The sequence below is a fragment of the Gadus morhua genome, chromosome 7, assembly GCF_902167405.1.
Source record: "Gadus morhua chromosome 7, gadMor3.0, whole genome shotgun sequence".
NCBI classification, from domain to species: Eukaryota; Metazoa; Chordata; class Actinopteri; order Gadiformes; family Gadidae; genus Gadus; species Gadus morhua.
The window spans coordinates 25,240,801-25,298,300 of NC_044054.1; the positions used below are offsets into that span (position 1 = coordinate 25,240,801).

The 57,500-nt window shown below is 42.5% G+C and overlaps 6 protein-coding genes across 15 annotated transcripts; 5 read left to right on the forward strand and 1 right to left on the reverse strand.

The window, feature by feature from the left end:
- Positions 1-6,608: 6,608 nt before the first annotated feature.
- slc47a1 (solute carrier family 47 member 1) lies at positions 6,609-14,929 on the reverse strand. The gene is made up of 17 exons (XM_030361543.1): positions 14,414-14,929; positions 14,141-14,242; positions 13,697-13,765; positions 13,018-13,166; positions 12,645-12,687; positions 12,350-12,394; positions 11,455-11,552; positions 10,868-10,965; positions 10,451-10,564; positions 10,005-10,072; positions 9,285-9,393; positions 8,810-8,885; positions 8,651-8,720; positions 8,350-8,482; positions 7,912-8,006; positions 7,677-7,766; positions 6,609-7,208 (listed from the first exon to the last, which is right to left on the reverse strand). The coding sequence occupies exons 1-17, from the start codon at positions 14,675-14,677 to the stop codon at positions 6,858-6,860; spliced, it is 1,974 nt and encodes a 657-aa protein (XP_030217403.1). The 5' UTR covers positions 14,678-14,929; the 3' UTR covers positions 6,609-6,857.
- Positions 14,930-15,401: 472 nt separating this feature from the next.
- Positions 15,402-23,616, forward strand: tmigd1 (transmembrane and immunoglobulin domain containing 1). 5 transcript variants are annotated; one of them, XM_030361548.1, is made up of 8 exons: positions 15,402-15,682; positions 15,864-15,920; positions 16,511-16,613; positions 21,914-21,997; positions 22,136-22,417; positions 22,721-23,005; positions 23,192-23,295; positions 23,400-23,616. In XM_030361548.1, the coding sequence occupies exons 4-8, from the start codon at positions 21,934-21,936 to the stop codon at positions 23,409-23,411; spliced, it is 747 nt and encodes a 248-aa protein (XP_030217408.1). In that variant the 5' UTR covers positions 15,402-15,682; positions 15,864-15,920; positions 16,511-16,613; positions 21,914-21,933; the 3' UTR covers positions 23,412-23,616. The 5 variants fall into 5 exon arrangements, with proteins under 5 accessions (XP_030217408.1, XP_030217404.1, XP_030217405.1 ...); XM_030361544.1 differs by having other exon boundaries at positions 15,864-16,613; XM_030361545.1 differs by lacking the exon at positions 16,511-16,613.
- Positions 23,617-26,110: 2,494 nt separating this feature from the next.
- pimreg (PICALM interacting mitotic regulator) lies at positions 26,111-31,027 on the forward strand. 2 transcript variants are annotated; one of them, XM_030361454.1, is made up of 6 exons: positions 26,111-26,256; positions 27,075-27,394; positions 27,919-28,262; positions 28,476-28,571; positions 29,355-29,393; positions 30,071-31,027. In XM_030361454.1, exons 2-5 carry the CDS (start codon positions 27,086-27,088, stop codon positions 29,383-29,385), a joined length of 780 nt encoding a protein of 259 aa, XP_030217314.1. In that variant the 5' UTR covers positions 26,111-26,256; positions 27,075-27,085; the 3' UTR covers positions 29,386-29,393; positions 30,071-31,027. The 2 variants fall into 2 exon arrangements, with proteins under 2 accessions (XP_030217314.1, XP_030217313.1); XM_030361453.1 differs by lacking the exon at positions 29,355-29,393.
- A 110-nt stretch (positions 31,028-31,137) lies between these two features.
- On the forward strand, positions 31,138-39,294 carry cct8 (chaperonin containing TCP1, subunit 8 (theta)). 2 transcript variants are annotated; one of them, XM_030361455.1, is made up of 16 exons: positions 31,138-31,325; positions 31,976-32,066; positions 32,273-32,352; positions 32,451-32,600; positions 32,818-32,998; positions 33,267-33,328; positions 33,470-33,607; positions 33,939-34,117; positions 34,443-34,509; positions 34,620-34,707; positions 35,180-35,295; positions 35,447-35,518; positions 36,555-36,719; positions 36,842-36,961; positions 38,079-38,203; positions 38,994-39,294. In XM_030361455.1, the coding sequence occupies exons 1-15, from the start codon at positions 31,266-31,268 to the stop codon at positions 38,175-38,177; spliced, it is 1,668 nt and encodes a 555-aa protein (XP_030217315.1). In that variant the 5' UTR covers positions 31,138-31,265; the 3' UTR covers positions 38,178-38,203; positions 38,994-39,294. The 2 variants fall into 2 exon arrangements, with proteins under 2 accessions (XP_030217315.1, XP_030217316.1); XM_030361456.1 differs by lacking the exon at positions 38,079-38,203 and having other exon boundaries at positions 31,140-31,325.
- Positions 39,295-40,040: 746 nt separating this feature from the next.
- Positions 40,041-49,895, forward strand: rskrb (ribosomal protein S6 kinase related b). 2 transcript variants are annotated; one of them, XM_030361572.1, is made up of 13 exons: positions 40,041-40,381; positions 41,269-41,550; positions 42,597-42,680; positions 42,791-42,859; positions 43,232-43,301; positions 45,654-45,761; positions 46,171-46,211; positions 46,387-46,414; positions 46,851-46,940; positions 47,112-47,200; positions 47,309-47,419; positions 47,835-47,948; positions 48,570-49,895. In XM_030361572.1, exons 1-13 carry the CDS (start codon positions 40,352-40,354, stop codon positions 48,867-48,869), a joined length of 1,416 nt encoding a protein of 471 aa, XP_030217432.1. In that variant the 5' UTR covers positions 40,041-40,351; the 3' UTR covers positions 48,870-49,895. The 2 variants fall into 2 exon arrangements, with proteins under 2 accessions (XP_030217432.1, XP_030217430.1); XM_030361570.1 differs by lacking the exon at positions 40,041-40,381 and having other exon boundaries at positions 40,388-41,550.
- A 193-nt stretch (positions 49,896-50,088) lies between these two features.
- Positions 50,089-54,874, forward strand: LOC115547378 (uncharacterized). 3 transcript variants are annotated; one of them, XM_030361568.1, is made up of 3 exons: positions 50,089-50,339; positions 51,567-51,618; positions 51,759-54,874. In XM_030361568.1, exon 3 carries the CDS (start codon positions 52,088-52,090, stop codon positions 54,521-54,523), a length of 2,436 nt encoding a protein of 811 aa, XP_030217428.1. In that variant the 5' UTR covers positions 50,089-50,339; positions 51,567-51,618; positions 51,759-52,087; the 3' UTR covers positions 54,524-54,874. The 3 variants fall into 3 exon arrangements, with proteins under 3 accessions (XP_030217428.1, XP_030217427.1, XP_030217429.1); XM_030361567.1 differs by lacking the exon at positions 51,567-51,618; XM_030361569.1 differs by lacking the exon at positions 51,567-51,618 and having other exon boundaries at positions 50,089-50,330.
- Positions 54,875-57,500: the final 2,626 nt, after the last annotated feature.

The window sequence follows — 57,500 nt, forward strand, 5'->3', positions numbered from 1 at the left end:
CTATGGAATCCAATGGGAACCTTTGATTCTTATCAACTGTGGCTGTCAGGAATACATTAACTGTGGACCACACAGACTATATCAGAAGTGTCACCCCTCAGGAAGATTATTTTACAATAATCTATATAGCAATCTATATAGCAGAAAGAAAAAAACAGAAATAATCACATTTTACAACAAGACGAAAGGAGGTGTAGACACCACTGACCAGATGGTTGGCACCTACACCTGCAAGCGCCAAACACAGAGGTGGCCCATGGTGCTGTGGTACAACATAATTGACATTGCCACCCTGAATGCCTACACCTTTTTCTCGGCTCAGCACCCAGAATTCAAGAGCGGCATCACCAATGCACGACGGCTCTTCCTCAAAGAGCTGTCAAAGGAGCTTGTCACACCACACATGAGCAGTCGACTGGAAGGATGCCCCCAACTGCAAACCCCGATTATTGAAGCAATGGAAAGGTGTGGGGTGACAAAAGCCACAACCCAGCCACAGGAAAGAAGCAGACAGGGCCAACCAAAGAGAAAGAGGTGTCAGATCTGCCCAAGTAACAAAGATCGCAAAGTAAACAATAGGTGTGGGAAATGCAATGTACGTGTGTGCAATGATCACAGCCAGAAACAGGTAGTTTGTCTGAACTGCATACAGTGATGAGACAAGAAGGCAAAACAGGGAAAGAGAGAGGAACTGTCAATGACTGGACAGTTACAGACAGACATACGGACGGACGGACGGACGGACGGACAGACAGTGGATGTTCACATTTTTCTATTGCTGTTCTGGGTAATTTTATTTTTCAAAAATGTTAAAAAGTGAAAAATAGAGATATTTCAAACATGAAATAATTCTTGTGTGGTCCTAAATATAATACTAAATATTATACAAGTGATTATTCATGACAAAAATGGCATAAAAACACATTGATTCTAATATGGGTCATTTTTGACCCACTTATGGAAGAGTGTAGGGTCCAGTCACTCGTGCATCTAAGGGTTAAGAGATTTCAAGACTATATAAACAGCATGAAAATGTATTTTAAACCAAATAGTTATAGACCTTGATTACACTCCATACTGAAGCTGCGTATTTTGCCCAGATGTGACTCGGTCTCCACCCTTATAGCCTCGATGTCTAGTTAATGGGGAAACCTCAATCTGGCAACGGAACGGGGAGATTATGTTCGCTGAAAATGTTATTAGTAGGCCTGAACGAGATAGAATTAGTTTCATAGTTTGAATTTAATGAGTGAATATAAACCAACTCACTTTCCTCTCTACCCCTGCCTGCATATTAGGTAGAATTTCAGGTAGGACGAAATACAGACGATTGTAATACTCCGATAGCGGCGCCACCTAGTGGTTCATTGCGGTATAAAGTAAATATGGCTATCTTTATTACACTAACTGATATTGCTGAAAGTAGGCTCTTAACTGAAGTATACATATTTAAAATTAATTAATAGTTAATTAATTAATTAATAACAAGCGTGTAAAAAAGTTAACCAGTTTCTCACTATCCCCACAGCTATATTGTCGGAAATATAAAAAGTGGGCTATATACACGTAAATATTATTGTATTTACTCCAAATAATACTCCTTTTTTCTTTATATCATAAAGAGCAAATTGTGGGAAATAAGCAAGCGCCTGGCCTGTAGCTGAAACATAAGCAGGTAAGGGGTAGAGAGAGGTTGGTTTTCTCAGTACACCACACAAACACAAACTGGAAGGTGCTATTTGATCATGTTGATATCAAAGATTGGTTGGTTGGGTGTAACATATGAGGAATTTGCTTTCATATGTTGTTTTGGTTTAGTCATTTAGCCACTTTGTTGGCAGAAGGATCTGGAACTTTAAAGAAAGGCAGAAAGGGGGCAGCACGCCAACAGATATGATGGGCTTTGCTCCGAGGCAGCTCCAAAGAAGCCGTTCAATCATACATTGCAAAGCCAAAGACATTACTATGAACTACAGAACAGTGAGCAATGCCAAAAAAGGACCACTGAGAACACCGGAGGCCACGATAACACACCATCAGGGCCAGTTGGCTTTACGACTGACTTTCAGTCTCCATCAGGAAAAGCGTCTGGAGAACGACATGATGGTGTCCACTTTGGTGTTCCACCCACAGAGGTGTGCAGTCATGCCTTCCAAATGCAATGGCACAAAAAATAACAGATCCCACCACCATGGAGTGGGAGCAGTTTAGCCAGGGCTGATTGTTTCTGCAGCTTTCTGAAACACCAACCCTCTCTGTTCATCCCAATTCCTGAGCCCAACGTTTTTACAGGGAAAATGTCACAGTGTTCTTTGACAACCTGGAAAAAAGCCATGTTAAAACACATATTTGGTCCTAACAATATTTGGAACATGGTCGAGGCAGGCGTGACCACAGTTCACAAATCAGACAAAGTGGCTCGGAAGAGCTCATTTGGCAGGCTCAGTACAGCATCCCCCTCTACTTAGTTTTTCCCGGGGTAAATTACAGAGACTACTTCCTGCAAAATGGGCCTGTTGGAAACAGAGGAGGGGCGTATCTGGCTGGAGGAAGATGGAACGGTTTATGGACTAGTGGCAGCACTTAGTCACCCACACAAAATGTTCAACAGAGAAGCCCTCTCTGCTGCTCTTAGAAAATCATGGGTCGTGTCTCTCTGTCGATGGCCTTGACTGTGCCAAAGTAAATGGTGAGGTCGTACTTTCATTCTCTGTACATTGCTCTCATTACCTCCAGCCCCTTGATAGGTCAGTGGATGGACTTTCAATAAACGCATCAACTCCTGTGCCTGTCGAGCGCCTGTGACTCCTGTGAAGGAGCAAAGTCCTGTAAAAGGCCATGTGTATTTGAGACGTTTGACGAATTGTGACCATCGTCAGAGATATCAGAGGTATCTTTAAGGAATCTGAGTATGCCCCATCTTTTTTTATTGATCGGCCAGACTCCACTCTCCTCCCACCCAACAGATTACAGGACCCGCAGCCGGTCTCCCCTTCTCCGGCTCATCCCAAAACTGAGGAACAGAAGATCTCCAGCCGTTTGCAAAGACTGGTCAGAGGAAACCGGTCCATTGAAGGAAATAATATACATTTTCTGTACTCACTGATGCCGTTAAAGCAGCGATTGAAAATTAGAATAAAACTGCTGATGCCCAAAAATAATATTCAGCTGAATATATAATATTCAGCTGAATATTATTTTTTGATGTTCAGCTTTTGTGGGGCTATCGCTTTAGGTGGTGGTCCTCTGAGGAAGAGAGATATTTATGTTTATTCGTTAACCTAGGCTGTTGTTTACTACATTTTGAGTTCCGGTCAGGGCATTTTAATAAATCTATTAGAATCGCAGTTTCAATAAAGGTTATGTTTATAGTCTCCATGATGTGGTTGTTAGTCACAATTTGTCAAGTATGGTCAATGTTCTGTGGTTACATGGAAAAGAACGAGCTGCATGGCATTACATAGCAGTTAGAATTTGCTTCCAACCTTTGTTTATCAAACATTGGCTTGTCAACCCATTTGGTTAATCTAATTTTGTAGTCATTCAAATTCATGATTGTAATGATGTGTTGTCTATACAGGTGATAAACGTCCCTGGTCTATCTCCATTTGGGTTGGGCTGTCTTCAGCCTGTGATTCTCTCATGTCACAGGTAGAGGGCACTTGCAGACGCCTCTCTAGTAGGCTTTTTTACAATATTGTTGTTTTTTTTCAAGAGAAACTTCCAGGTTGGCAGGCCCACATCATTGATGTGTGGAGGAACTGTGTCATTTTACACTGAGAAAAGGTAAAATTCATTTGGACTGGTATTTTTTATTTTTTTAATGCAACATTTACACTCAGACCGAAATACTAAAAAGGAGGCTGTACAAATCCCTCCCTCATGTGCCAAATATGGACGTTTCCGCTGCGGCTGACGATGCTCTGTGACGGCAGAACTACACCAAAATAAAATACAATGGGTGACGTCGACGATACTGTCTACAGGCAAGACACACAGGAGGGCAAGAGTGAAAATAAGAAGTAACGTCGAATTCAGTTTATTTAAAGTCAAATACAAGATAACATTTACACTATTAATGGTATTATTTAAATCATACGATTAAAAAGTATGATTCAAATAAGGCTTTTCCAACATTAGCTAACTGATGGCTTGCAGGATTGGCTGCAGGGTCGAGTAATTCTAATGATTTGCTGAAGATTCTTTTACCCAGCATCACCAAAAGTATTATTATCATCACATGGATTTATTGTATTTTGTAAATGATCTTTAACGCAGACCTTTAGTAGTCGTAACCTGAAGCAAGGCTCTTCTGCAGAGAGGAATCTTCCTCCTGCTATCATATTTTTCATTTTGTCCTTGAAACTTGAATCTTTAATCTAATTTTTCAAGATTCCTGTAAGAGTCAATGTTCAAAGGGCTGGATAGGCATAGCAAACAGACATTGACATTGCCAAAGCACAACATTTAAAATAAGATACAATATAAGTTACAAAACAATCCAAATAATCTGCTTTGTGTCAGGCCTATCAATGCCTCCTAATATACCGGTAATTCGGAATTTTGGACATAGGGCCTGATTCCCAAGTTAGCCTTGGTGTTCTTTATCATTGGAGATAGTTTTCGGCACATTTCATTCAGTCCTTCTAGTTGCAGAGTTTGCTCGTGCTAGGCTAGAGCACGGCAACGGGCAATACTAGCCTGCTAATAAAAAAGTCTTACCCACTCCACAGCACACCCGAGGTAAATCAATTATAACGGCAGACTATAGATCTAAATGTTTGTGTTGGTAGAATAATGTTAGAAATAAAACTAACCTCGCATCGCATGAATCATCGCATTTTGAAAGACTACTTTCTCAGCAGCGGAATTTAACCTAGGTATCAGTCCGCCGCTGCCGTAGCCTACTACTCAAGGCAGGAATATAACACTGCTGCTAAGACACAGCAAGTCCCTCAAAATGCAATGCAATGGTTGGTTTTATTTCTAACATTATTCTATCAACACAGACATTTACATCGACCGTCTGGCGTTATAGTTGATTTGCCTCGGGTGTACTGTGGAATGGGTAAGACTGTTTTATTAGCTGGCTAGTATTGCCCGTTGCCGTGCGCTAGCGTAGCACACACAAACTCTGCAACAAGGACTGAATGAAATGTGTTGAAAACTGTCTGCAATGATAAAGAACACCAAGGCTAACTTGGGAATCAGGCCCTATGTCCAAAATTCCGAACTACCCCTTTAAAAATGCCTCCTACAACATCTCTTAACAATGCCTCCTACATACAACACCCCTTAACAAGGTCTCCTACAACACCCCTTAACAATGCCTACTGCAACAACCCTTAACAATGCCTCCTACAACACCCCTTAACAAGGTCTCCTACAACACCCCTTAACAAGGCCTCCTACAACACCCCTTAACAATGCCTCCTACAACACCCCTTAACAAGGCCTCCTACAACACCCCTTAACAATGCCTCCTACAACACCCCTTAACAAGGCCTCCTACAACACCCCTTAACAATGCCTCCTACAACACCCCTTAACAAGGCCTCCTACAACAGCCCTTAACAATGCCTCCTACAACACCCCTTAACAAGGCCTCCTACAACACCCCTTAACAATTTCTCCTACAAGAACCATTAACAATGCCCCTAGCTGTTCTCAGAACACTGTAAACCCCGGCCACTCCTATGGCTTACTGCTTAATGCGTGCTTCAAGTCCTTTGAGTTTGACTTCGGGTTTTGCTAAGTGTATGGAAATCTCCAGCCCTTTTAATGTTTCAGTAAGCTCATTCATCTCTTCAAATAATTTGCTCAGTGAGGACAGCTCAGTGTTCACACCAAACGGTTAATTCAAGACTCTATACTCTAAATCCAGTCCAATTTATCCGTGCTGGTTAGGAATGAGAATAGGAATGAGAATACTACTATCGGTACATCAGAATGTTCATATACTCCATGTCCTTACCCTGTTCAGGTCGTCCTGTGACCGGTAGGTTGGTCCCGTGACTATCTGCAGGAGTGGGGGCCGATCTGGTAGCGGCTGTGCCCAGCATGCTGGTGTGCTGTTTGTATCTGAGGGGCTATGCGGCAGGAGGCTTCCCCACGGGTCTCCTTGGCGAAGTGGAGCTCCAGGCACTCAGGTGGTTGTTTCCCAACAAGAATCTTTAGCTATGTGCAGTCATTTCGACAGGCACCATACCAGAGTATTTCATACAAATGCATGTATTCAAAATATTCAGGGGAATTTATCCCCTTGGTCCCCCTTGAAATATACGGCTATGTAATGATACACACAGATATATAGTCTTGAATCCATCTTTTCTCAATAGTTGTCCTGAGTTCTTTCTTGATATAATTTGCATGATATAACTTGCATGCAAATATCCAGTTATCACACAGAAACTCAAAGTTCAGGGTATAATCACCACACAGTAGTGGAGGAGCAAGAAAAACATTGTCTAAAGCCAGTTATGTTCATATAACAGTGAACCAGTGATCTGTATAGTTATAACTAACATGTCAAATATATACAGGCTTGGTGTGATTTCCATAAATCAGGGTGTAACTATAAGCATTAGGAAGGTAAAAATTTAGACATATTCAAAATATAACACAGGAAGGGGCATGATTTAATGGAATTCAAACAACCCTTCACATTCAAAGTTAAACTGTGTCAAGAAATATCCCGCATGAGCTAAGAAGAAAAAAAATCGATATTTACAGAATAGTTGAAAAAGTATGTCTGCACAATATGATCATTCAATTTTGACTGCTGCATAGAAACTACTGCACAAAATAACAAAAGGGGTTGTTCTTTCCTCTATGTATAAAAGTGCATTGAGCACGCCCTAGACCGCCGCCTCTGGTGCGGCGCTGCTTATCAACCACGGTGTGGGGGTCATGGTGGCGTTGACGTCCCAGGCCGCGGTCAGGTTGCCCCTGGGCAGAGCCGTGGGCTCCGGGGCCGGGAAAGCGAAGTAGGCCGCCATGCCTATGAACAGGAGGACCAGCAACAGCAGCAGGGCCAGCCCCCGCCGCAGCACCAGCTGGGTGCCAGAGAGGAGCGCCACGGGCGCCACCACCGGGTCTGATTCCATCTCCGCCGTCCGGCCGGCCTCGTCCTTCCCCTCCGGCGGCTCCCCGGAGCTGACTGGTCTGTACCGGACCGCTGCGGGCACCCCCCCGGCCTCCTCCGGGGTCTGAAAGACACACGGACGGGGGGCGTGAGAGACCAGAGAGGCCCACTTTTCATGGTTTAAATGTTCTCCGGCTCACTTTGGATAAAAGCTAAAGCAGCTAATTAAAATGACTCAATGTAAATGTGATATGAGTCTGTCGCTGTTCTGTATTTGTTTTAGGAGTTCTGATAAAAACTTTCTCTGAAAGAAATTTTTAACAAATGGAATTCTATCGCTCAGTCAGAGAAGACGGGCACTACAGCCAAACCAGTTGCAACGTTATTGAGGTCTACTATTAATTGGTAAACAGGATTTTCTGCAAGGTTGGCCAATCAGATCCTGACTTATCAAATCACATCACTGCTTACGTTTGGACCCACCCCTCATTGTCAATTCTCTATTTACGTATCTTGCTCTGTGTTACAGAAGCAAGATACTAAATTCTGGAGATCATTTTGAGAAACACATATCTGCTTCTCACATACTCACTGTTTTTGGACAGTCTGGGATGTTTGGTAAGAGAGGTTTAGAAGTGCGCTGTGATGTCACACACAATCTCTTTCCAGCTCGAACCTGAGCCTGAAACAAAATACATTAATCTTATTTCAAAAGCAATTTATGATGATTTCATCATCATGATTTGATATTAAATTTCATTTTATTGGATTCAATTCAAATTAAAGCATAAATCAGTTGTATATAAATAGCCACCATGTGAACCCACCTCCTTGGCGACATTCTGCCAGTTAAGTTTATAGATAAGTGTTAGGAAGAAAGTTGTCTGCACGACCGCAGCTGCGAAGAGACCCAACCACCAACCTACAAATACACACACATACACATGTACCAACAAACACACACATACACATATACACACACATACACACACACACGCACACACACACACACACACACGCACGCACGCACGCACGCACGCACGCACGCACGCACGCACGCACGCACGCACGCACACACACACACACACACACACACACAAATTAGAAAAAAAGAGGGATGTAGTTCACTTTGTACAAGAGAGGCACTGCCACCTCTTCCCTTACTTTCACAGTTACACATCAATACATGGGTAAATCCATGAGCCCCAGAACATATCAAATGGATGTAGAATAAAGAATGGAATACAGCGTTGGCTGAGGATCACCTAGTAACCTCAGGTGGGTGGCCAGCATCAGAGCCCCTCCGACAGGCAGGCCGATGCAGTAGTAGGACACCAGGTTGCCGACCGCTGCTATCTTCTGCTGCCCTGCGCCCACCAGGATCCCGGAGCACACACACTGACCACACAGAATCGCATAGGTAGGAGAACACATACACGTGCAAAGACACACACACACACACACACGGACACACTGCATGTCAGTATGGCTGCAGGTGATACATCATCGGGAATAAAGAGGCTCCTTTCATAAAGCATGAGAGCATCTTGTTGTGTTCTAACGTACCAACAGCGCGTCGAAGAACTGCAGGAAGATGTAGAGCGTCAGGATTTTGGAGACTGTGCTCACAATAAGTCTGTGGGCGGATGAGAAAAATAGTACGTCAGAGGATGAGAAGAATATAGTATAGCAACCGGAATCAATTCATGCAGGCGTCCAACTTACTCATCAGAGGTGAATATGTATCCCAACATAGACTTGGAACCCAGCAGCACAAAACCCTGCAACAAAGCCATCATGGCTAGGGAAAACACAGCTCCATAAGTCCTGTACATGTGTGTGTGATTGTGTGTGTGTGTGTGTGTGTGTGTGTGTGGGTGTGTGTGTGTGTGTGTGTGTGTGTGTGTGTGTGTGTGTGTGTGTGTGTGTGTGTGTGTGTGCGCATGTGTGTTTGTGTGTGTGTTTGTATGTGTGTGTGTGTGTGTGTGTGTGTGTGCGCATGTGTGTTTGTGTGTGTGTTTGTATGTGTGTGTGTGTGTGTGTGTGTGTGTGTGTGTGTGTGTGTGTGTGGGTGCGCGTGGTGTGTGTGTGTGTGTGTTTGTGTGTGTGTGTGTGTGTGTGTGTGTGTGTGTGTGTGTGTATGTTTGTGTGGGTGCGCGCGGTGTGTGTGTGTGTGTGTGTGTTTGTCTGTGTTTGTTACCTGTCAGCGTCAGGGTGACCTTGCATGAGGCCAAGGCCTGCTTCGTGTCTCCAGCTCCGAGGGCGTTCCCGACACGCACACAGGCAGCTGCGTGGATGCCTAAAGGGAACTGTGAAGGACCGTATATTAGACCAGCAGACTTGCCGCCATGACCACTTGTTTGTGATGCCCGTGCAGAAGTGACTAAATTTGGATAATTTAGCCTATAGGTGGCTAGCCATGGTTGGATGCAAAAAGGCTGGTTATAACTCAAATCAACGGGGACAATTAGACTTTATTGTTGTTATAAAATGCAAATAGTTGTTGGTTTATTCAGAAAGATCTCAGTAGTTAATTCATCTCCATTCTATTATGTTTTAGAGGTCTCGTAAGACGGTTTAATTTCATTCAAGAGTTATTAACAATGTAATATTAATGAGCTTGGGCCATAGGCTACTGTGGGGGGGCATATCTTTCTAACACTTTATGTGCCATATGGTTTGATCTGCTGCTGGTTGAACAAAATCTCAAGCAATAACAGCACCATTTAGTAAAAAATTGTGTCAGGGATGGAAACCGACCAAAGATGCCAGTTAGAATAGGGATATGTTGGATCATACAATGCCTGCTAGATTGCTAGATAGAATCACATAAAGCGGATCCTATGTTAGCTTGAATAGTGTGAGGACGGATCGTCCAATGTAGGAAGTGTTAGATAGAATGTTGAAAGCTGTATCGTACCATGTATGTGATGGCTCCTATCTCCAGCAACACATGCTGTGCAGCCAGGTCCACCTCACCAAGAGTACCTGGAGAAAATGTCCAGAAAATATGTTGTATATAAGTATATATACTACACAATAGTATCTATAAATACGTACTTTTTAATTTATCAAGGAGGCAAAACATGCTAATTGTTATTACACAAGCTGTTGGCTGATGCAGTAAATGTAGGAAAGTATCAACCATCGTATCCTTCAGTCTCTTTTTCTTTCTCTATTTACATGCAAAAACACTGAAGCATGATCCTCCTAATTCTCGCCTTATTATTAGACAGGCCAAGACACCTGCCTCTTGGTTTCCATCACCCTCTCATTGTTGTCAACTTAAAAAAATGCCACATGTGTGTCATCATAGCTCAAGCTAAAGCCGGGTGTTTCCACTGAAGACCCCCTGAGAGCACTGACCAGCGAGGAAGCATCCGATCTCCCAGATCCACCACTCAAACCAGACCATCAGGGTGCTGGGGATGGCCAGCTGCATGTAGGACCCCCAATCCTGCAGACAGGAAGTGGACCAGCCTGGCAGGAAAGAGCAAATCTACTAAGGACATGAGGGGAACGCGTATAACACTGTGACCGAACACAACTTGCTTGGCCTGACCATAAGGCCACCGTGGCCGGACTAGTTTAGTAGTGGTGGACCTGGGGTTGCAAAGGTTAAGGCTGGATAAGACTTATTTTAATCATATTCCAGATTTAATAGGATTGACATACAGGGTGGCCAATACAATTATTTGGGGGGGCATGTGCCACCCCTTGACCCCTCCCATGGACACTCCCCTGGATCTGTCCTTATCACACCAGCAGCCCTTCAGTTCATACCTCCCCATGTCTTCTTGTGGAGACCCATCAGCTGGATATAGCCAAACAAGAGCAGGCAGATGGTGATCTGAGAGAGGCTGTTTGCTATCGCTGATCCGCTGTGAACAAACACAGCTGAAATAGTCTCCCCTGCTATCATGACTATTTTTTTATTGAAATAATAACGCAGTTCAAAGCATCAATAGGGAAAATAATAACAGCAACAACAAACTTTTTATAATTATAAAATAAGAAATCTTATTATAAAACTAAACCTAAAGTCCTTTTCAGAGTCCTGTCATTACAGTGTTTGTGCTCCCTTGTACATAAAGTCATAGTTAAAAGCTCTGTGGCTGAGCAATGTAGTTTGGCTATCCACCTGGTCTATGGCACTTGCAATGCAGCTTAGCTATGGGGCTAGGCTATGGGGAAAATCAGTGTAGTAAGCTATTGGGCTAGGATTTGCATCTACACAATGAAGCTTGGCTAGGGGGCCAGTCTATGTAGAAATGGTATGAAGCTAGGCTATGCGGCTTTGCTAAGGGGCTAGGCTATGCAGCTAACATATGGAGCTAGGCTAAAAAGGGGTATAACAACTGCACACCTACATGACGCCCATGTTGAGGGTGAAGATCAAGACATAGTTTACTCCAAGGTTGATTATATTAGCTGCGGCTGCCGTGTACATCTGAGGCAGAATGATCCCCTGACAACACAAAAATTACCATTGAAAAAATTTATATTTATTAAAATCAACACACATCAACTTTTATTTTTACACTCCATAGGGACTTCCTCCAACTCTATAGAGGAACTATACCAGATTCTGAAGCTAGACCTGCAGCTCGATAGAGAAACTATACCTGATTCTGAAAGTATCAGACCTTCAACTAGAGGAACAATACCTGATTCTAAAGATATGAGACCTCCAACTCAATCAAGGAACTATAACTGATTCTAAAGGTTATAGACCTGCAGCTCTATAAAGGAACTATACCTGATTCTAAAGGTTATAGACCTGCAGCTCTATAAAGGAACTATACCTGATTCTAAAGGTTATAGACCTGCAGCTCTATAAAGGAACTATACCTGATTCTGAAGGTTATAGACCTGCAGCTCTATAAAGGAACTATACATGATGCTGAAGGTTATAGACCTGCAGCTCTATAGAGGAACTATACATGATTCTGAAGGTTATAGACCTGCAGCTCTATAGAGGAACTATACCTGATTCTAAAGGTTATAGACCTGCAGCTCTATAAAGGAACTATACCTGATGCTGAAGGTTATAGACCTGCAGCTCTATAGAGGAACTATACATGATTCTGAAGGTTATAGACCTGCAGCTCTATAAAGGAACTATACCTGATTCTAAAGGTTATAGACCTGCAGCTCTATAGAGGAACTATACATGATTCTGAAGGTTATAGACCTGCAGCTCTATAGAGGAACTATACATGATTCTGAAGGTTATAGACCTGCAGCTCTTTCGAGGAACTATACCTGATTCTGAAGGTAAGAGACCTGCAGCTGGTGCAGGAACATAGCCTGTAGGAGAGAGGAGAAGTTTGGATTTTTTTTTTAGTGATTATAACGACACATTAAATTAAATGATGAATAAATGAACTGGTAATGATTTGCAATCAGTTTTAAAGCAATCACTTTGATGATCCATATCTATGCTGCATGTTCATGATTCATGTCTATGATCCTTCTGTTACAAATCACTACAGATATCTACTCATTAAAGTTACCCAGAGTCAGTCCAGTACATTGACAATACGCCCGGTATACTTACTGGGATGGCTGGGAGAAAGAAAAGAATATACTGCTGGGCAATTCTAGAACAACCAAACAAAACATGAGAGGGTAAGCATTAAATAAATCATTGATTATGATGATGATGATGATGATGATGATGATGATGATGATGATGATGATGATGATGATGATGAAGAAGTGATCATCATCATCCTCATATCATCATCATCATCATCATTATCACCATCATCATAATCATCAACATCATCACATCATTGTACTGCCATCGATCAACAATTCACACCACCAACCAACACTTATTATTTATGTTATTACTACTACATTTTCATTAATATGCAGTAATAGCAGTCCTGTTCCAATGGATTCCCAGGGTAGCCGAGGGCACTCACCTGGCCACCTGCTCCTCCTGGGCGAGGAGGAGCAGTACGGACTGCGTGTTGAGCAGCAGCCCCCAGATGGGCAGGCAGAAGAGCAGCATAATGAGGATGCTCTGCTGCAGGATGTTGCCCACACGCTTCAGATTATGAGCACCGTACGTCTGCAACGCGTCAAGCACTCTGGTCAGAGGTGGAGAAGACAATGTTTACCTGTGCATTGCACCGATTAAATGAATACCGGCAAATAAAAGCACCTTGCGCAGGGATAAAGGTAAATGAAAGGGGGGTTGGTGGGGATAGTCTGGAGCAGAGGGTGTTTGTCTACCTGAAGGCATCCCTGAGTGTGAAATAGGACTTATGATAATTCTATGTAAGTCTCTTTTGAAAACAGTGTGTTCATGCTAAAAGCCACAACAGTAGGCTAAAAATGATGAATCAAATGTTCAAGAAGTTATTTCTTTGTCATCATGACTATGCATAAATCTGTTGCAAATGAACAGGCTTATGCAAATTCAGTGCTGGTCAAGTTTTTGGTTGACCGAATGGTCTACTCTTAATCTCAGCAAACCGAAAATGTACTAACAAACTAGGTTTATTTTTGTCCAAAAGCCTTCAGCAAAACTTAAACTAACTGTAATAACTAACTATAGGTGCACTAAAGTCGACTTTCTTTTTTTGTTGCTAGGGTCACCTGGGATATGAGTGTGTCACAGGCCACAGCCAGGCCGTAGCCTGTAGACGTCGTGGTGACGTTGATGACCTGAGAACAGGTTGGAAACAAACTGTTGGTGTCAGAAACCAAGTGGAACACAGAATCTCTCTTTAAATCCCCCTATATTTCCCTTTATCGCCCCCCCCCCCCCCCCCCCCCCAACCTCCATACAGAAAGATTTTTTCCTTAAATGCTTGAGGGAAGTTTTAAAAAAAGTCATACCGATACTTAAACATATCCTATAATTGATTCTGTCTAACATAATTAAATGGATATGTACATCTCCTTTTTTCGTTTGATAAATATACTGCACTCGTATCTGGGTAAGTTTGGAAACCTGTTCTTAGTAGTTTCTTTCCTACAAAAGCGACAGCCCCACAAATAAATATCTAACCCAACAATAAGGCAGGAAAGTGTAAATACCGCAGAGGCCAGTGCAAATCCAGCCAGCTCTGAGTTGCCTATATGTCCACAGAAAATGGCGATGACAAACGGCAGCAGGAAGTTCAGGAGCCGAGACACAAGCTGCAGTCACAGAAAAACCAAAGACGCAGGAAGGTTTCACTCAGGCCAACTATACCAACACTGCTCAGCAGCAGCATCCCATCTTCAACCTGTGGAGCTTGGCTAGGTCATAGGAAAGACATTCAATACCTTATCAATGAATGCATGGAGATATCATGGACCTCTACTCACCATGGGCCCGGACAGCCTCAGTACATGGTACAGTTCTGCTCTGTAGGCCAGGGGTATCAGCCTCCTCATCATCCTACATCCGAACAGTTTGGAGTTCAAAGCCGCCGCTGTCGCCTCGTCCTCCCTCAGTGTCTTAGAAGCAACCAAACCTGCCCCAGGACCTGGCCCTGAACCTGGCCCCGAACCTGGCCCTGAACCTGGCCCTGAACCTGCCCCGGCTGGTGGCATGAAGGTGGCCGGTCCCTGGGTTCCAGACTTCTCCATTCAGACCTGCGGGGATAGAGAAGGAGACAGGAGGAGAGGAGAAGAAAGTAGAGCGGAGAGAGGGACAGTATGAAGAAAAACCAAGAGACGGAAAGTGAGTGAGAAATGAGAGAAGGAAGGAGGGGGTTCGGCACGTGCTGTTAATCCATGAGGTTGTTGTGAAATGCCCTGCTCCCAGTCTACTGATCAATGGTCCAAACACTGGGAGGGAGGAAACAAGACCACCAAGAAACAGGGGACTAATGAGGACAGAGAGGCAACTCCACTGAGAAATCAAGCTAACACAAGATTAACCCTGTGGACTTTGGAATTCCTTGGCTAAAGAACACTTCAGAGTTGACTAGGGCTTGTTAGCTGTGGAGAACGTGAATGTGTAGGCATGAAGCAAGCATGTGCAAGTCCGCTTATACAATACGGTGTGGCCTGTGTGTGTGTGTGTGTGTGTGTGTGTGTGTGTGTGTGTGCGTGTGTGTGTGTGTGTGTGTGTGTGTGTGTGTGTGTGTGTGTGTGTGTGTTTTTTTGTGCATGTGTTTGTGTGTGTCCGTTTGTTTGTGCGTGAGTGTGCGTACATACAATAAATAACATCCTCCTCTGGATCTGAGATATTTACCACACTTATTCAGCATTCAGTCAATCAGTCAATTGAACTGATTGGATCACTGTTCAGGGGTTATCCACTAACGATGTTGTTAGTGGATATCCCCGGAACAGTGATCAAAAACCTTAGCTCTCAGAACATAGAGGGGACCGAGCAGCTATCTGTCATTACAACTCAACAATCGTTATTTACATTGATGTGCAGATGGATCTAGGTACAGACTCGGATGTGTGTTAATGGTTAATGGAAATGTGGCCAACCTTTGATCGGACTGAACTGCGTATTAAAGTTGTTTGGTGAAAGAGGTAAAACATTGTCTCATCGTAATCGGGGAAAGTTGTACAGGGTTCACGACCTTCACCTAAATCTAAGGAACCTATGGATTTAGTCTTCAACAACTAGATGAAGTAAAGTATCGTCGTGTTCTTAGCTTTAAATAATGTTTGACGTTTGCAGCCATTCAGTAAGCTGTACGAATGGATGTGTTTACTTTACAATTTAACTGAAATGTTAAGAGATTATGCCTTTTGTTCCTTCCTCAGAGTCATTGTATGATGCTGCTGATTGGTTGTTTCCATGTTCTTTAAGGTGCGAAGGACTGCTTTCTCTGGATTTTTATGCAAACATCACCTATCAATTCTACAGGTATTAAGTGCTTCTTTCCAGGGCTGAAGAATCAACATCAAATGTCATTATCGTTATCTTAATTAGTTTATATTAGGTGTCTGGTAATGTGTGTCCATGACAAGGATGCTATTAAATTGATTATGTTAAAACAAAGGTAAAATATATCGTGTGAAGGAGACTTACTTTGAATGTTGAATTATTGAGGGCTGATGTACAGTGTCTGCCCTATTTCTTTCCTTCCTTATCAATATCTGTAATCCTCTCTTTTATCATGTCAGTGCTTCTTCTAGTGGGCTGCGCATAAGCAAATACTGGCGCACGCACAAAGTCAACACACACACGCACGCATACCTGTGCACACACACACAAACTAAGAAACACACAAAGAAACAAAAGCACACAAACCCACACAAATATAAAAAAACTGACTCTTTAACACTGAGCAGATACACACACAAAGGCATCTCACACACTTGTACAGACCCAATCATAGTCGTAAACAGAGATTACAGAACGAAAGGGAAGCATTATATTTTCCCTTGTCATTACCTGGATGTCCATTTAAACCCATGACCCAGTGCATGATGTCATCTTCTTTTTGTTGGAAGGTTATTGGTAATTTCCTGCCTCTTGGGACTAATGGTCCAAGCTACAACAAGCTTTTACACAAGCTCACAAGAACTCACTGCTTTGGACTGGTTCTGTACTCACGTACGTGTGACGTATAGTCTTTATCCTGGATTAACCAGAGGGTTTTAATGAAAAAAAAATAGCTCAATGTTTTTCCTAGTTCTGTTTTTTATATGCTTTTTGATTTATATTTCCCTGTAATGTTCTTGTATCTTCGACCATGAATAGTTTTTTTTCATTAATTGTAAAACCAGCATCAGGGATAATAGAGAAACATTAATTTAGTTTTGAATCATTTTAAGAAACAGACTTCAGTTTAAGTTCAGTTTGAAGCAAGTTCCAGGTAGTTTAACGATTCTTTCCCTCACTCTGCTTTTAATCTGGGAACAGATAAAAAGAGAAAGTGATGGCGACTAAAATCACAATAAAAAGCTAGATAGACAGTTGGATACATATGTTGGTAAGAAGAAGATCTTTGTAAATAAAAAATCATCAAGTGACTGAGCCTGGGCCTGCCTAGTGAGAAGATAGATGATAGAACGCCCAGAGATGTGTCAGAGCATTTGCATTAATAATGAACCTCAGTATGGTGATAAATCAAATCCACCATCCACAGACTTTCACCAGATATGCATAAAATGACTATAATGTTGCAGTAATAAAAGAATAGCATAAAAGTAGCAGAAATGCGTTTTTATTCTTGAAGCAGTAGAAAAAACTGATGTACTTCTAAATGATCAAAAACTAATTTGCTTGAATTTCTTTATTTAGAATGTGTTCATTAAAAGACAGTAAATCATCTATACAGAAACCTGTATTTGTAGGAGTCAGGGCCATAATTATTATATGTATGTACAAATGTAATTTGTAACTAAACTTTTATAACTAAACTTTTACCATTATTAATACTACCGGTTCTAGTATTTAGGGGCACAGCAGTTCTGGGTGTCGTCCGTCCAAGGAGTCTACCGTCTTACCGTAACCCAGCAGAGGTCATTGCTTGACTGCTGTGGGTTGTGTCAAACACTTTACTATCTCTCTATTGTATTACTTTAACATAACTAAAATAGTTATGTTTTTAAAGATAATTAGCCACACATTCACCAAGTGACCCAAAAAGAGCGTCATGGGCGAATTCTATTTCAGTCAGCTTTCATTTCCATAGGGAGACATCATAAGGAGGGAGGGCAGTGACGTTCGTCAGGTGTTTGAGCAGCCTCAAAAGGGAGGAAGAGGAAGTTGAGAGCAGGAGAGACCTGTAGAGGGGAGGAGAGGAGGGGAGAGGATGGGAGAGGGGGAAGAGGGGACATGGGGAGGAGAGGAGAGGAGGAGAGACCTGTAGAGGAGAGGAGAGGGGGGAGACCTGGGGGGGAGAGGAGGGGAGGGGAGGCTGGAGAGGAGAAGAGATGAATGGAGAGAAGAGGTCAGCAGAAGAAAGGGGAGGAGAATCTATGTCTGGAGAGCAGGAGAAAAGATAGGAAAGCAGACCAAAGCAGAAAAAAAAAAATAACATAACAGTTCATCACATGTGACATTTAATCATACCTCTGAAGCCATAAAAAGTAGCAACTTATTGAGAGAAATGGATGGGTGTCTTGAGGTATGTTTGAGTTTGTTTGTGAAATATCTATGTAGATAATCAAAGAAAAACGTAATATATATTTAGGACACAATAGACATTGAGAGACATGTAGAGACGCGAGAGGTGGAGAAGAGAGCAAAGTAGATTATCATATAGGATTAGGAAAGAGCAAAGGAACTAACATAGAACTTTTGTCTGAGAGGAGACGGGTAATAGTAAAGAAAGTGAGGACTGATTTAAAGAATAGATATGTTCTAGGATATACACAGAACAACCATGGACATGTTGTCCTGTGTATATCCTATTTTTAAAGAAGCGCATTAAAAGGGTTAGTTTTAGAGGGTCATTTTTATTTTGGTGTCATAGTCCGATAGTCAGATATTCCAAGTACAACCAGTCCTGGAGAGCAGGGGCTCTCCAGGACAATGTGGGGGGAGGACTCCCGGACCACTCTGCATTTTTTGTTCCCCCCAATGTGGACTCCATGGCTACGGCCTTGGTAGGATTCCACGTTCTCAATCTACTTCCCCTGCAGGATGGCGATCTCTTGCAAGCCTGGGTTTTGAGCTTGAGCTTGGTTTTGCGTGCACTTAGGACAAGCTTTAAAGTAAATAGACATTGTTTAACCAAATAAAAAGCAGTGTGTATATGTTCAAAGGTTGACAGTGAAGAAGTGAAACATAAATAATGGTTTCATCTGCATTAAAGTGCAGAATAAAATTAATTACATTGTTTTCAAGATTTTTTATACATAATATTATAATATTATTATTATTATTAAATTACTTCGGTTTCAAAAGAAAAAGCATAATTGTACATTTAATCGTTGGCCTGTTTACAGTCTTTTCATTAAAGCTGAAATTCAGATTTGAATCGTTTTTGCCATCTTATTGTTTATTGATTAATTATTCTCAATGGTATTAATAAGCACCACACGGTCCAACATTATCTGACACAAAATCTTCCAACACTGACCAGCACTTTCTTCAAATTAGGCCCTGTCCAACACAAGACAAGGATCTATCACTGTCCTCATTGGCAGCCCTGACAGTAAATGTCTAGCAATATTACTGTAACACTGTCTTCAAACCCAAGACTGTACAGCACTGTCTAACGCTGTCCATTACTTACACCTTTTCTTTCACATGGCACTGCATCACCAATATATATTCTTCCTCGTCATGCTGACACACTCCCAAGGCCGTTTCAGCCAATAAAAAAGGGCCTGGCTCTTTTAATGTGCACATTAAAAGTGGGTCATAATGAGGAATTGTAGAGGAGGGGTTGAGATGGGAAAAGGAAAGACTGAATGTTTGAAAATCTGTTGAAAGCCTCATGGAAGGTGACGCCTGGGAGTTGGTGCCTATAAAAACCACACAGAGCTAGACAGCAACACTGCATCCCGATACGAACAAGAGAACAGTACTTTTACGATTATTTGGTAAGCATACTTTTTGCTTCCTCTTAGACTATGGTTGTCTTTGTATAATAAGTTTGTATGATTTAGAGTAATATATTACTTAGTCTTTAAGTTTGTAATATAGATATACATATCATATATAAAAATGTATTGGAATAAGGATTAAGAATAATTATTTCTTAAAAAGATGCACGAAGAGTCCAACATTTGTGAAATACAAAAATACAACTATTTTTTACTTTATTCTCTACAAACTTTGGGACCTTTCTCCTTCCTCAATTCTTCACCTAGAGACTCCATTCGAATTCTAAAATGTTCAGAATAGCTTCTTGTCTGATTTATTTTAAATATGTTATACTTTTTAAGATATTCTACTCTTAAAATACTATCCTTTTGGTATCTGGTAGTTCAACTGTTTAAGACGTTACTAAATCAATTTTCTACCGTTTATCTTCATTCAAACCGTTTAACAAATCTACACACATACACACCAATCATTTCTAAACAGAATATTAATTTAAACAAATATTAATAAATATAAAGAGAAATTTCGACTCTCTCTAGCTTTCAATTAAATCCTTTTACATTTGTTAGTTTTAATCCGACTATACATTACTTTGAAAGGGTGAACCTCACTGTCGTGATTTAGACCTCACTTGACCTCACTCCCAGAGGTCCATTGTGCAATGTTTTGTTTGACCACTGGGATGCTGACGGCGTTTCCCGGCAATTTTTTTTGTCCTTTGGCGGCCCTCAGTCAAATTTTGGGTTCCTAAATTGGCCCTCAGTTGTCAAAACTTTGAGAACCCCTGAAACTGTCTTCAGAATCACAGTCTGAGTTTCATACCGGCTTAGTTTTCAGCTGTTTTCATTGAAGACGTTTTCAACCGTTTACCTTCGTTCAAACCATTTAACAAATCTACCCAATTGTTTCTTCAATAATATCCAAAAGGAATTTCGATATCATTTAAACTTTATTCGGAGTCACGGTTTTAGTTTCATACCGGCTGCGTTTTCAGTTGGTCTCATTGATTTACGTTGACGCTGGAGCGTGAGGACGTTCAGCAAGGGTTGCCAGATTGGGTGTTTTTTCCCGCCGGATTGGGCTACTTTTGGAGGATGTTCAGGCAGTGTTGGCAGATTGGGCTGTATTTCCCGCTCTATTTGGCTACTTTTAGTCACGCACCGGCTTGCTATTCTCTGATGAACACACACACACACACACACACACACACACACACACACACACACACACACACACACACACACACACACACACACACACACACACACACACACACACACACACACACACACACACACACACACACACACACACACACACACACACACACAAACCAGCAGTGCACGGCAATACATTTGACCTTTCAGATTCTTCAGTTCAATTCATTTTACATTTCTGCATTTTTAGCAATGCTTTGCGCTTTTTATTCAGCTGTCACTTTATTTGTTTCCAACCATTCACATTATCTTAAATTGTGTGCAGGTCAACATTGTTTATTCCATTTAGACTTTTGAACTTTTGTTCAAATCCCTTCATTTGATTTAAGCCATTTAACGTTTCTTTATGTCTTAATCGATGTGGCTTTATTAAAAAATATTTTCAACCTCACTTTGCGACAGCACTCACCGCATTTTCTGCAGGCAATGCATTTTCTAGTTTTATTACATATGCCTGATGAAGTTCACGTAAAAGTAAGCGTGTAAAACTCAATTCTTGAAATCGCGTGGCTATTGTTTTACAGCTACAATAAAGAGTAGACCAAGGTCCAAGGTGTATTTAACTTTGGAAATAAAATTTACAAAAGTTTCAATTAATGTTGATTGAGAAAATCAAATGCAAGCAATGACTGAAAACAGCCAATGTTAACTTTTTGCCTTTCATGAAAGGGGCCAGGAGCCACAATGGACATGAAAGAATAGGATTACCGGCATCAATTTAGAGAAAGAAATGAGCTGAGATTATGCTCGGAAATGGAACAAGAAAGGCAGCTTCAATAACACACATTATCATAGCCGGGATTTAGCCTACTGCTCACATTTTATGTATTGACCATGTTTTTCAAATGTTACATTGTTTATAAATATGTACACATTGGATGTCTGTGATTACTCAATGTATCATTATTTATGTGTGTGTCTTTGTGTGTGTGTGTGTGTGTGTGTGTGTGTGTGTGTGTGTGTGTGTGTGTGTGTGTGTGTGTGTGTGTGTGTGTGTGTGTGTGTGTGTGTGTGTGAGGGTGTGTGTGTGTGTGTGTGTGTGTGTGTGTGTGTGTGTGTGTGTGTGTGTGTGTGTGTGTGTGTGTGTGTGTGTGTGTGTGTGTGTGTGTGTGTGTGTGTGTGTGTGTGTGTCTGCAGGCCGGTCGTGGTTAATCAAAATGACAACAATATTGAGGACCTTGCTTCTCCATGCTGTGATCCTCTGTGTAATGCAGACATCAGGTGACTATTAACAGATCTCCTAAGAAATGTTTTTATTACTATTTTATCATTTGCCCTCTATGCCTTTATCCAAGAAACCTATGTCATCATGATACATGCATGTCAACCATTCTTATTTCTCGCTCCATACACACCAAGGTGTGCGTATTGAGTCTGTTCCAGGTAGTGTTGAGCAGATGATTGAGATGAAGCTGGATGGCACCGTGTCTCTGATCTGCCGGCATAAGACTGCCGCTAGGACTGACATGGAGCTGGTGTGGCTGAGAAACAATGCTCTGGTGAAGCTGGAGAACAACAACAGGGGTGATAACAGCTCCATCTGTGTGACACCTCTGACACACGAAGACAACGGCGCTATTTTTACCTGCCAGAGGAAGAATGACACCACTTTGAATGACTCAGTGACCCTGAACGTCACCTGTAAGTCACACATGGAGCTGTTAGCATCATCAGTCTATAGCATGTTGTTCAGAATAATGAGCCACTTATTTTGAATCATGAGCTTATTCTGTCTCATTTTACTTTAGCTCTGTTTAGCTTTTTCAATCTTACAGCATTTGCAGTTCAGCATTTGTTGTTTACTAAAAGCATTTTCAGTTTGAATTTTTTTTTTTTAATGTTCTGAGCAAACCTCCATGAATGGTAGGCCTCTATTGACCACGATTTATGTCATTCATCAGTCGTTAGACCACCCAAGCCAAGCTCTCTGACTGTGCTCTCCAGATGCCTCCAGGACGAATGGCAGTGAGGAGTTCGACATGGAGGAACAGGAGACTCTGGTGCTGCTGTGTGACATGTATGCCAACCCTGCTGTGATAGTGTCATGGGAGTTTAATGGAACCCAACTGGAGCACACCGCTGGCCAAGTCATAGTGACCAATGACGGCTTCACGAGCAAGCTGACGGTGAACAAATTGGACATGGATCTGCACCGGGGAACGTACATATGTGAAACAAATTCGCCCAAACATGGAAAACAAAGACGAACCTTCATTGTTCGTGTTAAAGGTCTGTTTATCTCTCTTCAAAGTTATCTGAACTGCATTTTTGCCTTTGAATTTCTGCATATTGATGTGTTGTGTTAGTTGTGTGTGTTCATTTCACTCAAGACGTGTCTGCTGTAACGGCAGGATACAATAGTTGTGAAATAAAAAGGACAGAATGGTCCTAAAATATTCTTTCCTCACTTCCTAGAAAGGACCATCAGGTTCCCTGTGATGCCGATCGTGGCTGGCGTCGTGGTAGTCTTCCTCACAATACTTCTGGCCATTTTCTCACGAAGAAAGAAGATTGCTAAGGTAACACACAAACACACAGGACCTGCAACACACGCTGCTTAGATCAGTAACCACACCCCACACAAATGTTCAATAACTTATCGCTTTTGTTTTTCTGTTGACAGTGCTTCAAGTGAAGCCGTTACATGTGGAACCACTCCAAGCAGGTGCCTGTAAATGTATTCATGAGAATTCTGTGTAAAGGTTATGTTTTATACTGTATTTAATTATAAACGTTTGGAAAATGAAACCTTGAGACGTTGCCTTGTATGAGGTGATTGAAAGCTGGATTATGCCTGTATTTAAAAAATAAATAAAAAGGTACTATATTGCAATTGGTTAGACATTGTATTTTTATTGTTTCATTTTGGATGTAAATTAAACTTTAACTCCTGACTCTCCAAACTGGTAGAGATTATTAACCCCATGTTACAAATTCACTTTCGATAAGATATGGGTGGAACATAAATGAACATGAACACAGAACTAACACACATGCACACTCTCTCTCACACACAATCACACACACACAAACACACACACACACACACACACACACACACACACACACACACACACACACACACACACACATCCCCACACACACACACACACACACACACACACACACACACGCACACGCACACGCACACGCACACACACAGACACACACACACACACACACACACACACACACACACACACACACACACACACACACACACACACACACAGCATAACTTCTTCTTACAGATACATAAATGCCTGTAAGCTTCGGTGCCTTTCAAAGGTTGACATCAAGGTCAGGATCATTATGTTCAAACAATAAAAAACTTTTAACACTTTCTCATAAACTGGAGTGAGAACTCGAGTGCCTCGTGAAAGGATGTGTCATGAGCAGAGATTGATAAGGTAGTACGTGTCTGACAATGCCATTTCCTGCTTCTGCCATCTCATCCCATCAACACTAGAGAACATTTAACATCCCTGCTGCGGCAAACACTATATTACACAGTGATTTTTTATCTAATTTCACATTGAGCGTATTACTTTAATGACTTCAGTCGATCCGATTCATTGATTTTGATTGCATCTGCTGCTGTATCCATTGCCGATGCTTTGGCCTTTACTGGGATAATATTTTGGCCCATAAATTATAGGAGCTCTAATTTCATGACACAGGCAGAGTTTTACTCCCTTGAACAAACTGTATCAAATAAACAAGGTAACAATTTACAAGCTCTAGTATTCTGGTTTACTAGTGCATAAGATAGGTGCAGTTGGTAGGGTACTAAAATACATTAAAACCATTTTGTCCTTTTAGCAGAGGCATCCGCTCAAAGTGACTCCAGGTGAGGCTCAGAACAACGGAAGCATAGCTATCCCTTCCTGTCAAGCCACACGGCCAAACTGTAGGTGCCACAATCTATATGGTAAAATGGCGTTAATGTTGGATAAAAGATAGTGCCAGGTGGTTTAAATTGCCATTGCCTGACTGACCTGAAGGACAATGCAATAACCTGGGATGGCAATAATTGGACCCTATCAGAAACAAGCGCGTTTTGCAATTTGTGCATTCACAGACTATGGCGCTGTCCATGAGGTCATTTCAGGGTTGGGTTAGGTTCAGGTTGAATGGATTGGAAAACGGAAAAGTTTAGACAACAGTTAGGTTATAGGGATAAATGTTTACCCATAAATATTTTTATAAATAGGCCTATTTCAGTGATGCAATTAAAGCTTCATATTATCAGGCTATCGCTCTGGCAAAAATATGAAGAGGCTTCCACTCCTTCTCCTAGTGTAGGCATATAAGTTAAATGCATGTGAGTAAAGCGTGTTTAACAATGTTAAAGGGATATTTCCCACAATAAATTCAGCGATATCTGCTGGTAAATTGTTAAGACCTGCAGAGGCTTTATTTTACGAAAGGTTATAATAAAAATTTATTTGACCGAAGAAAACATGACAAATAAACCCTGTTTACTGCATGTAAACAATTGAGTGATCATTTCGTTTTCCTATGATAAAGAAGTAATTCACCATTTAAAAATGTTGTGATAAAATACTGGCGAGTTCTCCATCTCCAGAAGCCTAGATGGAGCTGTTTCGTTGGAGGGGGTGGCTAAAGGGGCTTTAGGGAAGCTGGGGAGAAGTGTCTGGCTTCAGACCAATGCTTCAGACCCAGCCTCAGGCCCACCTCCACCGACGGACCCCTTCCGGTACCCAACTTGGAGCAGAATGTCACATCCGAGTTTATTTACAGCAGAACGGATTGTACGATGCCTCGTAGTTTCACACGACATTTGCAAAGCACTTTGTAGAGACTGTACTTATCTGAGGATAGGACATATTTTATTACATAAATAATTGTGAGGAATTATTCATGAGCATGATCGCTAAAGTTAATTCAGTGGCATCAAAACATTACACCAAGCTTCCATCCTTTTATTATAAGAAATAGCTGCAATAAATGTTTTCATAAACTATTGTGTTTTAATAATTATGTTGAATCATTCTTACAAAGCAGAGGTTAATAATATTTGAGTTACATCTCAAACACAAGTGATTTCCACACTCACTATTATATATTTTTTCTGGTAGAGCTACTTTATTTACCATGTTAAATAAATCGACCAAACGAGTTGTTGATAAATAATACACTTATTTATTAACGACAAGCGTGATAAAACATTAAACTGCGAAATATAATAGTATGTAAACGTGGATGGAGGCGCGCTTAGGTGGAACAGTGATTTTCCAACACACGAGATTTCCCCACGGGTCCTGGAGGCTTGTCGGGGTGGATGAGGTTATGATGTTCAGGGCAGCGTCACCAGGGGGGTGCGGCCTAAAGGACGTTCATTTTGGGTGTGGAGTCAACTCGCGTTATCCAGCGCCAAATTCAAACTGGGAGAAAGAAATATTGTGTTCCAGAGCGAGAGAAAAGAAAAAGGCAACAAACAGACACCGCGCCTTGAGGTAAGTCAGTCCTTGAAACTATTCACTGAAAAGTAGGTTTTGGACGTTTCGCTTTTGTACTGAAATGATTCACGTTTTGAGACATTTAGTTAATCCCAGGAATCCCAGGAATTACTTTCATACACGAATGTGTTTCTTAAATGAAAAATAGCGTGCTGAAAACAATTGCTTCTGCACTTTTGAATCTTGAGGGGGTTGCGGGTTGGGATTACCCATCATCAATAGATTAATTCGGACTAGTCAAAACGTTATCAATAGCACTGAACGATAGAACACGACATATGTTACACATGCAACGGCAAACCACCCATACACACAAAGTACAACGTGGCAAAACCCCAGAAAAATAATATAAACACCATGCCATTGATTCCATGTAATCAAAGCATGCATTGTGTCGCCGATTGGAATCTGAAAGCTTCGTCAACACTTTAACTATTCCCATTCGTCAAATAGGCTTTCCAGAGAGTGAGGTCTCTATATGATAATACTTTATTTATCCCCTGCTGTTATGATACTGATTTGACAAAACATGTTATAATATACATAAATAATAGGCTGCTGCTAAGAATATTTCCCCGGATCACCCCAATGGCCTACATTATATAATTTGGCAAACACTTTCATTCTCGATGTCAAGAGACCATATCAAGAAACATGGTCTTCTTCTGTGTTCACATACTCCTACTAATGCACGTTCCTCCTGATGTGGAAGGCAATAAACAGGAGGAGGGGGAGTAGGAGGAATGTGTTTTTTGGTGTCATAAAACAAAGTGCGTCACCTATTATTGCCTTCAATGCTCTCCTCTCTCCTGTAGATCCTCTGAGCATGACGTCATCGATGATGACCGGATATGGCAAGGCCATGGTAGGGGTTTGGCGGGCACACACCGCCCTCGAGGAGTCTGATGAGGCAGAGGGCTCTCCAGAAGCCCCCAGCCGCTTCCGCAAGCTCCGCTCCTCGTCCTCGCTCAACTCCCTGCGAATGACTCTGAAGAAACGCCTTCCGCTGCGCTCCGTCCAGACCAACTCCCTCCCGGAGAACCCTACCTGGGAACCGGTGCAGGAGCCGACCAAACCGGGCACCATGGGCAAGCTAGCCCGCGGTGCCCGCCAATCTGTGGGCGGAGTCTACCAGGTATGGCCAGTAATACTACATTTGTGTCGGCCCAACATAACGTAATAAAGATGACCTAAAGATATGGCCTATTATGATGCAATCAACGGGTTTGAATCATTATAGAGAGAGAAGGAAATTGGGTCTGATACCAGACCCATCCCATACCTGAATGTAATGAGCCTCACTTTGTTTCGCCGTGACTACATCCATCACTAGTAACACATCTTTATTAAACATCTGACAATACCAACAGTACATTCTAAAGAGAGGTCTATCGGTTCAAAATGATCAAGATGTGTCTTCCTCATAGGTGTCATAAAATGTTATCATAGATGATCAAGATAAGCCTTTTAACAAGCATTGCGTGAGCTCAATGCTTGAAGGAATTAACCCTTTCCTAACTATCTGTTGGCACTGTCTTGTCAGTTTGCGACTCCTGCATTGACCAAATCCTTTTTTCATGCGAGTGCTTTCCATCCATTTAAAGGATGACGCCCACCATATACACATACACAAGCATGTCCTCCTTCTCTGGTTCACAGCGGCTGCAGAGGAGCAGAGAAGCCAGGCAGGAGGAGTGTCTGGTGTCCACTCCCGGGCGAGTCGGAGAGCATGAGGAGGGTACTCCATCCACCTCTCGCACCCCTCAACGCACCCCGGGCCGACCTGTCACCCTGGTGGCAACACCAACCCCTCGCCGCACCCCCAGGGCTTGTGCCACACCGGGACGCACCCCTGCGTCCAGGCGGCGGTCGGCGAAAAAGGGCACGCCTAAGGCCGGCGATGAGGCCCGCGGGGTGAGGCCCAGAGGAGGCCGGAGGCAGCTTGTGCGTATGGCCGCTTTGAAGAGCCCCTTCGCCTCGCCCAACACGCAGAACCAGAGACGGTAGGCTCTGACGAGACCATGACGCACTCACCCTGTAGGCCCCGCTGTGTTCATTTGTTTTCAAGTGTTCTCTTGAAGAGTTTATATCCTTTGTGTTCAGTGACCTTATAAAGAAGAAGATTCAAGACTTAACCTACAGTGGTATTGAGATCCTCACATTTATACAAAAATATCTGTTGGGTGATACATCTCTACTTGTTTCCTGCTTGACAGGAAGTTTGACCAGGACCTGGAGAGCGTGTCTAGTGGACTGAAGAGGCTCAAGCACCTTTCCAGGGCCTTCGACAGCTTCATTGGGAGAGACGACAGGTAACCCGACTTTATCAAACTATCAGAACACACCGTGCAAATACTAAATGCGTTCCAGGCCTGCCTTTGAATCAAGTTTCTTGAGCATGACGTTAAACTGATGATTGTGTGTTTAGGTTTACATTTATAGTTTTTTATTTATTATTTCATTATTAATCCACAGCTATCAGTATATTATCTAAGTCACGCTTGAGACTGTGTGTGTGTGTTGGGGGGGGGGGGGGGGGGGGTGAAATAAGACTCTGAAAACTGTGTATTTGGCATTGACATTACTAGTGTAAATCCATTCTGTTACATTATATAAAGGAAGGGGGAGAGAGACTACTCATCCGCCCAACTCAAGAATTCTAGTTTGCATAGCAGCTGGTCTGACCCCTTCACCCTGCCTTCTCCCCACTTGCATTCTTCCCGCCTAAATTTAAAACTGGGTCAGTGTTTCTGGTATCCCAGAGGGAAGGGGGCCCGTTGGAGCAGGAAGGGTGTGTGGTCATGGGAAGTGAAGCCAGATGAACGACTCTGTTGTGTGGAGATCAGCTTCAGCTGCATTCCTGCCCATGCTGACGCTCATAATGCTGATACATTAGACAAGAGGATGACCTGGCTCTATGGATATATTGTGAGAGAAGGAGAAGTCATTGTGTGCAGTCAGCCTGGACGTTATCTGGATGTCTTTCATAACTAACGAAAGTGTTGGCCTGGACAAAATAACAATTTTCCATTACCATATATATGTTCTCATCTAAATGACATCCAACCAAAACCTTTGTTTTTCTCCTGAAACAGGAATTTCAACTATTCCCAAATGACCGAGTAGTAATAAAGGTAAAGGTATCAGATTGGTGCTTTGGAAACAAACAGAAACAAAGGCATGATTTGATGGAGAATTGCTATATTATATTGTGTAACTTTCAGATAACGTGCATGAGAGCCCTGTGGCTGCATGGTAAAGCATGTTATCATCTTCTGTTCAACCTCCGAGAGTATCCTGAAAGTTTGTAAGGAACAGGTATCAAAGATGGCTCAATGTTGTCATCCCCAAATAAACAATTTGCAGCGGCAATACAGTTCTGCTGCTCACAAGTACCTGTCCGCTTTCTGGCAATGGGTGAATTTGTATGTTGCTTTGATGACACAGACCTCCATTCTCCATTTATCTAGAGATGGATTATTCTGATCAAAGTAACCAAATAGTCATGGGGACTGTGATGGTTTAATATAATTTTGGCCACAAATGATGACCAGATGATACCTCTGAGCAAGAGAAGAGTCCCTTTCCTCATTGTTGGTCATTTGGAGATGTGACCATAATAATAACAACGATTTTCAACAGCCTTTACCTTCTTGTTTCGTTCGACTTAACCAAATAATGCTTTAACACTGCCCCTTGCTGTCAACACCGCCTATGTAAACGCCAAAAGTCCAGTCAGTTTGCCGTTACCGCCGCTTTCACAGTTTTCATGGTTACAACAGCATTTACAACTGTAGCGCTCTCTTGCCAGGACCAACGGCCTGGAGCGCGTGGGGGGAGCCGTGATACGAAAGTTGGACCCGAACGGCAAACTGAGCCGCTCCAACCTGACCCGGCGCGCCACTAAGTTGTCGCACACGCTGGGAGAATTGGCTCACACCACCGCCAGCAACATCCGCAAAACCTAAACCCAACCGACAGCACCTCTTGCACTGTTTGATTTCATTTGTCCCATTGACTTGGTATGTTCACACGGGAATTTTGTTGGACATAAAGTCGGGTGTACGTTTAAATCCGGTACCATTTGTACTGTACTTTAGTCACTATTGCATTATGTGTCTTGAGAGTCGTTAGTTGTGAGTTGGCGCTCTCGTTGTAGCTACAGTGGTCTGTTGTCATAGCGACCCCGAGTGAAGGGAAGATGGTGTGGGAGCTTTATGGATTTTATGCGCTGTTCTGTCTATCAGTGCACATTTCCCTGTTACATTGGAATACCAACCAAATGAAGTAGTTACTGAGTATTGTTTGTTACATTTATTTTTCTAGAGTTGTTTACTGTTGCACTGATTTTTATATCAAACCTACTTAGAGTTTAGTCACCAAGACCAAAAGTATCTGTTAACTAACACGTTTACTACTCATGGACAGAGAGGCTTTCCCTCTCCATTTCAATATCCAAGACTAATGATGCCTTATACGTTTCAGACACTATTTGATGTATTCCTTATATTATAGAATGCAAAGACATTTTTGTAGTTATTAAGACTCTTTTTTTCACGTTGGACTAGTACACCTATGAAAAAATAATGTATGGGAATGCTGTCAATGCCCAGTCCATAACGTGATGTAATGATGCTGTGCATGGCAGTTTTTATGATCATGACTGAATCCCTCCAATTCCTATTGTCAAGGGGGATGGGATCGACAAGCGTTTTTTATAATAGATGTATCATGTGAAGCTTCACAATAAATGTTATACCTTTTTAAATAACTGTTTCAATCATAGTTCTATGTCTCCCTCTGGTGCGACATATCATTATGTGCCGAATCGTAACGTTATCCCTTTACTATTTAAGGCGTTAGGTTTATCCCTCGCGGCGCTCTGTCCAGAGCGGCTACGCCCATTGTGACGACGCTCCGCCTACTTCTCTCCGGCTTTGTACCAAGCCCTGAAACCACGCTGCAGCTACCATCTCTGAGACAACGGGGCTGCTAAACATCCGAATATGGCTCTCCACGTACCCAAAGCTCCGGGCTTTGCCCAAATGTTAAAGGATGGTGCTAAGGTGAGGCTGGAATGTCCGGGCGATAGGTTTAGATCAATGAAACAATCGTAAAAAAATCAGAGCTAATCTGTTAGCTGCCTTGTAAGGAAGCAGCTTGGTGCGTGGTCATGTGGGAGAGTTCTAGAACACTCAGAAGACAGGCCGCTCGCGCCTCCTGATGCTCCTGCATGTGTGGCCGCCTGTTTACCGTGTCCATTAACACCAACATGCGGTATTCGTGCACCTGTAGCTATCTGAAATAAACGTATTAATCTTTTAGTACGATAGGATGATTTGGTGAAAACCCTAACATTACCTAGCTAGATGTTGGCATGCTAACCCGCTACTATTTACGGGCGATTCCTTCAGTCATATATTGGGGCGACAGTTATGGCGTACACCTGATGAATTCTGTTTAAGAAATGCCATGCGTTTTTCTTTTACCTAGATCTATTTGTGATAATTGTATGGTGCTTTCCAAGATGACTCTTAACAATTGGTTTGAAGGGGCCCATCCCGATCTGTAGCCGTAACAATCACCCTAGGGTTAACCCTCTTTGTGACAGGACGTCAAGTGTTTTTCGGGAATTGTAAAGCTTTTTTTTTCTTGAATAAAATCTATATATGCCAGTTATACCCATACAAACGTAGTTATTTTCCCACCCCCGTAGCACTATTCTGGACTTGAGGAAGCTGTGTACCGTAACATCAAAGCCTGCAAGGAGCTGGCTCAGACGACACGCACTGCTTATGGACCAAATGGTAAGCATAGTCGTTAAACATTAATGATTTAGGTTTTTATATTTAAGAAACTTAGACATGGTATTCAATTGAAAGGATAGTCAAGTATTTTTTGTGTTGGATCGGCGGATAGATTCTGGGTTCAAACCCCAATGTCTACTTTCGTGTAATGTTGTATTGGAAACAAGCTATTCAATAAGCAATGTGTGTTATCCACCCTTTCGCAGGCATGAATAAAATGGTCATTAATCACCTGGAGAAGCTGTTTGTCACAAATGATGCGGCAACAATTCTGAGAGAACTTGAGGTAAAAATTGACCTATCCAAATCATTACTGGAATATCAATCCATCTGAATATCAATGTCCTTTGAATTAGAATGTTTAATTGTCATTGTCATTATCAGGTACAACATCCAGCAGCCAAGATGGTGGTGATGGCATCCCACATGCAAGAACAAGAGGTTGGAGACGGCACCAACTTTGTCCTTGTGTTTGCTGGAGCTCTCATGGAGCTGGCTGAGGAGCTTCTCAGGATGGGGCTCTCAGTGTCTGAGGTAAACACAGATCTTGCTGTTGAGCATTGATGATTACATCATTGGATTGATCACACACAAAATGGATAATGGGTTTTGCCCTTCTCAGAAACCCACACTGTGTTGCTTCATTATGAAACGCCAAACCAACACAGCCACAGCATTTAACACTTGTCTCTTCAAAACGAGGAATTGACACTAGTGAATAAAAAATGCCTCGATTTGTCTTTTTCATCAGGTGATTGAAGGCTATGAGATTGCGTGCCACAAGGCTCTGGAGATCCTTCCTGACTGCGTGTGCACCTCTGCCAAGAACCTTCACGACATCACCGAGGCAACGGCTCTAATTCGCCCAGCCGTCATGAGCAAACAGTACGGCAACGAAGACTTCTTGGCCAACCTCATCGCTCAGGCCTGTGGTGAGTCAGGATCCCTAGTCCATCTAGCATAGGATCCCTAGTCCATCTAGCATAGGATCCCTAGTCCATCTAGCATAGGATCCCTAGTCCATCTAGCATAGGATCCCTACTCCATCTAGCATAGGATCCCTGGTCCATCTTGTATAGTATCCCTCATGTATGGGAACCCGCTCCATCATGTATAGGAATCGTAATGGTGAAGTATCCACAACAATTCAGATGGTTATCGTTTCTGCTGCCATGTTGAAACTTTTCCTTCTTCTTTCAGTGTCCATCTTCCCAGAGTCTGGCAGTTTCAATGTTGATAGTGTCAGAGTATGCAAGATCTTAGTAAGTACCCATCACGTGCACACAATGTGATTCTATGATGGTTGAAATATTGACCCTGGTATATTTTATTTGTTGTGTTTGTTTGAGTTGTTTAACTATTCAGAAAGGCTGAGGGACTAAACATCTCCCTATTTCCTGTAGGGTTGTGGTATCACAGCCTCCACCATGCTGCACGGCATGGTCTTCAAGAAGGAGTTGGAAGGAGACCTCACATCCGTCAAAGATGCCAATATCGCTGTATTCTCCTGCCCCTTTGACTGCATGGTGACAGAGACCAAAGTAAGCCTTCTTGATTATTATTTTTTTGTACTTGAAAGCTAATGCTGTTCTCTCATGTTGGCTTCAAATGTTAACTGATGTTTGTTTCTGTGGTTTGGCTTGGTTTGACCTTGTTGTTTTGTTGTTGAAAACCCATGAAATGCCATCTAGAGTATGTAGTACTGCGTGATAAAGTGCAGGAGGTATTAGTACTTGATTTAATATAACTGGAAACAAAGTACTGAATAACTGGAAACAAAGTACTAACTGGAAACAAAGTACTGAATGGGTTCAAAAGCGGGAAAATAATTTATCAAGTCAAACACGTGGTCTTACAATGGCTGTCTCGCAGGGAACGGTGTTGATAAAGAACGCCAAGGAGCTGATGAACTTCAGCAAAGGGGAGGAGGACATGATGGAGGCCCAGATGCAGGCCATCAAGGAGACGGGGGCCAACGTGGTGGTCACCGGGGGCAAGGTGGCCGACATGGCTCTGCACTACGCCAACAAGTACAACCTGATGGTCGTCCGGTAGGTTTACTTATCCTCGCCTGACCCCCCGTGACCCCTCTGCATACACTAGAGGTCGCTTTGCATGACATTGGTTAAGTTATATAAAAGTATAGAAGAAGCCTTTCATTAGGCTGTTTGACCCACAGTTGAAAGGTACTGGGTCTGAACCCCAATGTCCCCAGTTCTACCTGTTGCATCCTTGAGCAAGATGTCCAAACCCCTGTCTTGTGATAAATAACATGTATATTAAATGGTCAACTAAAAGTAAATGTAACTATAGAGTTAACGGTTGAGTTAAAGGTCATTGTGTTTGACCCAACGCAATCTGCTTCTTCACAACTAGATTGAATTCCAAGTGGGACCTCAGAAGGTTATGCAAAACAGTTGGAGCCATCGCCCTGCCCAGGATGGTGAGCTAGCCAGCATGTCTGCTTCCTGTTGATCATCCCCCCATCCCTCTACCCTTAAGTTGAACTAAATCAATCAGTCTGTCTAACTGGACCTTTTTACCTTGATGCAGACCCCCCCGACCCCAGAGGAGATGGGTCACTGCGACAGCGTGTACCTGTCCGAGGTGGGAGACACCCAGGTGGTGGTGTTCAAGCATGGTGAGTCCTAGCGTCACACCACCCCCTCAATTACCCCATTGCCATCAATTTAATCATATTGCCTCATGTATTTTTGTTATGGCTGTTATACAGCACTTATGCCAAAACAATAAAGGCACTTATTGTTTTGTTTTTTTAATTATGTTAAAGTTTTCTCAAATCCAATAAGTAATTACGGTAGTATCTCCGAAATGCATCTGTTTTCAACAATCTCGCCTCTGTATGACATAGTTTAAAACGATGCATGTATTTTTGCGTGTCAAAACCAATACAATTATGATGAACACTTGGATTGTGAGCTCTGAACTTGTTCATTATCGTTAACAATAATTTCTTCTTCATAATTACATAGGTTTAAGTTTAATCTTAAATTCAGTATTTGTATTGTGTATTGTATTACATTTTAAGAGCAATATAATAAAACCTGAAGAGCTCACATCCCTACTATCATGTTCTTGTATCTTTCTAACAGAGAAGGAAGATGGTGCCATCGCCACGATGGTACTCCGAGGCTCCACTGACAACTTGATGGACGACATCGAGAGGGCAGTAGACGATGGCGTCAACACCTTCAAGGTTCTGGTCAGGGTAAGTGGCTCCCCCTTAATCTCACAATCTACCAGAGTAATCAAGGTGGTAATGGACTCCCATACCCTGAGACAGTTTTTGTTCAATTGTGTACAATTAATTAAAAAAATGTTAATGCCAAACAATTCTCGTCGCCTGTTCCTCCATCCAGGACAAGAGGCTTCTACCTGGAGCCGGAGCCACAGAGATTGAGCTGGCCAAGCAGATCGCCGCCTACGGAGAAGTATGCTTCCTCTAGGATCGCTTAGCCCTCCATGGAACAAAGATTTCTTCAGCCTATTTAAGCTATGACAGGGGTACTCAAGTAGAAATGATGAGGGGCCACAAAAAAATTTTTCAGTGACTCAAGGTGCCGGTCGGTATACGTGTGACTGAGGCCGATATATGCTCTGTTTTAGACGTAACGCGTAAGCACGTAAGATACATAACCCCCCCTTGCGCGGTAAAATATCCCCCCTTACGTGCTTAAGTGCGTCGGCCAAAATTCCTGACTATGCGACTAAAACACTACGGCCCTACGCAGCTCGCAAAGACTGTGATTGGCCAGCTAACCACATCCTTTCAGGAGTCTCACATTTCCGGTTTTACAGCATAATAGCGCAATTTTTAAAAGGCTGTGACAGAAGCGAATGAAGAATTTTGAAGAAGGAGAAGAAGAAAACACAAGAACGAATTATGATAATTATAAATATAAACAAGCCAGTGATTTCCACTTCCACGCCCACAGATTCGTTCGTTGCTCCCCCTACTGTTCTGGCGGAGAATCCCCTTGCAACACGCGCAATCCTTAAGGAACCTTAAAGGAACCGTAAATCAAAACTTGTCTAAAACAAGTCCCTTGTGTAAATTACGTGCTTACGTCTCTGCGTCTAAAACGACCCTAAATCGGCCTTGACTGCTGCTGAGATGGACTGTCTGCCTCGAGTTTGGGAGGGCTGGAGCGGTCTGTGGGCTGGAGTGCTATCTGTTTATCGTTGCAACCCCCAGCCTCGTATTGAGATCGCGGCGCGCGGTTTCAAAATAAGAGCGCCCAGCACGATTTTTTTTATTTTATTTTATTTTTTTTTATTTTTTTTTTAATAATTAAAAAAACTTTTCAAAACAGCTCGAGGGCCATTAATAGACACCCCGCGGGCCACAAAAGGCCCGCGGGCCGCTACTTGAGTATGACTGCGCTATGAGCTAGTTAAAATGTTAAACATTGTGACATGTGTATAAACATTGTTTAAATGTATATCTCCCCCTCTCTCTCTGTGAAGACCTGCCCTGGACTTGAGCAGTACGCCATCAAGAAGTTTGCGGAGGCGTTCGAGGCGGTTCCCCGTGCACTGGCAGAGAACTCTGGCGTCAAGGCCAACGAGCTGATCTCCAAGCTGTACGCTGAGCACCACAAGGGGGGCAAGAACATGGGCTTCGACATCGAGGTGCGTGTATAGTTCTCACACGAGAATGCCCTGTTCGTCCCACTTATCAAACATAGAATCTCCATTTTAATTGTAGTGATTAAGTATTAAATGTGCTTCTTGTGCTCTGTGACGGTCTCCAGGGAGAGGGCCCTGTTGTGAAGGACATGCTCGAAGCCGGTATTCTGGACCCATACCTGGTCAAACACTGGGGAATCAAACTGGCAACCAATGCCGCCATCACAGTCCTGAGAGTGGACCAGGTACACGCGTGCAACATTCGCATTATATCTATATATATCTATATATATATATATTTTTTTTTTTTCATTAATGCAACTACTTCAAAATTGTAAATGTGCTTTGACGTCATGGTACCTGATATCTGGTATGTGCCAAGCACCCATGAGTTTAAAGGACGGTCATCGCTGGACAGGAAGTAGTTGATCATCTTTGGTTTTAAGTGTCTCTGTACCCTTAGCGCAAACATGTTTTAATGGTGCATATTGTTAATTGAAACGGAGAAGCCGACACACTTCTCTCATGCGTTAACAGTGGGCTACCTGGTATTCAAAATCTTTTCTTAGTTTAAATGTCTTTTGCCGTTGTTGAAATGGAACAAAATCTCCCTCAAACCCTCCATCACTAGTAAAAAGTAGAGCTGTCAAGCGATTAAAATATTTAATCGTGATTAATCGCATTAATGTCATAGTTAACTCTAATTAATCGCGATTAATCGCAAATTATTTTTCTATGCTAAATATCCCTTGATTTTTTTGTCCCATAATTCTTCTCATTTTAATTCTCTTATCAACATGGTGAAGTGCATCGGCTTGCCTTGTGCAAATTATTTTTTATTGATAACAACATTGGCATATACACTGATCAAAACAGGACGATACAAAAAAAGAGCCTATAGTGCAATTAAACGACTGCTTTGAACAAATGTCATTTGAACATAGCAGTCAGGCTACTGATTCTTTGTTTTGAGCAAAGAAAATATTTTTTTTTTTTTTATTATTTTTTTTTTTATAAAATAATTGCGTTAATCGCGCGATAAAAAATTTAACGCCGTTAAATTTGGTTAGCGTTAACGCCGTTAATAACGCGTTTAACAGACAGCTCTAGTAAAAAGGTATTATGTTATCAGTGGAGTCCAACACTCCTGGACAGTGTTGTTACACTAGGTTCAGTAGAGAACAATAGTTAAACTTGGAACAGTAATGAATCATATAGATACCCAGTGAACAGTATTGTAACAGTCAAGTGTTGGTTCACATGGAACGGTATAGTATACTATCAATGGTGCTGTTACACATGGATCCGACTAGTGCTGTTACACATGGAATGGAAGTGAACAGTATTTTATCCATGGGCCAGATCATTATGGCTAAGGCCGCAGGGGGACCCAAAGCCCCTAAGCAGAGGGGCCACTGGGACGACGATGACGCACCCGAAAAGTTTGATACCCACCACTAGAGGGCGCTCACGCCCTCTCTCAGCAGGTGCTGGAATGAGAGTGATTTGAAATCCGGAACGTTCTGCACCAGTTTGACTCACTTGCTCGTGGCGTACTAAAGTGTGGTTTTATTCTGCTCATGGCGTACTAAAGTGTGGTTTTATTCTGCCCGTTTCTAACATTGTGTGAATACTCACTTTTGTGTGATGAAATTTCCAACCAAATTGTACCTAAATGATTGAAAATCTCCAGAAATGGCCCTAACTTATCACTCAAAATCACTCTGTCTCTGTAGAGAAAACACGTGTGGTCGCATGATGCATGCATTTTGGTTTAGTTTATTTTCAACCAATACTTGAATGTCATATTTTCTTGCTTGCGTTATAATTGTTGGTATATTTAAAAATTGTGCAATGCGATATCACTCCGATATCCTATGCAGTTAATTGCGTGACCTTATTTAGTTATATTGGCACCTTTTTTCTTTCTTTTTTTTGATTAGTGTGGAATAAAAACACCTTACTTGCCATGCATTAGGTTACTCCTTTAAGGACAAGTAAACTGCAGATGCCACCATAGCAAGGATCTCGTCAGCTATTTTTTTCATTGAAGGTGGTTCCGCTTTTGAAGCCTTCTTGGTTCTAAACACTTTCAGGTAATTTAAGCCCTGCTAGTGTTTAGAACCAAGATGTCCGCTATAGGTGAACAAAACCCTTGGATCACTGGAAGGGTAATATAATCTTCCTCATAACTGGTCTTCCTGCTTTAGGGTCTGGAGCATGGCTGTGTGAGTGTGGAGCCTTGTAGCTGGTCTCTAATCCGCCTCTCCTTTTCAGATCATCATGGCCAAACAGGCCGGCGGGCCCAAACCCCCTCCCCAGGGCAAGAAGGACTGGGACGATGAAGACTGAACCGTGACCTTATAACCTCACGCCTGGCCCGATCCCTCCTTGCATTCTACACCCCCTTTTTTTTTCTACTGTTATTTAAAACGCAACAGTCTGGTTTACATCTGTAGCAAATGACCGTTAGTCAAGTACACCTGTTGAGAACGTACACCTGTTGAGAACGTACACCTGTTGAGAACGCACAGCTTTTTATGTTTCGAGTCACAAATAAAAAGTACCTGCGCCTTCATCTGTGGTTGGTCTACAGTTTTTATGGAAACCTGTCAGTCTTTCTGGGAGCAGAGTTTCCATAGCTTTAAGTTGAAGTGTTGAGACATCCACCTGGATCAGTTTAATGGAGGGATGATGTGGGCTATTAACCTCTTGAGATGAGGGCTATAGATGCAGTTGTAAAATACATTATGCTGAGGCAGAGACTAATGGGATTCAAACTGGTTTTGTTTAGGGTTAGGGAACTTACCATATAGTTAAGCACCCTAACTATACATTAATTGAGCACATCTCTAGAAAATGGAATTCATTTCCAATTCAAAGATTATTTCCCCGGACAAATGGATGCAACATGATGCAAGTGACAAACACAAGTTCGATGATCACCTTTTAATCCATTAGATATACTGATCAAAGCCCCCCCGGGCCAAAAAATGGCAAAAGCTATTTAAAGCACTTCGACTTTGTATTGTGCGCATTTTTAGTCCAATAAACACATTTTCAGTTATCGATATGCTATGGAACGCATACAAGAACATAGGCATTTTACAAGCAAATTCCATTTGTGTTACAAATCAGTGTAGATTTGTAATAAATTAATTTAACATGAACGTGATGTAGTTTATCAAAGATGACAATTTAATGTGGCAGGAGTCTATTTTTGAGGCAATCGTCCTGCGTAGAGCGGAATGTAGGACAGGACACTGTTGGTGTGTGGGTTGGGATGGGGGTGGGTTGGCGCTGGGGAGAGATTGCAGTTTCATTGGATAGAATAGACGTAGGCGGATTTACGTAGGCGCTGTCCGTAAAGGGGATTAACTTGTTTATCTCGTCGTATCTTGCATCTGTTTGTAGGTACACGCGAGGCATACTTTAATTACTAAACAATAACATACCGCCATAACAAGTGCTCCATAGACGAAGGCCTACTTAATTGTTTTGGCTTTAACAGTCTTCGATCTACGCTGCGTTTGGAAGTGATCCGCACGCCACGGTACACGGCGCGTATTGCGATGCGAGTGCATGGTTGAGAGGAGGTCCCGCTATGAGGTCGCTGTGGTGATCACCGTCCGGAGATGGGGGCCGATGCCAGTAGAACTAGGAAGGTGAGTGTCTGGATTGTTGTCATGTCATTGTGCAGCGTTGAGTTCCCGAGGATGTGCCACAATTAAAACAGGGCAAGCAACTACATGTTCTACTTTAGTCACTCCATAATTGCGCCTGCCAAATACAACACACCGCACCGGATAATATAGTCACTTCACACATATCAGTGGAATTTGGAGAAATAATGTATATTCGATATTCCATTAACAAAAGTACTGTGTGCAAGGGTTGACATGCTATATGTTTTTCTGAATCACACATCGTTGGGGCATAATGACATTTTGCATGCTTGAGCGCACACATCTTGCGCCAGAGAGCAGCGAATCGTATATGGCGCCCTAGGGAAGTTCACAGGGTGACTAGTGACTACTATATAGGCCTACGTATGTGGGGCACGGAGAATGTTCTACTGGAAGAAGAAAATATGCCTCCCCATCTCCCTATCTCATCTCAGCATAAAAAATATAACTTGGTCTTTATACTCCTATGTGTGTAATTTGACAGGAGACCGGGGTCGAACTTTAATTATTCTCCAAACAATATGATTATGATAACCTTGGATACACAGGGTTATACATCTCAAGGTCAAAGATTTAGGTGGCCTTACTGCCACCTAGCCATAGATGTATTATTTCGCAACTAACACATAAATCCAAGGCATTGTGGGTATTCATTTAAACACCTCTGGAGGGTCCACCATTGTGGACTCGCTCTCTCAGGCCTCAGATGGTCGATCTCACCCCGTTCAATTCAGTATTTCAGACCAATGGCACAACGCTAATGATGGCGGCAGGGGTTCCCCTGAGGGCCAGTGCCCGAGGGGAAGTCACCAAGGGCATGTTGCATGGCCAATGAAACGCTGCCATTCTCTCCTGGGCCCCTTCAGAGGCCCAGCGAGGACGAGCAGAGCTCCTCCGGGTGGCGTGGCTTCCTCTCTGGGGTGGGCCTGTCTCTGCCGGGGGGGTTGTGCCACCTGACCCCGACGTCCCTGCGTCTGGGCCCTCGGAGGATGCTCCAGGCCAAGGCCCCTGACATCCCCGACCACGTGCTGCGCCTGGCAGGGGTGGGACCCGACAGGCTGAGGGCCGAGTGGAGCCTGCCCAACTTCATCTCCATGTTCCTGCCCGAGTTTCCCCACAGGAGCGGTCCTGGACCCCAGGACTTCCAGGTAGGCCTCAAGACCAAGGTGTGGTGAAGCTTTGGGTAAATCCTATATCCACCTCTGTTAGATCGGAAAAATTCACCTCCTTCCCCGGACTGCCTTTCCTCTTACACCAACTTCCTCTTAATCCTCACCTCTTCCTTGTCTTAATCCTCACCTCCGTTATTCCTTCTCTCTTCTTCCCCAACTCCTCTTTCTCCCCCCCCCCGCCTCTTCTCTACCTCCATTCCTCCTCCTCTTCCTCCATTCCAACTCCTCTCCACCTCCTCCTCTTCCTCCCTGCCTCTTCTCTTCCTCCATCTCTCCCCTTCTTCCCACCTCCTCTCTTTCTCTCCTCTTCCTCAGCTCCACCTCTTCATCTCCTGTCATTCTTCTCTACCTACTTCCTCTTCTCCCGACCTCCTCTATTCCTCATCACCTCCTCTCTTCCTCCTCAGCTTCGTCTTCCTCTATCTCCTTCCTCTCCTCCTCTCTGCCTCCTCACCTGATTGGCCACCTCCACAAGATCAGAAAGTCCTAAACAGCGATGCTCCTCTGCAGTGTTGGCAATGAGAAAAGACGTTACTACTACAAACATTAATACTTTATCTCCTTGCATTTTCACTATATATTTCTCGATATTCTCCACTGCTTTACTTTGTTATTCTACCTCTTTATATATTAATACCACGGCTTGTCTCTACTCTCCTGTGACACGCTACTATGGCACCTACTTCCTCTCTTCCTCCTCACCTCCTCCTCTTCCTCCCCAACTCCTCCTCTTCCTCACCTCCTCTTCTTCCACCCCATCTCCTCTCTTCATTACCTCCTCCTCTTTCTCTCCTCTTCCTCCCCATCCTTCTCTAACCTCCTTCCTCTTCGCCTAATCTCCTCTCTTCCTCCTCACCTGATTGGCTACCTCCGCAAGATCAGAAAGTCCTAAACAGCGATGCTTCTCTGCAGTGATGAAAAAAACAACCATTACTACTACTACCATTAATAGTTTATCTCCTTGCATTTTCTCTGTACTTCTACCTTTTTATATATGAATGCTCTCCTGTGACACGCTACAGGTGCTCGGTTACATTGCCAAAGGATCTTTCGGACCCATCCTGAAGGTCAAAGACAAGGTCAAACAGAAAATCTACGCAGTCAAGGTGACAGATTAGTCTGAAACTGAAGTTATATCATAATATTTTAATAAATGTTTTGCGTTCTTTTTAACCCAGAGAGGCCATACCAAATGTTTTTCTCTTCTTTCTTAAAGGTTATACCCAAGTCGGAGATCTTGAGGCATGGTGTTCTGGAACAATCTAAAGAGGAAGTCATAGTCCAGGTATGACACTGAGATAGACCACAGGAGGGACAGGGAGTTCATGACCTCACCAGGGGCGGCATCGACATTCTATTCTCCATTCTACAGTACTATGTGCGAACAAAGTAACATGTATAGTTCAAAACCAGCAGAGCTGACCATTCAGAGACCTCTGTTGACCCTGTCACATGGATGCTACACCAGTTGCCCCCGGTAGCACTGGTTACAATGTCCATCTGCTGCCATCTGGCTTGCTGGGCTCAAGCGTGTTGGCCAAAGGCTACTTCCAAACCCTTGTTTCAGACAGAAGGCCAAGCCTAGCCCAGGTGCTCCCTTAACCACTGGTCGCAATGGAGATGTGTTTCAGGTTGACCTTTCACCTTTTGCCCTCAGCGTCAGGTCCATCACCCATTCGTCCTTGACCTCCAGGACTGCTGGCAGACCCAGCGCCACCTCTACATTAGTGAGTCACATGGATAGAAGTGACCCAGCCCTGCCCAATCGCCCTGCTCCCTCACCTCCCTCTCCCTCACCTCCCCACCACTAGCATGTATGCCAGTTTGTAGATGTAGCCCTGGCCAGTAAGTAGTACAACCCTGGCCAGTATGTAGTCGTAACCTTGGTATATTTATCTTAGCTCTGGCGAATCTTAGCTCTGGCAAATATGTAGGCTTGACCCTGGCCAATATGTAGTCAGACACCTGACCATTATGTAGTCGTAACCCACATTGGTCTAACTATCTTGGCTCTGGCAAATATGTAGTCAGAGACCTGACCAGTATGTAGTCATAGCCCAGGCCAATACTGAGTCGTAGTCCTGTCCAATAAGTAATCATAGCCCCAGCCAGTATTTAGTCATCACCCTGGCCAGTATATAGTACTAACCCTAATCAGTATTAGGGTTAATACTAACTATTTACTAGTCTAAGCCATTGCAAGTATGCAGCCATAACCCTGGCCAGTACTTAGTCATTGCCCTGGCCAGTACTTAGTCATTGCCCTGGCCAGTTTGTATTCAGAGCCCTGGTCAGTATGTAGTCATTGCCCTGGGCAGCATGTAGTCAGAGCCTTGGTCAGTTTGTAATCAGAGCCCTGGTCAGTATGTAGTCAGAGCCCTGGTCAGTATGTAGTCAGAGCCCTGGTCAGTATGTAGTCAGAGCCCTGGTCAGTATGTAGTCAGAGCCCTGGTCAGTATGTAGTCAGAGCCCTGGTCAGTATGTATTCAGAGCCCTGGTCAGTATGTAGTCATTGCCCTGGGCAGTATGTAGTCAGAGCCTTGGTCAGTTTGTAATCAGAGCCCTGGTCAGTATGTAGTCAGAGCCCTGGTCAGTTCGTAATCAGAGCCCTGGTCAGTATGTAGTCAGAGCCCTGGTCAGTTCGTAATCAGAGCCCTGGTCAGTATGTAGTCAGAGCCCTGGTCAGTATGTAGTCAGAGCCCTGGTCAGTATGTAGTCAGAGCCCTGTTCAGTATGTAGTCATTGCCCTGGGCAGTATGTAGTCAGAGCCCTGGCCAGTATGTACTCTTGGCATTGTCCCAGTGTGTAGCTTTCCCTCTAGTCAGTACATAGTTATATCTGTGGCCTTCATACTGCTTCATAAAGTATACATAGTGGTGGGTTTGCTGCTCCTTCAGATACTAGGTATACATAGTGATTGGTTTTCCGGTCCTTCAGATACCAGGTATACATAGTGGTGGGTTTGCGAATGCTGCCTCCCCCCTTGTTTTCTCCCATGAAACCACTGGCTGAGAATGTGTAACCCAGTTTGCCTCCCACTCCACCAACGTCCCAATTGTGGAAGATACGCTATTTGATGAAATCACAAAAGTGTGCGAGAGCTCCTCTCCTCTCCTCTCCTCTGCTCTGCTCTGCTCTCCTCCCAGGTAAACTCTATTTATACAGGCCTGTACCTCACCTACAGTCTCTGAGGACCCCACCGGACCACCACCTCCCCCCTCACCACCTTCTCCCCCAGAGCCCTGCTTTGTGTTTTTACAAGTAGCGGAAGACGTTTCCCCAATGATTGTCCCATTGAATACGTAAAGCTATCCTCACTGCCTCCCCCTCTTCCTCCTCACCTCCCTCACCTTTCTAGCCTCCCTGAGTGCATCTCAACCCGCTGCGTGACCCCTTAAAGGGGACCTAATATGCTTTTTCAACTTTTATGACCTATAAACGTTGTTATAATGAAGGATAGTCATGTTTAACCATCTACAAAAAACGATGTAGATTTTCGGGAAACTCTTCCTCTCATCTGGGCGCTTTCAGCATTCTCTGTCAACGCTCGGTTTCGTCCTTCTCCGCCCCCTCGCCCCCCTACCTGCCAACCCAACTCTGTTGTGATTGGTTACCTTCCTTGAAGCGCGCGCGTGCGGGCAGATTTGACCAGGCATATGTGGGTGCGGCAGGAGTGCCTCTACGTAGATGATTTCCCGGAAATGTGAACAAGTGAATCGCAAACGTTGTCCCGAGTGTTTAGCGCTCTGCACAGCCACCTCAGTCTGTCAGCAGGGAACACGTCGACATGCATGTACGTCATTATTTGACACTTTAGTATGGTTAAACATGACTATCAATCATTATAACAACGTTTATAGGTCATAAAAGTCGAAAAAGCATAATAGGTCCCCTTTAAGTTACTCCAATATATACTATGTCCATATTGTCAGTGTTATATGATCATGTGTGTTTCTGCTATTGACGTGTATGTACTTTTATTGACTATGTGCACTTTATTTGTACATTGTTCTTGGGTACCTTGAAAACTTCCTTTTAAAATAAATGTATTATTATTAAGTCTGTGTCTGCTCCCTCAGTGTGTGACTACTGCAGCACAGGGGACCTGTACACGTACTGGGTGATGATTGGTCGGTTCTCAGAGGACACCGTGAGAGTGTACGCCGCTGAGCTGGGAAGTGCTCTGGGTGAGTAGACTGCAGGATAGAATACAATACAATAGAACTGCGTTGTTATTATTCAACAAAGGGGTATGCTTTCATTTAGCGGTGGCTTGCATCCAAAGTGACCAACAGCGAAGACATTTTTAGATGCATGGCATAGATGAATCAGATAGGAGTTAGGCATCTTGCTCAGAGATGCCTGCCAACATTTGGGTTCAAAGATTTATTTTCTTCTCAGAAACATTTGCAACATATGCAATGAAGTCTGTGTTGTTTACATTTTCTTTTTTAAATAACCATTTACTGTGATGCTCACTTCATCCTTTACAGAGATACATAAATGATGAAATAAAAGTGAAATTGAATATGTACGGTATATGAACGGTTGTAATTTCTGAACTGTATTTGTTTGAACAAATTCTTGTTTTCTCAGGATTTCTTCATGATTTCGGAGTCATTCACAGAGATGTGAAGGCAAGTGTGGAAAGAAATTATTATTATATCATAACTATATACGTGTATACGCTTCTATTAATCAATTCTACATAAGGGCATTGGATTAATGATTTTAATATAGTATTACATTTTTTGTTTCATGAAAACCAAACTATTTAAATACTACTGATTATTTATTTATTTTTACATTCAGATGGAGAACATCCTGCTTACAGAAAATGGTAAAAGCATTACATTTGTTTGTTCGTCCCCCAGAAAGCGTTTGTTTCTTAGCCTCCACCAGGGCGCTATTGCATCGGTCGGTTTTTGGGTAGATGGTAACCAGAGAACGCTAAACGTGGGGACAAAAAAAGTACATTCGAGAACACAGTCCTGACATTATATGGCTGGCATCACTTAATTAACATTGCTTTACAAAAAAGAGGCCTACACTTCTTCTAGATGTACCACTTTCTATATATCCCTGTACTAACTATATATCAAGGGCTCACAGATAATGATGCGGTACGAACACAGACCACTTGAAACATATAATATATTTATTGATATTAAGTAAAACGTGTCAGTTCACGTTATAGATGCTAGTATAGCATATTCAATTCTATGTACCATTTTCACAAAATAAGTTATATAACCTTTATATCTGATGTTGTACAGGCCACCTCCGTTTAGCAGATTTTGGTTTGTCCCGTCGGCTAGAGCGGGGTGGACGGGCCTTCACCATCTGTGGAACCATCCAGTACATGGGTGAGAAACACTAAGTTTCGTATTGCATACTTGAAGTATAATAGCTTAACCTATTTAATGCTAAAGATTTATACTCATAAATGTTCTCATGTAGCGACAGTAGTAAAGTGAAAGTTTTTTGGTGAGGAGACAAGTCTACATGGTTTGCTACATAAGTATTGTCTCTGTCAGCTCCTGAGGTTCTGAGTGGTGGACCCTACAACCACGCCGCTGATTGGTGGTCCCTGGGCATCCTCCTCTTCTCATTGGTTACTGGAAGGGTAAGGCACATAATTTGCGTCCGAACAGTGGAAAAAGTTTTATTTGAGTCCTCCCATGTAGAAGCTACAATCATGCTAAACACACATATGCCCCCCCTCTCCCCTCAGTTCCCCGTGGCTCCAGAGGTGGACCACTGCCTGATGCTGCGGAAGGTGCGCTGTTTCCCCTACGAGATGCCCCTGGACCTGACCCCCCCTCTAGTCATACTCATCACAGAGGTAACACAACCTTTACGGGGACCTGCCACGTTCTGCTAGGTTATGGAAAAATCATAATCCCGATTATTTTGGTCAATAATGAAATTACGATTATTCAAACGATTATTTTTGATGATCATGATGCATTTTTCAGCATTTCTCTTCAAAAAAACACTTAGTATCATTGACATTTCCCCCTGAAAAAATAAACAAAATGTTCAAATAGAAAAGGTTTGGATCGAAAATAATGTACAAAAATGTATCCGGCTGTTCTGCAATTTCTATAAGGCATTGAATGAAAAAATAAATGTAAATAAATATATATATTATCAATAAATATATATAGCACAGAGTGATGGCAATAATTGCAGCCTGTAACCTCAGTATTTGGTAGCGTAACAGTAGTAGTAGTTTGACGCAGTCCTCTTTTCCACAGCTGCTGTGTAAGACGCCAGCGAGACGTCTCAGGACGCTGGAGCGGTTCAGGCGGCAGACCTTCTTCCATGGAACCACGTCGGACCTGGTCCTGCTCCAGCGCCAGCCCGTTGATGTACTGGACCTTCTCGGATACGGATTAGATTAGATTAGATGGGAAATTATTGCTGTATGTTTAGACATAGAATTTGGGCCTATATTCAGGCCATTGTTTTGAGGTATTGTACATAAGTATTTAATGTAGTAGTAGTAGTAGTAGTAGTATGATAATACATGTAGTATTAGTAGTATAATATATGTGATTAGTAAACAGCTGGAGAAGGGATTTATTCAGGTGTGATTCAAGAGTTATTCAGAAATTAATCGGGTTATTCAGAGATTAATCAAGGGTTATTGAGAGATTAATCAGGGGTTATTGAGAGATTAATCAGGGGTTATTCAGAGATTAATCAGGGGTTATTCAGAGATTAATCAGGGGTTATTGAGAGATTAATCAGGGGTTATTCAGAGATTAATCAGCGGTTATTCAGAGATTAATCAGAGGATATTCAGAGATTAATCAAGGGTTATTCAGAGATTAATCAGGGGTTATTCAGAGATTGATCAGGGGTTATTCAGAGATTGATCAGGGGTTATTCAGAGATTGATCAGGGGTTATTCAGAGATTGATCAGGGGTTATTCAGAGATTAACCAGGGGTTATTCAGTAGTATATTTCTCTATTCTCTGCTCTCCAGGTGATCCTAGAGCTGAGAGAGAGACCGGACCGCTCTGCCAAGGCTCGGCGAGGGCTCACCTTGTCCCTGCAGCCGTTCCGGGGCTTCGACTACGACTCTCTGCTCAGCCCACCCGAGACCCCCGTTGCACACCCGGATGAGCTCACACAGACCCTTCCCTCCTCCGCCCCGGCTGGCCCAGGGCAGCCCCTCGATGACCCCACACAGAGCGACCCTGCCTCCGGCCTGCCTGGCCCAGCGAGCCTGCTCCTGCGTCAGGCGTCGGTGGAAACCGTCTCTAGGTGTGAGGTGTTTGTGTGAAGAAACTTGTGGATTGGTAGTAGTACCAATATGACAATTACAAGGCTACTTATTTGAACTCACACAGAGGGATAACACTGTGTAAAGCGTGGTGGGGGAGCTTCCTGCGACCAATCGGTCTAGTTAAATTACCTTGACTTTCATTCCTTTTTTGTAACCGTGCGGTTACATGCACGTATCCCGAAATAATTTGCCTTCCTGTGATGAATACGCAACCCTTCATCACATTGGTTTACATACTGTTACTGATATTTTCCTAGAACAATATATTTGTTACAACAGGACAGAAAATCACAGGATGAGTTAAAGCAATCTCCTTCCTATCTTGGTTGATCAGGTATTTTTCTTTCAAGGTAACTACACATTTTGTAGACCTTGAATTCTCTGTCTGATTATTATGGAGATCAGTCTCAAACAATATGAGCAGCACAGTGTGATCTGTCCATATTCTAGGGGTAGACAACATGGGCCTATACATATATGCAATATTTTTTAGAAAGGTGATTGTTTGCCCACTTCAAACTATCAGTGTATTCCAACCTAGCTGAGTTATTTATGATTTAAAGACTAACAAAGAAAATGACTATGACAAGTATTTAAACATCAGAATGTTGTCCTGGATGCAGGTTGAAGGATACAACACTGTTGGCAAAATAGTTTTTATTTATTATTTTATAAAAAAATAAATAACCAAAAAACGTAAAACATAGGCATGCTTCCATCTGTAGTCCTTCCATAAGACTCTCCAAGACCGCCAACTGCCTGAAGTCTAGCCCCGTCCCACACAACTGCCCCTATATATTATATTTATATTATGCATGACATATTATATATTCAGATGTGAATGCCTTTTTATTATGTTTTGGAGTGATTCCCCTCGACATTCATGACATTGCGCCTGAAGAGCACATTGTGGGTTTCCCACCGTGTCTCCGAAATGTACAATTCTTTTTTATTTCCTAAAAGCCACTGGGACTGTAAATAATTGTTATATTATTGGCAATAAATAAACAATTTATAAAACAAGTTATTGTTTATTTGTTGTTGGTTAATTTATTGTTTACTTCAAAAGTAACAATGATACTAGTTATAGGGCTGTTTTATGAAGACAAAGGCTTCGGTTCCTTAATGCATCTTCTGAACATCAGAATCAAATATTTTCTTATTGAAAGAAATTACCCAGGATGCCTCAGTTTTAAATGCAGAAACGCATGCATATACAATCTGAATCTCATTAACACAAGAGAAATTTAACGATCTTAAATCTTTAAACGCAGTCACGCGTTATCGCACACACGTTGGTCACGGGCAAGAATGCAGCAATGTTCTGATTGGTTTTAAGCAGCAAGAACGAAGAGTCCAGCCCTCTTCTCAGCCCATGCTTTTGTTATTGTCTTTTTGCTATGTGGCTAGCTGTGCTTTTGTAATGCACGGCGTTTACATGGTAGCTTGAACAAGACTGTAAGTTCGGTAAGTGTGATCATTATTCTACCGTTTAATTTATTTGTGTGCCTATGCTGAATGTATGTAGGCCTACACGGGAACCTATACCAAACCGTTTCAGAGCATGTCCTTTGGTGCTTGTCCTGCAAAACCATTCGTATTAAAAAGCCTTTTACCAGAACGGCGGGATAAATGCTATTCAGGCGTAACAATAGTTAATTACTGAACTACGAGTTGTATAGTTTACCATCATGGTAAACTTTAAATCGTAGATTGCTTGTCTGCTTTCAAATCTCTAGTTTTTATTTCAGTCTTCTATCTATGCTGCTTTCAACGCGAATCAGAACCTGATGCACTAACGTTACGGGAGACACTACCGGACACACCAGAGTGCTAAATTAGGTTTTGGAGCCTTGTGGATTATACGGTTAGAAATGGCGAATTTCAGTACATAGTTGTTTACTTTGTCCCTCGACTCAAATTGATCTCTAACCGCATATGTAAACATTTCCAAACTTTAACTAAACATGACCATCTCACCCTCGATGAGAGATTCGAGATGCATCGTACACAGCTCTCTCCCGTAGCACCTAGCTTTCCCATTTGTCTCCTTGGGCATAGCTACACCACGCTAAGTCGTGGAAGAACAGTCAGGCTAGTCACTGTAATTGTTAGCTACATTAGCCTATTCAGCAAACCAGCCGTAAAAAAAAAACAGTAGTAAAGTAGAATATGAATAAATAATGATCGAAGTATATGAGTTGTTGTTAAATGATTGGAACGAAGTGTACCTACTGAATAAAAAATAACTGCTTATTTCTTGGTAAGAATGAAAATAGAAGGAGACAAGTGAGCACAAACTTTTTTCGCCTCATGTGTTTACTATAGGGCCTACCTTGGTTTGACAACGATACAGATATGGGGGCTGTTGAACACTTGTTTGGGATATGATGGAAGTAAATTCATTGCCCACTGCCCAATTTTGTAACTAAACCAATTTATTAAAACATGGACACTTTTTTTAATTTGAATTAAACGCTTTGAAAATAATCCATTGGTTTATAAGTGTTTCCCACAGCTGTCTATAGACAAATTTACTTTCACATTAAGGCAACAATGCAGACTTCTGTTAATGTCAGTATCTGCATTCAATTTGACGTGTTTTAAACGCTCCTATTAGCCCAATCTACTATAATATAGGCTAATACAACATACCTACATACTGCTAGCTAACTCTGGAACTCTTCATTTCAGGAGTCGTAGCAGCGAGCGACTCTGGTGGGGTAACCGCATCCTCTGCGCCAGGGTGATATATATATATTCTTTGAGTGATCATTAATAATGTGAAATGTATGATTTATGTAGGTGGTTAGAGGCTGGTTAATGTAGCTTCAACTGAGTCATTCCAAAAACATTCTATTGACATCCCTTATCCTCTCTCATCAGAGACTCTGAAACTGCTACTTGGATCCGTGGTGTGTGACCAGAAGAGGCCTGCAGGTGAAGCTGGTGCCATGCTGGTGACTGCACAAGTCCGCCAGTTACTGTTTCAGCCAAGAAATCTGTACCATGGATGAGGATGCCCTTTTACTCGGAAAAAGACATTCGTAGATCATATCTTCCGTTTGGATAGAGTCATGCTCCATGCAGTGACAGTGGATTGTCTAGGACTAAAACTTGGAACTGTAGCTGACTGGACGGTCTACTGGCAAGACTTGTACGAGACCAAAGAATTTTCTTCATTTGTAACAAGTTGGGTCTTTTAAACAGCCAAAATGAACTGCACAGATAGTGAGTATATTTGGCAGTCTCGTATTCACAGTGGATTTAATTATAGGCGAAAACCAGGTCCCTTCCAAGATGCTGCTGCAATTGGACTGGATTTCAACGTGGCTTGCAAAAGGAAGACCAAACTGGATTTGAGTTTGCTAACAAATGGAGTGGTGCTGGACATCTATGACTTTAGTAAAGCATCGGTAGGGTCGGTTAAGTACTTGTTGTCCGACATCCTGGAGTATAATTTCGACACCGGCATGGACAACGATAAACAGCGCTTTTTGTTTACAAACCGCTTATTCACAAAAATTGGGTTGCTGAAAAAATATTCCCAACAGGACGAAGTGTTTTTGCTTCCTGACCCGAATACTTTTAATCTATCTGGTGTGTCAGAGGTCCAGAGTCGTCCTTACACCAATTTGAGCGAGTTCTTGGTCAAATCTACACCGATCTGCCATGAAAGGATTCATGAAGATGAAACCGCCACAGCATTTGACCATGTTGACCAGGATGGTGAAACTGAGCATGTAGATGAGGCAACAAAATGCACAGTGGTAAAGGGTTTGTACCCACTCTGTGATGCCATTGGTCTGGATCTGTACATTAGACCCATAAACACGCCCAAGCAGAAACTAGACCCAAGATTTTTAACCAACAAAGTCATTTTTGAAGTGCTCAAATTTGTTAAAGAGGTGTGCGGAACACAACGTCAGACCTTCTCAGACGTGCTCAATCATAATTTTGATCTCAGCGCTTATGAAAATTGCATCTGGGGAAAAATTATAAAGATCAGAAATGGCAGAAATGACCTAATTCAGCGTGATGCCAAACAGGCTTTCAGAAAGAAGCCTTGCATCTTTGTCCAAAGAAAATCTCGGAAAAGAGGATGGAAAAGAAGATGGGTCAATGACTATGACAGCCAAGCCTTAGCATCACTTACAAAGCATGGCAAAAGGAAGCGAAAGCCCAAGTATGATGATGTGTTTTGTGACTTCGGACACCTGCGACATGATGATCAGAAATTCTTTGCAACAAGCTACGAAGAGATGGATGCCATGCAGGAATCGCAGACCGGAGAACAGTCATACACTTTCTCCGATCCAGTGCATGATCATGGCATAGAGGTGCCCAGTGAAAAGCTTAGACTCTGGAGGCGACGGACAGCGCGCAGTAAACAGATCCTCACTTCGTGGTTCAAACACAAAAAGAGACATTGGGACTTTAACATCGGCACTGATGTGAAGTTAAATACTGATCTGCGACTACTAACTGATGACATCTTGGAGGACATGTTTAAATTTGCTTGTCATATGCGCAGAACTCAATCGAAATTCCAGCTTGAGATTTATCAAAACAACTTCAGGCTTAACCCACTGGATTCAGTGCAGACAAGGTTCAAGTGGCATGTCACCACAAAAGTAAAAGATCTTGAAAGCCGTCGCGGTGAAAAATTGGCAGATCTTTTAAATTCTGTTGTTAATTTTCCGGGGTCTTACCGCATGGTTGATATCGTCAGCTCCTCAACCGCAGCTGAAACAGTTAATCAATCCTCAGCAACATCTCTTGAACCGTCCATGGAGGACTACCCCTTCTGTTTGCAGATGGGGGTAAACCTTTGGGCAGTGAAAGAGCGGCCTTTGAATGAGAGACTGGATTTGGGTCTCCTGACCAATGGGGTTCTGCTAGAAGTGAGTAGCTTTGTCGGGAAGCTGTGTGGCAATGTCTGGGAGGTCATGTTTGATGTTCTTGAGCACAATTTCGACCTCAACCCTCAAGGTGGAGAAATCGCGCAAGCGCTTCAGAACTGGTACTGGAGACGCACAGCATCAAACCGAGGGATTGAGACATTTGCAGAACTTAACATGTGCATTGCTAAGATTGTTCAAGCGAATAAAAGCTGCACCAAAGAAAGACTTTTCAACCAGGTCATACAGAAGGACTTGGCTGAGGAGTTTAAACAAGGAACTTTCCATTGTGACCCCTATCCCCTATGTAAAGAGTTGGGGATAAACCTTGAAATGGATTCAAAGTGGGAAGCCAGAGCAAAATTGGACTTGCAAGTGTTGACCAGGGCGGTCATCTATGAGGTACACAGATATGTGGTGGAAAACCCTCAGAAGGATAATTATGTTCCTATGCTGTACAAGATCTTGGAAGACAACTTTGACCTTAGCTCCCAGCTTCACCGGCGCTGCAAGTTTGCACTTGCAATCGCATCCCAAGTGAAAGCCATGGCTGGGAACTTTAGAGGTTCAACCCGGAAGGGAGACTATCCAAACAAGGTGTTTGAGTTACCTTTTGAATTCCCAATCAGTGGGCAGGTTCTCTTAAAAGAAGAGCCGGAAGATGGATACTGTGATTTGGATGATGATAATGACGATATTGAGTTTGTCTGCCAATTTATCCCTGTTGATATTGAGGTAAAACTGGATTAGGATTATCGTTTTTGGTAAGCATGTGGTTTGCAGTTTATATCATTTCGAAAGGAGTACAATACCTTTATTTGTATTCCACAGATTGTACCAAAGGGAAAAATATTTGATAACCTTTAGCTCTTTAGTCAAAAGAACAATGCTGTCAATTACCATGTTAGAGGAATTTTTTGTGTGAAGTGATATGTTGTCATGTTGGCCTCCTCCTAGCACCATATCTCAATTGTAAGTTATGTTGTAGGAAATGGATGTTAAAATGGATCATGTGTGTAATGTAAAAAGTTATGAATGTAAAATTAAAACTGACATTTTCTTATTTTGGTCGGACCATCTAATAAAACACATTCTGCAGGATTTAAGCTTTTATGTAGAGCCCAATACAAAGTCAATACAAGTATTGATTTTTTTCCTTGTATTTATCAGTGATTCACAAATAAGGGTACTTGAGTGGCTTTCAGTGGCTTGGCCGGTGAATTTAGCTATATTGATGCTTCAGGTAAACGGAGACAGCATCAGAAAACGGCATATGGGAATGGAATTTGAAGTATAGCACTGGCTTATTCCTATGACCTGATTAAAAAAAGAAAGCTACAGCCAACTTTAATATTGAGTAAGACGTTTGAATAATTTTTTAACTGACCTAGATCAGCTGATTTATGTGTATTAGTAGGATAATTTAATTGAATGTTTTAGTGAAGAGTTCTTTATCAGCAGTCAAGAACATTGCTGATTGATTAGGCTAAATTCCTTGTTACTCCAATTGCAAACTAAATATACTTAACATTTGGATCAAGATTGTTGCCCATTGTCAAAGAAGACTACTATGATAGGCTCTTGTTGGTGCATGCTGATACTACAGAAAGGAAAGGAAATGTTATTCTATATAAATTGAAAATGTTTGAATATTTAACACCTTAATCAATAGCCTAGCATATAGGGCCTGATGCTTGAAGAGATAATAATCCATTTAGCTTTAATAACATGATAATCCTGAAATATATAAATAAAACATAAAGGCTACATATTTAAGGGGAAGAAAAATAAAAAGTTATTGAAATTCTTTGAAATACTTTGTTAGAGTTAAGCAAGGGTCAAGGGTTAAGCAAGGCCTACAATAGTTTCTAGTTGGCAATTCACTCTTGCACCCCCGATCGCTGCCTACAGCACAGGTGCTCATCCAGGAGTAATCGTAGTATGGCGTTGTATAGTATAGTATAGTAGCCTAGTAGTTAAATAGTTAAGATCAACATGGCATTAAGAGGGGTTGGAACTATACACATGCATCGGCGATACCTGGTGCATTTGTATTTGCGGTCCCAAACATGGTATCAATAACACGTTCTTACCACTAGATGGTGGAAGAGTTTAATTTGTGGAGGAAGTGCGCTTCGACTATACATTAGTAAACAACATTGACAGAAACGATACACCTTTCAATAAGATACCCATGTGGAAAATGTCCACTGTAGTTGTGATAAATGTATACAATCAATAATATTCTCACAATGCCAAATGCATTCCTTCAAGCAGTCAATTCTTCAAAGATGTCTAGGGTTAAAAAAACGGGTTTAACCATGAAGTGCATGGAAATGCAAATAACAAAAAAAAGCAGGGATCTCAATTCTTTATGCAAAGATGACATGGTTGCATTAACCAGAGGATTGGTGGATTGATCCTCGTGGTACTACCAAACATTGTGTAAGGTTTCCTTGGGCAGGGGGCTTGAGGGCTAACAGCCTGTAAAAAGCCTGTGTAAATGATGTGCTTAATTAATATGTAAAACACACTAGATAAACAGGCCTATACTAAATGTAAAGGCTCATATCTGTCAAAGTTCTTTCTCTCTCAGCGAGAAATCATTTCACATTGGAGAAAGTATCAAATCGCTCACTCCCCCCCCCACCACCAAAACAGCCCCCGCAGCCCCAAAACACACCCACACATTAGTCCTAAGGCGCTGACAAACCGAGTCCCTTGAGTGCCTCATCTGGGCTGGCATATGGACACACACACACACACACACACGCACGCACGCACGCACGCACGCACGCACGCACGCACGCACGCACGCACACACACACACACACACACACACACACACACACACACACACACACACACACACACACACACACACACACACACACTGCACCCCTGCACAGAATCGTGTTTAACCTCTTTCCTCCACACAAACTCTTTCAAGAAAACAGGCCCAGCAGGAAAAAATCCCATCGGGCATCTCTCCCTATCTGGAGTGTGTTCAGATGTTGACATTCAAACACCTTTCTCATCTGCTGGAGGGTCTAACATCTGACCATTTCTCATGACATGATTTAGTGCTGTCCGTGCCTCTGCAAGGACACACACGCACACACACACACACACACACACACGCACACGCACACGCACACACACTCAATTTGATATCAACATACTGCTATGGAATTGTCGCTAAATGTGGATGAGCATCTTCACAGCATCTGTCCCTGCATCACCTCACTCTGAGGTACTGCAGATAACTGTCAATATATATCAACATTTTAATTTTGCTCACCTTTGGGACCACAAGTGACCAATGGGAGCTGGACCAATTAGCAGGAGAATTAGCCCCGCCAAGGTGATGGAAAAAAGGGAAGGCTTTCTCAGTCGTCGGAACGCACATCAAACTCACTCACGTATTTAAACATTGAATGTCCCACCATTATACATTTTTGTCAAACTAACAACCCAATCAGAAGGTTTTTCAATTGTAAAGTGACTTTGGGTTTATTTTCCTTTTAGGGGAGTGGTTCTCAACCCTTAGTGTATACAGGATCTTTTAGAAAATATTTGCTAAAGTCTATCATCGAGTATCTACAGTTCGTGTCCGCAGTCTCCTGTGACGCCATATGCATATCAAGGGACCCTAAGGTAGGAAACCACAGTTTTTAGTGAACATTTAGAGGTGAATAGAGAAGCAGGGATCAATATACATGTTCAG

What these genes read in the sequence shown, in the direction of transcription:
- slc47a1 (XM_030361543.1), bottom strand. Translation starts at nt 14,677, where the DNA reads ATGGAGAAGTCTGGAACCCAGGGACCGGCCACCTTCATGCCACCAGCC. An exon ending in GGTCACCCTGACGCTGACAG is followed by an intron (nt 8,886 to 9,284) that starts GTAACAAACACA and finishes TGTTTTCCCTAG; the next exon opens with CCATGATGGCTTTGTTGCAG. An exon ending in TACATATTCACCTCTGATGA is followed by an intron (nt 8,721 to 8,809) that starts GTAAGTTGGACG and finishes ATCCGCCCACAG; the next exon opens with ACTTATTGTGAGCACAGTCT.
- tmigd1 (XM_030361544.1), top strand. Translation starts at nt 16,472, where the DNA reads ATGACCCAGTGCATGATGTCATCTTCTTTTTGTTGGAAGGTTATTGGT. An exon ending in TGGACTGGTTCTGTACTCAC is followed by an intron (nt 16,614 to 21,913) that starts GTACGTGTGACG and finishes GTGTGTCTGCAG; the next exon opens with GCCGGTCGTGGTTAATCAAA. An exon ending in CTGTGTAATGCAGACATCAG is followed by an intron (nt 21,998 to 22,135) that starts GTGACTATTAAC and finishes ATACACACCAAG; the next exon opens with GTGTGCGTATTGAGTCTGTT.
- pimreg (XM_030361453.1), top strand. Translation starts at nt 27,086, where the DNA reads ATGACGTCATCGATGATGACCGGATATGGCAAGGCCATGGTAGGGGTT. An exon ending in CTGTGGGCGGAGTCTACCAG is followed by an intron (nt 27,395 to 27,918) that starts GTATGGCCAGTA and finishes TCTGGTTCACAG; the next exon opens with CGGCTGCAGAGGAGCAGAGA. An exon ending in TTCATTGGGAGAGACGACAG is followed by an intron (nt 28,572 to 30,070) that starts GTAACCCGACTT and finishes CTCTCTTGCCAG; the next exon opens with GACCAACGGCCTGGAGCGCG.
- cct8 (XM_030361455.1), top strand. Translation starts at nt 31,266, where the DNA reads ATGGCTCTCCACGTACCCAAAGCTCCGGGCTTTGCCCAAATGTTAAAG. An exon ending in CCTCATCGCTCAGGCCTGTG is followed by an intron (nt 32,999 to 33,266) that starts GTGAGTCAGGAT and finishes TTCTTCTTTCAG; the next exon opens with TGTCCATCTTCCCAGAGTCT. An exon ending in TACAACCTGATGGTCGTCCG is followed by an intron (nt 34,118 to 34,442) that starts GTAGGTTTACTT and finishes CTTCACAACTAG; the next exon opens with ATTGAATTCCAAGTGGGACC.
- rskrb (XM_030361570.1), top strand. Translation starts at nt 41,227, where the DNA reads ATGGCCAATGAAACGCTGCCATTCTCTCCTGGGCCCCTTCAGAGGCCC. An exon ending in CCAGCGCCACCTCTACATTA is followed by an intron (nt 43,302 to 45,653) that starts GTGAGTCACATG and finishes CTGCTCCCTCAG; the next exon opens with TGTGTGACTACTGCAGCACA. An exon ending in TCATTCACAGAGATGTGAAG is followed by an intron (nt 46,212 to 46,386) that starts GCAAGTGTGGAA and finishes TTTTACATTCAG; the next exon opens with ATGGAGAACATCCTGCTTAC.
- LOC115547378 (XM_030361568.1), top strand. Translation starts at nt 52,088, where the DNA reads ATGAACTGCACAGATAGTGAGTATATTTGGCAGTCTCGTATTCACAGT.